The 72,089-nt window shown below is 33.9% G+C and overlaps 4 protein-coding genes and 1 long non-coding RNA gene across 5 annotated transcripts; all 5 read right to left on the bottom strand.

The window, feature by feature from the left end:
* Nucleotides 1–22,628: 22,628 nt before the first annotated feature.
* Nucleotides 22,629–23,435, bottom strand: LOC125494759 (uncharacterized). The gene has a single exon (XM_048638548.1). It carries the CDS (start codon nt 23,433–23,435, stop codon nt 22,629–22,631), a length of 807 nt encoding a protein of 268 aa, XP_048494505.1.
* Nucleotides 23,436–23,443: 8 nt separating this feature from the next.
* LOC125494758 (uncharacterized) lies at nt 23,444–26,856 on the bottom strand. The gene is made up of 5 exons (XM_057392917.1): nt 26,675–26,856; nt 25,654–26,579; nt 25,111–25,497; nt 24,799–25,007; nt 23,444–24,160 (listed from the first exon to the last, which is right to left on the bottom strand). Exons 1-5 carry the CDS (start codon nt 26,854–26,856, stop codon nt 23,444–23,446), a joined length of 2,421 nt encoding a protein of 806 aa, XP_057248900.1.
* A 12,671-nt stretch (nt 26,857–39,527) lies between these two features.
* Nucleotides 39,528–40,471, bottom strand: LOC125495164 (uncharacterized). The gene is made up of 2 exons (XR_007271847.2): nt 40,307–40,471; nt 39,528–39,653 (listed from the first exon to the last, which is right to left on the bottom strand). It is a non-coding gene; the product is annotated as an uncharacterized LOC125495164 (long non-coding RNA).
* A 6,058-nt stretch (nt 40,472–46,529) lies between these two features.
* Nucleotides 46,530–49,527, bottom strand: LOC125494757 (uncharacterized). The gene is made up of 9 exons (XM_057392916.1): nt 49,516–49,527; nt 49,155–49,422; nt 48,973–49,057; nt 47,731–47,851; nt 47,474–47,631; nt 47,249–47,369; nt 46,969–47,148; nt 46,796–46,858; nt 46,530–46,694 (listed from the first exon to the last, which is right to left on the bottom strand). The coding sequence occupies exons 1-9, from the start codon at nt 49,525–49,527 to the stop codon at nt 46,530–46,532; spliced, it is 1,173 nt and encodes a 390-aa protein (XP_057248899.1).
* An 8,707-nt stretch (nt 49,528–58,234) lies between these two features.
* LOC104887103 (phosphoglycerate kinase, chloroplastic) lies at nt 58,235–62,550 on the bottom strand. Its single transcript, XM_010671692.4, has 6 exons — nt 62,018–62,550; nt 60,965–61,042; nt 60,540–60,800; nt 59,543–59,860; nt 59,151–59,309; nt 58,235–58,702 (listed from the first exon to the last, which is right to left on the bottom strand). Exons 1-6 carry the CDS (start codon nt 62,438–62,440, stop codon nt 58,493–58,495), a joined length of 1,449 nt encoding a protein of 482 aa, XP_010669994.1. The 5' UTR covers nt 62,441–62,550; the 3' UTR covers nt 58,235–58,492.
* Between the last annotated feature and the right edge of the window lie 9,539 nt (nt 62,551–72,089).

The raw sequence follows: 72,089 nt of genomic DNA, 5'->3' as shown, positions 1-72,089 counted from the left end.
CTTCCAAAGGCCCCTCAATAACTTCCATAATTGTCTTCCGCGTAACTCCACTAGGTCCAGACGGGCATCGCGTAACAAATGATTCGCACAGTCTAGCAACTTCATTCTCCATCGCATCGTCCTCACAAACTTTAGGTACATGCCTCGGACCAATGGGGATACCAAGTACCCAGTGGACTTGTATCTTCGATAGAGGGAATTCCAACCCATCTTTCAACACCAGTACCCTCCTCTTCACATCTACCATTGTGCACAACCAATAACATAAATTCCTCGGCAAACCCTTATCCACAAAGTGCAATAATCCAGCAAACCCCATTTCAGCCACCAAACGCTTTTTTCTCTCATCAAATTGCTTTACGATTTGACCAAATGTCTCGACTCGGCAGTTGAAATTCACTTCCTGTTATCAGTAACAGTTTCTAGGCACACAATTACACATTTACGCTTCAAAATGCGCCTAAAACAAACATTCCCTTACCCTTTTATTGTTAAGTTGCAACCGCCTTGCAATCACTTCCCCACTCTCCTTCAACCTTCCACCAACACTTATCCTATTAACCTGCCATTGAAATCTCTCATTCAGTACAATTCACTACACATAAAATAAAATCAACGTACTTCAACCACAAAAACTAACTACCCTGTATACTTCATCAGGAAGCCTATCCCTTATGCCGCTCCGCGATTGTCCAATTAGCTTCAAAACAATCATATTCAATGCTTCAATATATTTTACAATCTTTTAATTAATTAAACAAACATAAAGGGGGATATTAGGTTACTTCGTCATCCTCGTCCTCTTCTTCATCATGCCATGTTTCTTCCTCCTCATTGCCCTTATTGCCCTACATGATTCCGTATAAATCATTTAGTGCTATATCTACCATTCCAAATTCATATTTCACAACACAAAATATCACTTACCTTCTCATTAAGATGGGCCTTCCCCTTCCTACCATTACCACCTTCATCACCTAAGCATTTTTTTTCAAATTAATTATCTTCATTTACAACTACAAGATTCTCATTTTCCGCAACACATTCAATTTACCAACTCAATATTCACTAACATGCAATAACAACTAAGATTCAGCTTACTACAACAGAGTTCATCATAAAATCCGCCATTTCCATTTATTTTCAACTAACGCTTAAAATAGTTTTTTCAATTACATCAATTATGAACATTAAAGGAATTTCCACATCAATTTCGAAACTTAACTTACCTTCAACCATTTCCAAAACCAACCTGCTGGGGAAAATTCTCTTCTGCGGTGGAATATTCAATTCTTCTTCTTCAGGGGTAATTTTTTGCTTCTACTGTGGATTATTCAATTCTTCTTCTTCAGGGGGGAAGATTTTTTGCCTTCCTCTCACCGCCAATCTTCAAGTTTTTCCTCCCAATTTCATTTTCGTATCCAAATGTTTCCTCCCTGTCTAATCATACCTTTTAAGCTTTGTTTTTTTCTATTTCAAACTTAGGAATAGACGGGAATGAGCCATTCCTCAGTGGAACGTTACAAATCCAATTTAATGTTTGAAAAGACTATATTACCCCTAATAGATATTTTTTTGCATCTATCAGTTATACGTTTATCATTTCTCCCTCCCTCACTGCTCACTCTCTCTCAACTCTCTTACTCCATCTCTCTCATCAACAAACATTTGCAATCAAGATCTCATACAGACGTCCGCCCAGACATTTCCTCCATTGTGGAGATTCCTTCAATGTCTGGAATTTCAGATTCTGGAATTCCTAATAGCCAGCCACCGTACCAGACAAAAGTCCGCCCAGACATTTCCTTCAATACTCCCACTCACCCAGACATTTCCTAATTTCCTAACTTTGTTGACATGAATCTGTTTTTTTTCGTTTTAAAAAAAAATTCAGAAAAAAATGGGAGTCCTTGGTGGGCGCCCACTATTTCTGAAATTCTTTTTTAAAAAAAAGAGGAGCTGTCCACCAAGGACGCCTCCATCGGTGGTGGGGCGTCCTTGGTGGACGCCTCCTCTTTTTTTAAAAAAAAAATCAGAAAAAGGGAGAAAAAACAGAGAGAAGGTAGAGAGAAAAAGGTGGTGGTCTGTCGGGGATGAGGTGGTGGTGCTGCTGGTGGTGGTCTGTCAGGGGTAAGGTGGTGGTGGTGGTAGTGGTGGTGTGGCAAGGTGGAGGGAGTGGTGAGGGAGGGTAAAAAAAATCAAGTATATAAAAATGTCAATCTCCTTCACTACCCTGTATCTAAAAAAGAGACTGACAAGGTGGAGGAGGGGTTAAGGGGAGGAGAGAGAAAAAAATGCAAAGTATATAAATATAGTATAAAAATACTGTATTTAGGACGTTAGTAGGAAATTCTAGGGCGCCGTTTAGCAAAGCCCAATGGTAACGACTAACGGGCCTAGCGTGCACATCAGTTAGGCCATATTTTAGTTCACCTTGGAGGCTTGGAGCATGTCCAATGTAGAGCTTGGCTAGGCAACCAACGGTTTGAGTCCTTTATGGACTCAAATGAGGGTAAATGGATCATTTCAAGGGTACTAATAGAAAGACGAAAAAAATAACAAATGATATACACGCGTGCGATTTGGGCTCTTTTCTCTCTCTCTTCAACCTTTTCTTCCTCTGTATTCAACATTTCTTCTTCTTTGAATTCTCCAAGTAAGGCAAAATTTATCTCTTCAACATCATCTCAACAAGTCATTTTGATATTCAAATTCTTTGTACCCCTTAATTTCGCATCTTCCTCTTAGAACAAAGTTTTAATCTTTTTGCAATTTTTGTATTTGGGTTTGATTAATTTGGTGAATTTGATACGGGTTTTATTCTAATTTGTGTTTTGGTATGTTTTTATGATGATTTGGGCAATTACTAATGGTGTTCTTGCTAGGTATAGCGATTTTGCTGCCCAGATAATTTATGGGGTGAAAAAGTTTCAATTTAAAAGATTATTTCTTCTTATGGTAAGTTTGGTTAACACTTCTGATGATTTATTTATTTTGTATAAGAAAGATCGTTTTTTTATATTATATGGTAAAGTTTATCTGATTTTGACGATTTGTTGTAATGGGTAGCAAATGTTTTGGAGGAATTATGAAGATTAGAGCCCTTGACAACTCAGATCAAGAAGATGTAGTGCAGAGATTTGTTCATATTGCCATTTTCACCTTGAGTATCAAAGTAATAGTCTATTGGTACCAATGGGAGAGTAGCTTGGTACCAAAGTAAGAACATATTGGTACCAAATGAGGTACGTATTGGTAACAATTGAGGTACATATTGGCACCAAAAGAGGAACATATTGGTACGAATAGAAGTGTAATTTGGTATCGAAGGAGGAGTATATGGGTACCAAGTAGATCCTTAAATTACTATTTAAGCACAATGAAGTACATCTTGATTGGCCTCATTAATGCCCATTGCTAGGAAAGATGACAAATGATCGAGTTTCAAAAACTTCATTGTTTTAATCATGTTATTGGTAATATTAAATGCAAATACAACTACATATTATGTAGAACTACATATTACATCGAAAATTAAATATAGGTGATGTCATGCAAGAGAATACTATATCTATTTTATGCCTTCATTCATCGAAATAGTCCCCGTTTATTTCAAATTGGTACCCATCTAACATGAAATTGGTACCATTATTATATAAAATTGGGACCTTTCTGATATACAATTGGTACCATTCTGCTTCGAATTGGTACCATTTTGACTTCAAATGGGTATCATCTGGATAAAGTTTTCTTTTGAACAAGTGGTACCGATTTAGACTTTCATTGGTAATAGTTTTCTCATTCATAGGTACTGATAAAAATAACAATAGTCACCATAGAAAAAACAATAGTCATCATAGAAAATAATTTGCTTATGTACTAAGACACTCTCCGTGACTAAAAAACTAAGGAATTACAAACAAAGGATTCTAATTACAAACAAAATCAAATCAGATAACTAGAAAATGAAGAAGAGATTAAATTTTAAACAAAATTACAACCTAAACTTTATTTTAGAGAGAGAAAAAAGAAGAAACTTGAAGATTAGATGAAAGAGAGAGAAAATCAGTAAAAAGAAAAACCAATATCACCCACAACCCAATAATCATAGACAAATAATAAAAAATCTTAATTTTTAATCCTATAAAACTCCTCTTAAACAACCTTCCAAATTTTGAAAGATCCGATTTCTCGATCTATTACTTTTGCTTTTCCAGCAATCTCAATTTGTTCCTCAATTCTTTTTTTTATTAAAGTAAATTTGTTATTTAACTTGGTGTGCATCTCCTTTAATGATGCCAAAATTTCTCTGTTTTTCTTTCTTTCAGAATCTATTTTTTCTCTCTCTTCTTGTGGGATGGTGATTTGTCCTTTTTCCTCTCTTGCTTTTTTTTTTCCTTCTTCACTCTCTTGTTTTTGTGGGAGCATAACACACGCTCCTCATTTTTTCTCTCCCTTTTTTTTCCTTGTGGTCCCCACTTTATTTTACTTTTCTGTTTTTTTTTTGTGTTTGCGTCTCTTTTGGACTCAAACAGTTGGTCACCAAGAGTTTCTCGTCCAATGGATGATCTCAAATTTAGGATCATCAATTATTTTATTACTTTCTCACTCTTCCACCTCATTCATGATCTACTATTGATTTTACCATTATATATTTATCCCAATGGATGATCTATCATTTTGGATCATCACCTTGTCTCTTCTACATTTTACCATACCTCACTATATATTCTCTATCCTCAATTTTATTTCTATGAGAAAATATATTTTTGTGATATGTGATAAATGTTAAATGAAAATAAATATAACTTTCAATAGCAAAATTAACTGAAAATGAAATTTGTGGAAGTAACTCAATATTGGTCTTTATTTGTAGATAAAAAAATATAAACATTGGTATATTTTTTACTTTCAAAAAAATAAGTTAACAGCTCAAAAAAAATCGTTGCAAAGATTTACAACATTACAAAATTCTGATTAAACGTGAGCCATGGGATTGGAATGATATTGGCCTTTGGATGGCTACATTGTCAGCAATCTGGGGCCCAGCAGAACGTTTTTTTTCTCTCCTTCTCACGCGTGTCACTGGCCATTGCTTTTTCAACTTTCATCTAGTTTCTTTTTTTCTTCGATCCCACCTTTGATCAGATCGTTGCAACGATCTGATCATCTGTTTCTCTTTCCTCTTTTTTTCTCTTTCCTAATTTTTTATTATATTTTTCTCCTTCCCTCCTCATGATCTAGACTATAGATCATCCAATGGTCATGCTATTATGTCATATTAGATTAGTTCATGAGGGTGTTCGGCAATAGTAATTGTGTTGATAGTTTTTAGCTCTAAGAGTAGTTGTTAGTTCTGCTGGTAGCTGTTAATGGTTGGTATGTAGCGGTTAATTCTTAGTTGTTCGAGTAGTGGTATAAGATATTGATGTTCGATAAAGAAGCCATCAAAGTAGCTGTTTACAAATAATTAGTTAAAAACTCAAATAAAATTTTAATATATAATTTATACACCACGAAACACTACCGAAAAGCTACAAATTGTACTACTAAAAGCTACTTATACCACTATCTTGTCAAACACTATTATTTTTTCTAATTAGTGTTTTGATCGAGTTAAGACACTATAAGTTACTTAAAAAGCTTGTACCGAACACGCCCAATGTCAGACCACGTCAGAAAAAACAAGTTCAGATTAAATAAGATAAGTTTTAATCATGTTTATATATAAAAACTTATTATTACTGTTATTATTATTATCATTATTATTAACATTATTGATGATATTATTATTATTAAAAGTTGTGATAGTAATTAAATGATAATAGTAATAATAATACTATAATGAAATACAAAGTAATAATATATTCTATAAAAGATAAGTTCAAATCAAATCATATTAGATCAGATTAGATCAGATTAAATCAAATCAAACCAGAAAAAATAAGTTCATACCTGATCATAAAAGATAAGTATATATAAAATCATATAAAAAATAAAGTGAACTAAACATAGCATAACTCGAACTCAGCTCAGTTGAAGTCCGACTTAATTAGGCTCGACTCAAGGTGGGGTTTCGAATTAAAATGTTAATACACTAAGCTTGAGCTACCTTTGGCTCATCATGCAAGCTTAGGAAAAGGTTGAAAACTTCTTAATGTTAAATGATTTCCCAAATAAGCTTAGAAATCAAACAACAAACTTATAATTCTTTTAGGAAAAATTGTGAAACAATAGCCATTAATTTTCAGTTTTTGAAACGAGAGTACCTAATATGTTATTCTTACTCAAAACTACATACATTCAAGTTTTTCTTTGAGCGACACTATCAAATGACAGAAACCATTAAATGACTTCAATCAATGGGGCCCATGTTCTGTCTTGCTCACGAGATTCGTAGATTATGCAATCAAAGACTCCATCAACCTAATTCATAATATGGAATCGATGACTAGAGTGTTCGAATTGTGCAGTTATCAACAAGTAATTGCATAACTCTTCAAAATCTTTCAAAATCTCGGGGTGGTTGGTCTTTCAAGACGTCGCCTACTTTTAATTGAAAACTACACAATGACCCAAACCAATATTAAGAAGAGAAGGAACCACCTTTCTACATAAAATTATTAGTGTAATCTATTGAGTCACTAGTTTAATTCATTTGGCAATCACATTCTTTAGTCCATATACTCATTAGTTTAATCCATTCGGTAAGACTGCCAAATTGCTTTCAAAATTTTTTGTTATAGTTTGACCAGGGTGATAACGAGTCAGGGTGGCTCAAATTATTTGGGCTTGGCTCTGTCAAAACTCGATCGAGAGGGCTCAATTCTAGTTTGGGATCGACTCGAGACCTTTTCAAGTCGAGCCTGAGCCTCCTTAAGTTCGGCTGGAAAGTTCATGAACAAGCTCGAAAATATTTTAGTTAGTTTTTAGATGAATAATTATGTCCCACATCGATAAAGAAAATAAACAACCACCTTATTTTCCCTAAAAAATCTTATTACCCTTTAACTATTAATTTACTATTAAAGAGCATGTATTTGCGTATGTATAGTGGACCATATTATAATGTTGGACTATTTATGAAGTCCTCGATTTGTTTATGTTGGACTATAATATATATAAATTATTTTACCAACTAACTATTTCAATCAACATGTATTTGTATAATTTCACATTTATATATACATTTTGAAAAAACTAGCAAGTCTATGTCATTACTTTGCCAGCAACACTTCCTCTTAGGGTCTTACATAAGCGAAAATTTTTTGTTAGGATAAAATCCCACATCGAAGAGGAATCAAGAGTAACAGTGGAGTTGTTATATTAAAGATAGTGTATGAAGAGGATAATTGTGTAGATGTGGGCCCTAGCCCATTTTATTAAAGATAATCTTTGATATTCACTCTTATTAAGAGTTTGACGAGAATTTATTTGTTATACTTATATAAAGCCTAAAGAATGTAAGTTAACCTGAACTTTCTTCTAATATTTAAAATTTTGCATTTGCGAGTCGAGCTTGGCTTTGATCTTTCCTAGCCCAACGAGTTTCGAGCTTGAGCCAAGCTCAACCTCAACCATTCTTAAGCCGAGCCGAACCTAAACATGCTCGGTCTCAGTTCGCCTCGTTAACACCCCGAAGTTCGACATTCAAAAGGAAACATAGAAAAGGGAAGAGTGAACAATAGGGAATTGATAAAGGATTATAATTTAGATATCCAATATCATGAAGGAAAGACAAAAGTGATCGCTTATATATGCTCTAAATATGAAATCAAGCTTAATGCTTTTGAGGGTGCACGATGAGTTGTGTAGAAATTGATATGCAAAGATTGAATCACGAAATCTTGAAGTCTGGGGAGGTCGAGATGATGGTTAGAGCTCTTACTCTGGAATCATCTGTGTCTGATGAGATTAAGGAAAGCCAAATTGGTGATAAGAAGCTAGATAGGATCAAGGACAATATATAGTTGGAAAGAAAGCTGATTTCAAGATCCATGAGGTTGAAAGGTTGAGATATAAGAGAAGGTGGTGTATGCTATCAAGCGTATGAAGGAGGTAATTGCTAATGTTCTCATATGGAAAGTTTTAATGTATTCTCAAGCCCACATGATAGTAGTTCTAAAACATCTCAATGAAGCTTCTTAAGACCCTTCTATAAAGCCTGATCAAATGGTATAACTCATTTATTTTATTGATAGAACTCTCACGTTCATAGGTAATGATATTCCGGAAAACACCGACCATAATAATTCACTGCACATCACGGTGCGCTGTAAATGGATGTGAAGTATCTAGATTATTAATCGACAACGGCTCCACGATTAATGTTTACCCTTTTCATGTATTAACAAGGCTCGGGTATTCAAAACAAAATCTGGGGGCTTATGATAATGTTAAGAGAGATGTGTTGGGTCTAATTAACCTCCTCATTGAGTGTGGTCATGTAGTAAGGAAGATAGAGTTCATGGTTGTAGAACACAAAATCGTGTTTTCTCATTTGGGTATCCCATGATAATACCTACTTGGCCTTAATAGGTCTGATCCAAGGGAGAAAAATCCGAAGAGTTAAGCCCAAAACCATTTAAAAATCATAAAAGCCTATTTATTTGTTTTAAAAATACAAACTCCAATTTTAAAACCCTACTTAACTATTCCTGATAATTAATTGTATATTGAGCCCATAAATTATTTATTTCGAGCCTAATTTTCTTATATTTAATTGTATATTTTAATAAATATTTTCATAATTAAATAAATATTTTCAAAAGATATTACAAAAATAAAAGATTTTATTGAAATAAGATTTTATGTGTTTAAAATAGTTGATCTTCAGATTTAAAAATTTATTATTTGGTAAAGATAAAAAGGATCTTTAGAAAATTGAATTAAATAAGACGTCTCATGCAAAATATTGCACGAGCGTTATGACAATGTCGTACTCAAATCTGACAAACGTGTATGGCATGCGCTTAGCGGACATCCTTGCGCGGGACACATAACATGTGCGCTCCGCGCATGCTTATGCATGCCGCATTTCAGACCTTAATGAAACCTTTTACAAGAATCTTTCATAATATTCTAAATTAATATTATTAACTAATCAAAAGACAAGCATGTGCGCATCGCGTAGTGTTTTTGTCTATTTTTTGATACTGTCCTATAAATAGGCTAAGGTTTTCCATATTTCATTCATGCATTTTCATGCATACTTATTGTAACACTCCGCCCTTATATAGAAATGTAATAATAAAATAATCACCCAATAATAGATAATTAAACAATAGCCAAAATATCGTCGGATGGACATGCCACTCAAAAAGGTTAAAGTAAAGATATTATTATAAAAGAAGACATCCAATAATCCATAATGAGTAATCCAAAAACCATCCAAAAACATAGACAAAATCTCGTACAAACTCATTAAAAACCAACATCAAATCTAGTTCAAAAGTCATTGCAATCCACCCAACAACATAGATTATCCAACAAGCTACTTAACACCTATGAGGCTATAAGACCTCCTTATTCCCTCATAAATCTCATCCACTGAAAAAAAAAATTTAGATAGTCCTCCTATCCTCATTTCCCGTACCCAAATAGTGATCAATCTGGCTTTCAACTCCATCTGCAAAATTGTATAAACAACAATAATTCACAATCAATGACGAGTAACTAGCAATTCTTCGGGAATAACAAGAATCATGATAGCATTAGAATTCAGCTTTAATAATGAGGAACACAATATCACAACATACACACACACGACTCTTATTAAATTAAAAAGAAACCATATACCTCTTAGTCTCTTACGCATCCAAAACATTAGTTCATAACATGAATTCATACATAAATAACAAAGACACTTAACATGTTCTCATAATCATAACTCACCACAACAATCAAACAAGTAGAATACAAAATAACTAGTTCACGAGATAAAGAGCAGAACACCAGTGGATCGCAACCCACTTCTTAAGGTTTGTCAGATCGCAACCTTCAAACTGCCTATGTACTTACATTCCCTACTACCTGTGTCTAAGAATGGTCAAACTCTCAATGTAGGATAGTACCCAACTCAGTACTTCGTGACCTCTCGATGTACAACAATTAACCCAGGTATAACCCCTAGATCGCAACCCATGTGGTTAGCATGTTCTTCACCGGGGACTACATCTATCCCTCCGGATAGCTCACATCTCAAAATAATCAAAACAAATTGAATTCAAAACTTTATACCATCGATAAACCATAGAGATGCCTAACAGCCTTCGTAAACACATGATCGTGTCTCCCCATTTAAGGATCCAATGATGAAACATACCGCGGTATTAGTTAGCGCGACACAACGAAAGAGCAATCTAAAGAACCATTTCAAAATTGTGCATGGAAATGATATTCTAAAGCCCAATTAATTGTTCATGATGATTAATTGTATTTTAAGCCCATAAAATGTTTTAAGTCCATTTTAAGAGCCGAATTTTAATGAATATTTCCATAATACTTTTATCAAAAAAAAAAAGATTTTTAATCCATAAAGTTCAATTCCCGAATTTTAGGGATAGAAAAGTATCTTCAAAAGACGCGCAAAATCAAGAGCGAATATGCTGGAATATACTGGAATATGCACCGGACGCGTGGACTTATGACTCACACAAAGTCCTGCATGCCAATGAGCGCCTGACACGTGGACTTGTGAATTAAACAGAGTCTTGCGTCTGACGCAAGTCCTGTTTGAGACACAACTTTCTTTTCTATCTTTTAAAAAACGCATCTACACGTGTTAAAATCTGATTGAGTTGGCCGGGTCAGGCACACCAATGTGTGGCTGACGCATGGCAATGCGCCTGCCACGTAGGCTTGCGCCTGGCGCAGGGCTTGCGTGAGGCGCACGCTTCTCTTTGCCTATAAATACTCGTGATTTCATGAATTATGGAAGGCTTTTCATTATTATATTACGAATACAAAAACTTACGAATATCTCCGCAAAACACTTCGAATCTCCGAATACTCAAACACTCAAATACTTTAAATACTTCAAATCAATTTCTACTTCTAATCACAATGTCGTTCCTGGTTTCACGATTACTCCGCCTAAAGATCGTTGCGCTCTTCAATCTAAGCCGCATAAGTATACTCCCTGAGGATCCTTAAATAAATTCTCTATTTCTTAGATTGTAGTTACTAACTGTTTCTTTCATGATGTAGATCTTTAATATATAATCATCTACTGTATATTCTAATCCTTCCTTCTTTTTTATATTATTATATGCCTGCTTGATCATTTTATGAATATTATATAGGTGACTATCGTTATTGCTTTTATCACCCGCATGTTATTATTGCTAAAAAAGACCTAAAGAACTGTTCTAATTAATCAAATTAATTTGGACTACCTGCTAGGTTTCCGGTAAATTGATTGCATAATAACATATCACTAAAAAAGTAGTCTTTTTTTATGTGTTTCCTGAACCAATCTAGATAAATTATTATTAGGGTGTATAAAAACATTATATGATTATTCTTTGGCATAAGATCTGTAATGAATCGATATTTAGTAGAAGCCAACAATGGGCAATATGGTTCCTGACTGTATTGTACCCTCACCACCCGAACTCAATCTTTGGTTCACTTTGACCATCTATGAGTCAAGAAGGGGAAATCTACATTGGATAATTTGTCCCTACGGTTTTTTCATATCCAACTTGGTTTATGATTCTTCCTAAAAAGAATTATTGCGACTTCTTTCAAAACAATTTTCAATAAAACCTTAAAAATGGGGTGGTCAAATATAATTCGCACTCACATCCCGTAAGAGAAATAAAAACACGCCTACAACCTTACACCCAAATCATCAAAGAAACTAGGATAGCAACCCCAAGTAATTCAAATTAAAAACATCAATCATCATCGTATAAGTCACCAAATTTATTTCTAAAGACTAAAATTTAAAATAACATTACTAATACAAACACAAAGATTACCAAGAGCCATACCAAGAATTTAAATTGAAAAAACATATTAAAGCACAACCGAATGCCAACTGTTCAGCCTCGAGCAAGCATGCGCTCGGCGCAAGAGCATGCATTCCTCACAAGAGCGTAATGCTCATGCATCTAGCGCACCGATTCTGTGTCTGATGCATCGCTCTTGCGTCTGACAAATCTGGGTGAAACACCCAACAGTCGAAAGTTCAATCAATTTCCAACATTCACCAATAGTACTCAAATGTTACAACCTAAATTTTCTAACAACAAAACAAAACCAATTCACTACTCCAGTAACACATTATTATCTATACTTTTTCAACAACAAATATCATGATATAAGGAACAAATTCATATAAACCCAACCAAAAAAAAAAACAATAGGCACTTGAAAATAAGAATTTCGAACCTGGCCTAAGAATAACATAAGAGATATTATCTCTCACACACACACACACACACACACACACACACACACACACACACACATATATATATATATATATATATGTAACACATGTTAAAATCCACAACAAACAAAAAAAAAATCTCCTTCTAACACTTATTGTACACGACACACACATATAACATAATATTTTCATCAAAATTCTCAAAATTTTCAAATATAAATAATCCATACACATCCTAAAAATTAACTCCTATTCTAATACTAACGCGATTTCTAACATGGTAGGACAATTACTAGTTACCTGGAACATCGAGAGGTGTGCAGAAATGATACTAGTTTAGGATGCTCCTCTTGCGAAAGATTATTGACCTCCAAATCACTTCCTAGAATTCTAAGACCAAGAATTAGATTTCCAAGATGATGATGGAGAATAGTAGACAACATTTTGAAATTGTTTAATGAAGTGAAGAATCCAAAATTCCCCTTAAAATGCTCAAAAATTGTGTGTGAAAGAGTGAAGAAGAGTGTTGAATTTTTTGGTTTGAAAATCAAAACTTTTAGGGGGTTAAGAAGCTCAAATGATGAGAGAAGTGATTAGGATTTAAGATGTACTAAGTGCAAAGGTTACAAACTCAAGAGTCACCACAAATACACTCTCACAACTCTACATTATCCTCTTCTCTTTGACTGATCATCACCCCACACACATGCCTACAACAAGCCCCATACATGGGCTAAGGCACACCAACAAATAGTTCACTCAAAGTCGGTCCAAAAACGATTAAAATAATGATGCCTAAACCTCGCGCCCATATAATGAAATTAATAAACTAAAAATAATGATAACATAACTTAATTTACAATAACGTTTTTTTAACCATATACCCCTGATAAATTGAAAATTCACCATATATCCTCAATGTTTAAGATATTCACCATATACCCCCTGAGTTTTTTAAAACTGTGCACCATCTATCTTTTGTTTACAAAGGTTGGCGTTTCCCTTTATTTACATGTTTGTACCTAGTATTAATTGGTTTGGCGGCAATTTGTCAGTTGATCTTTCTTCACCCAAAATCACGAAAAAAAACCCTAGAAAAAATTTAATAAAGTTATTGAGGGCATCATCTTCTTCTACTCAATTCAAACACACAATTTGTTGCTGCTATTGGTAATTAAAAAAGAAGAGGAAGCTAATTCAAAATTGCGAGAAGGTCAAAATTTAAATTTTTGAATTAAACTTGAAATCAGGTTAGTTAATCTTTGTTTGGTTTATGTTAAGGGTAAATCATGGGTTTATGTGTCTGTTTAATATGCTTTTGATTTTATGGTTTTTTTTATAGAGTTTTAGGTGCATTTGTGTGCATTTCTAATTCATATAAGAGCATTTAGGTGCGTATTTGCATGATTTACTCAAGTTTTACTCTACTACTCCCTGTTTGCATGTTTCGATGATTTTCAGGTTATTTTGATGTAAATTAACTATGATTATCTAATATCAAGCTTATTAATCATTAAGGATGAAGCTAGCTTGCACAAGGATCATAATCGATCCGTTTGGGACAATTTAATGAAGCAAAGAGTTAGTGAAAGAAGTGCCAAAACTGACACATGTTTACTATGTTTATCATAACTTTTGATAGAAAATTGATACTAGAAATTCCAGTTAGGTTGGATACTAGACTTTAAAGGCTTTCCAATGATAGGTAACATACCTCAAACAATTTATTTTTGAGAGATATAGCCTTCACAAGTTGATGCAAAATTGCAGTTTTTTGCGCCCGATAAGATCAGGCGGTTTAGCCCAGTCGGGCCCAAGAACAAATTCATCTAGCTACGTTCTAGAGTTGAAAACAAGAGGGAAATACTCTCGCTCGATCGAGCGGGCAGTCCGTCATATTTCCGAATTAAAGAGCTTTTCGCTCAATGGGATCGGGCGAGTTGGCCTGATTGGGTGGTTGACCCAACACACGTATTTTAATGATTTTCGGGCTAATTTTCATATTAATTTTAGTATAAATACAAAAATTAGAACATTACTATGACATCTTTTATTCATCCTTTGTTTAGCCCTTGTTTTTCATAGTTTTCTCTAGAGAGTGTTTCACAAACCTTAGATTATTGCTTTTCTCTTTGGGTTCAAGATCAAACCTTTGGATTATTCACAAGTTCAATATAGTTCTTCAGTTTGGTAATCTTCTTTATTGCTTTCGTTATTATTAATTAGATTTAACTCTTAGTTATTTGCAATTATTCCTAGTATGAATTCTTATATTGATTTTGTTATTGTTTTGATAAGCATGAGTGAGTAATTTTAATTCTAGGATTGTGGGGATCTATGTATGCAATGAGGGATTGATAGACTAGTATAATTGCCTTTTATTTGAATTGTTTGCGGTTGAATCGTTCATGCTAGATTTATGAATTAGGCCTGATTTGTATTTCTACTATCGCAGTACTGAATCTACTTCGAGAGGAGAGATTCCATATAGGCTTTCAATCATTAGGTAGAGTAATCCTAGACCACGCGAGAGCGACAAGGTGATCTTTGAGGGAGGTAATGTTCGAGAGAAATTACATGTGCCCTAGATAAATTGACTTATTAGGTAATTGTCATTCGTCCTTGATTTCCCGAATTGTATGCATAGTGATCCATAATCCTAGTTTTTATTAATTGATCCATTCCCTCGTATTTAATTCTGTTATTTGCTTAGTTCAGTAAAACAACTCTTTTCATCTGATTTAGTTAGTATAATATTAGAATTCATATACAATAATATAACTTTCTCCCCGTGGATTCGATCATGACTTTCCTGACTACTAGTTAGTGGACTATAGGTTATTTTTGATTAGGTGATATGACTTTAACCTGTCAATTTTGACGCTGTTGCCAGGGAAATAATTTATTATTATTTTATCAAAATTATAGTATTACACTAACTTACTCTGAAGAACATTTGTTCTTTGGAGCATCTCACATTTGCTTTAATGTTTTTGGTGTATGAGCAGGAAATTAAAATCCTTAAATCTCATTCCATTTGATCTGGAGATTGAAAAGATTGCTCGTAAACTCAGAAAGAATACTAAGCAAGCAAAGTTGTCTGCGACACCCTCTTAAAAGACACCTTCTCCACCATCCTTATCACAACAAGAATCCCCTGTCACCCCTATTTCTCTTAAAATGAGCGAGGAGTTAAACTAACCTTCAGAGATTATGCACAACCATCCCCTAATAATGTGCCCACTGGGGTACGGTTGCCTACTATTGGTGCTACAATTTCGAAATCAAATCCCATGTGTTGAATATGGTTCAAAATAATCAATTTGTTAGGTTACCTTCTGAAGACCCAAACTAGTACCTGCAGCGATTTTCACAATGTTGTGCTACTCAGAAACAAGCTGGTGTTTCTGCTGAGGAGATGAAAATGATTCTATTTGCTTTTCTCTGTGAGACAAAGCTCTAGTTTGTTATAACAAGTTGCCTAATCCATCACCACTTGGGTAGAGTTATCAAAAAATTTCCTTATCAAATGGTACCTATATCAAAAGATTGCAGATATGACGTCATGAGATAGTGATTTTCACCCAAGATCTTAGAGAGTCATTGCATGAAGCTTGGGAAAGATTCAAGGATCTGCAACGCCTTTATCCTCATTATGGTTTTGACAAGTGGCATTTGTGTCAAATTTACTACACTAGAGTTGATGCAGATACGAGACGGGTAATTGATGGAGCTTCCGGTGGGTTCTTCATGGATAAGGCCATAGATGTAGGGTATGAACTTATGGAGAAACTTACTTCTAATCAAGCGTCTACTATTCGTTCTACTATTAAAAAAAGGGAGGCAAACATGATGTTGAGGCCATTTCTTTACTGTCCGGGCAACTAGCTACTCTAAACCAGAAGATCAATTCTTGGAAGCTATGTAACAATTCCTCACCCCACATGAGTGTTAACGCAGTGGCTAGTGTTTTTGGTTACAATGCTTTCATATGTGATGCTTGTGGGATAGCTGAACACAATTAACTCTCAAGAGTTCCCCAGTTTCTCACCTTCTAGTGAGACAGTGCATGCATTACATTCACAACACAAGCCTCAATTCGATCCCTACTCATTACATACAATCCTGGGATGCGAGATCATCCAAATCTGTAACACAACGTAATCCACAACCTCAACAACAACAACAGTCCATACCACAACCCCAATTTCTGCAGTATCAGTCATAACCACAAGCTCCTCCAGGATTTCAGAGAAATCAGTATTAACAACATCATAACACACCTCATTCAGACCCAACAACTATTAAACTCAAAAATCTCATGTTGCAGATCAAGAAAGGTATTCTTTCCTTTCAAGCAGATACTAGGTCTCAAGATTAGAACCTACATGCTCAGAATAAGCTATAAGGGACGCATAATAAGATGTTGGAGTCACATATAGCTCAGTTGGCTAGTTCTTCTGCTAGTAGGCCATATGGGCCATTGCCTTCGCAACCAATGCAACCAAGGGAAACTACCAATGCTATTAACCTTCGAAGTGGAGTGCAGTACGATGCCTCGATGATGCTAGAGGTGGAATCATCAGTTGCTCAGAAACCACAAGAAGTGCCTGAGGATATTGAAGCTCGGGAAAAGCAAGGAGCTATAAATAAGACTATAGAGGTAACTAAGTAGAAAATTGCGACTCTGGTGATCAACGTACCATTCCCAAATTGGATGCTCAAGAAGAAGCTTGACCACCACTATGGTAAGATTTTGGAGGCGGTAAAGAATCTGCAGGTACAGTTCCTTTTACTGAATTATTAAATCAAGTGCTTGTTTATTCTAAATTTTTAAAAGATTTTTTGATGCGGAAGAGGACTCTCAATGAGGTGGAAACCATGTCTTTTACAGCTGAATACAACACCCTTTTACAAAACTAGTCTCCACTTAAATTGAAAGTACCAAGGAGTTTTTCCATCCCCTATCATATCCATATTTATTGACAAAGCTTTATGTGATTTAAGTGCTAGTGTGAGTATCATGCTTCTTTCTATCTGTAAGAAGCTGAACATGGGTGACTTAAAATATACTACCTTTACTCTGGAAATGCTGATTGTGAAATACCCCCTGGGTATATTAGAGGATGTTCCTGTTAGAGTAGGTAAAATCTTTATCCTTATGGAATTTTTTATATTAGACATGGCAGAAGATACCCAGACACTCATTATCCTCGGGAGACCTTTCCTCCACACTGCTAGAGCAGTCATAGATGTTAAAAGTGGGAAACTGACATTAACTATGGGGGATGATAAGGTTATTTTTAGCCTGACCAATACCCCTAAGAGCCTAATGCTAGAGGAATTATGCTATAGTGTTGATGTTATAGATGAACCGATCCATGACTGCATGCCTCATTCCCCCTCCCATGATACTTCAGATGATGTGCTTATCTTAGAGTCTATCGCACGTGAAGAACATTTTTTAACGGTCTTGAAGACTCACAAAAAGGCAATTGGATATGACACTGATAACCTGACAGGATTAAGCCATGCCTTTAATGAGCATCGAACTCATCTAGATGAGGCCACCACCCTAGCATTATAGTCCAACACGGGTTGCAAGGGGTGGTACAACCAGAACTGACGAAACTGCTAGATGTAGGTTGATGGACAACTCATGTCCATGTCCCTTTCCTTCCCTTTGTTGCAATGAGGCCATTGTCAAGTTCAGCTTGGGGGAGGATTTCTGTAAGTATTGCTTTTATTTTACTTTTTACTTCTTTCTAGATTAGTTTAGTTAACTTAATTGCTTTCAGAAAAAAAATTGACAAATCACAAAAAATGAATAATTGCTGGAAAAATACCAAAAATACTAGTTGAATATTAATGAATTGATTGCTTTCCTGTGCCCCGTACTATGCTTTGAAAAAATGATTTAACTCACTACATTGGATAGTTTAGCATTTGTGGTTGTGATGTTGTGATGTGATCTATGACTGCCTTAATCTTGAGTGAATTTTGATGATAACGCGCATACCTTGACTGCATACTTGAACTGGTTATACTATGAGGATTCATTGTCGTTGCATATGGCTTTACATCCATATCCAATCTATTATTGTGTGTTAGTTCCTCGTAGCATTCTGATCTTAATGTTGGCAATGCACTTGTTGATTTCTGGTGACTTTAGACATGTGTTGTACTAGAGGCGTTCTTTTGTTTAATTTTAAGCCTCGGAGTTGATAAATGAATCAATTTCCCTTCTAGCCCTGCTGAGCCTAATGGCTTTTTATTTTGATATTAAGCCACGTTACACACCTTGAGCCTTTACAATGATGATCTTCCCGAGTCTAGCTTGGGAGAGCAATTCGTTAGGTTGATACTATGATGCATGGATGATTTTGTGGGTTGGTTGGAAATAATGTGTATGTTGATACAAAGAAAAGAAACAAAAAGAAAAATAAAGTGAAAAATGATAGCGAAAAATCTGAAAATTTCTATGATCTTCACTCATTAAATTTAAAAAGTGTTGGAAATTATGATAAAAGAGAAAAGTATTGGTTGGTTCGTGAGATTTCATAGTTGGTTATTATCTTGGTCATGTTTTTGAGGTCATGAGAGTTATTTCGGCCACATCTAGTCTTGTTACTAATGTTTTTTGGTCCTTTTTCTTGGCTTTTCCACCACATTCCCTAAATAATTTCCTTACCTTTACCGGAATCCCATTACAAACCCGAGAAAGACCTCTTGAGCATGTGTTTGATTGTCTCTGGATTAATATTGAGTCAATTTGCCAAAGTTAAAGAGTAAGTTTATTAATTGAGTCGACCTGACTTGAATGAGCGATATTATACCTTTCTAAACACATAAGAGTGCGAGTGGGAGGGGCTATTATGGTTGGGTTGGTAAGTGTTCGGCATATTATGCATGCCACAAATTTGAGAGGAGTGACACCTTGGTGGGCACCTTTTCAAGATTTTCATGTTATGTAGGGAAGCTGTATTTGATGGTTCGCTTAGGTGATTGGTGGTCAGGGTGATATGAGAAAGTGAACTTGAATTTTGCTGGCTTGAAAGATTTTGAGTTTGAAAATCTTTGAACCCAAACTTCTTATTTGACGGGTGAAGCAATTTTATTCATATTCATGTTGTGCTATGGTTAGGGACAAGCAAAGGTATAGCTTGGGGCAGTCTGATGTTATGTTTTTTATAGAGTTCTAGGTGCATTTAGGTTGCATTTCTAGTTCATATTAGAGCATTTAGGTGCCTATTTACATGATTTACTCAAGTTTTGCTCTACTACTCTCCGTTTGCGTGTTTCGATGATTTTCAAGTTATTTTGAGGCAAATTGATTATGATTATCTAAGATCACGCCTATTAATCATTGAGGATGAATATAGCTTTCACAAGGATCTTAATGCATCCATTTGGGACAATTTTGAGTTAGAATAAAGCAATAAGTTAGTGAAAGAGTGTCAAAACTAACACATGTTAAATTTTGATAGAAAATTGATAATCAAGAAATGCTAGTTGGGTTGGAAAGTAGACTTTAAGGGCTTGCCAATGGTAGGTGACACGCCTCAAACAGACTTTGGTTTGAGAGATACAACCTTCACAAGTTGATGCAAAATCGCAGTTTTCCCACCTGATTGGGCCTGAGAACATATTCAACTGGATGTATTCTAGAGTTGAAACAACAGGAAAAGACTTTTTTTTTTATTAATCGGGGATCTATGTATGCAATGAGAGATTGATAGACTAGTATAATTGCCTTTTATTTCAATTGTTTCTTGTGGTCCAATAGTTCATGCTAGATTTATAAATTAGGCCAGATTTATATTTCTACTATCGCAGTACTGAATCTACTTCGAGAAGAGGGATTTCGTATAGGCTTTCAACCATTAAACATAGTGATTCTTGACCATGCGGGAGTGGCTAGGTGATCTTTGAGAGAGGTTATGTTCGAGAGAAATTACATGTTCCCTAGATAAATTGACTTATTAGGTAGTTGTCATTCATCCCTGATTTCCTGAATTGTATGCATAGTGATCCATTAATCCTAGTTTTTTTATCCATTCCCTCGTATTAAATTCTGTTATTTGCTTAGTTTAGTAAAATAACACTTTTCATCTGATTTAGTTAGTATAATATTATAATTCAGATACAATAGTATAACTTTCTCCATGTTGATTCGATCCTGACTTCTCTGACTAATAGTTAGTGGACTTTAGGTTATTATGATTAGGTGATACGACTTCAACCTGTCAGCTTTGGATTGTGAAATTTGCTAAATTATGATTTTTTTTGTTGTGTGATGGTATTTGTATGTTTTAGGATGGGAGCTATTTGGTTGTTATTGCATTATGGTGCTCATGACTTTGATGTTAGGGTTAGTGAACAGTGGCGGATCCAGAAATTTATGAATAATGGGTCATTATCGACTTATTGCAACTAATTCATGAATATTTTATATCAAATAGCATAACAAACTAACATTGTACTATTAGGCAAATAATTCTCAAATTAGTAATAATTATTCATACTGATGTGATTTCAAAATTCAAATTTGAACTACAGATGTGATCTAAATTCAAATATAAATAATAGTAAGTTTGAATGAAATTACATATTTCAAAAATCTACACAATTTCACTTTTATATTTGGCAAAAAATTTGATCATAAGTATCACTAATTATAATGAGTAAAAGTTATAAAAGGTTGACATTGTGAAATATATATCAAAATACATCTAACGAAATTCTATATAATTGTACTCTATCCCATGTAAATCACACATAATAATCCAAGTGGAGTTAGTAAATGTTTTATTATTTGAAAGCAAAGAATGATCCAAGTCAAATCAAAGATGCAAAGGAAACATCCTACTAGTAGTAACACTAAAAACTGACCTTATAACTTTGCTTCTCTCACACTTCAAAATTTAGCACCTTTTGAAATTCATTGAAAGCAAGCAACTGACTTTAGAATTTAGGTGTTTAGATTAAAATTAGCCTTTAAAAATTACTTTCATTGTTGATCTTGCATATGCTTGGAGTCATTCTATAAAATGTACCGACCTAGGAATGTCGTCTACTTGTATCTGGTCACTAAAATAGGCCCTAAAATAGATCAAAAAACAAGCCTTCTATTAGGTATAAGGTGATTTTAGTGGCATTGCTTTGGCCCTAAGTCTTGAACTTGGAGAACAACAAAAGTCCTATACACTCAAGTTTCACCATCTTTTCACCTCCAAATTTTGATGTAATGGAAGCAGGCAGAAACTCACATGATGTTAGTTACTCACATGAAGCAAGGACAACGAATTTTTGGTTCTTTTTACTGTAGAGGGATGAAGGCAAAGTGAAGAGAGAGAGGAAGGCAAAGTGGAGAGAAAGAGAAAGAGAAAGAGAGGAGAGAGAGGAAGGCAAATTGAAGAGACAGAGAGAGGGGATAAACTGAAAAGTGAAAAGAGAGAGCATGTGTCAGAGAGAGTGAGAGATTGAAGAGTGATTCCTTACTCCAACAGTCCAATTGTATTGTACCTTTTTTTGTTTTTTTTAGAAAATTACTTCATTTTAAACAAAAAAATAATGGTGGGTCACGTGACCCACCAAGACTAAACATAGATCCGCCAATTGGTGACACTAACTTGTAGAGGTGTACAATCTCGGATCAGATGGGCAAAAAAAAAGGAACGGGACCGAACCGGTCCTCAATCCTCAAAATTTTGGAATCCGGTTTCTTGATCCGGAATGGAAAAAACGATTACTTTAAAAAATGAGTTTTTTTTTATTATGTTTATACAAAAATTCATTAATATTCCACTAACTTATATTAAAATTATGAGATTATATTAAAATTATTATTAATATGAAAGTATCATGAAAGGAGATTAAACTAGTTCATGAATTAGTATTAAGAAGAAGAATAATATTATACTAGTTTTTAACCCGTGCAAAAATGCACGGGAGGCCATACTTTTAGGTATGTTATAAATTATTTTATAGACGAAAATATTATTAATGCGACAATAACATTTTTGATTAATGGGAGTGAAAATAAAACTTGAAATCAAATCGAATACACAACACATTATTAAAGGAACAAATAAACAGTTACACTTTCTCTTTATCAAAACATAAAAAACGGTGTCAATTACAATTATATACACAATTCAAACATTTTGAAAAACTTCCTTATAGACCACTTTGGTTGTAACGGATGAGTTACCACGATCTTTATCACAGATCAAGATTTCAAATCCTTTTTGCTTGTAACTCTTGAAATAGCCACATACAATTGTCCGTGGCTGAACACTGGCCGGGGGAGATATAAACCAACGTGCGCTAAGGACTGTCCTTGGCTTTTATTGATTGTCATTGCAAAACAAACAACCAATGGGAATTGTCTTCTTTGAGATTTTATGGAAAACTTTGTTGCATCTGATGGGGTAAGTGTCATCCTCGGAATAGAAACTTTATCACCAACATTACTACCAGATACACCAGCTGCCTCAATAATTCGATTGCCAAGGTGCTTCACGACTAACCTAGTACCATTGCAAAGCCCAGAAGTCTGATCAATATTCCGTAGTAGGATCACTGGTTTCCCTACCTTCAAGGTTATATTATGATTTGGCAAACCGCCGCACTTGATTGTATTCAGAAATTCAGTAGAATACATCTCGTGTATTCCGAAATTCCCTTCCTCTATTGAAATTGCATCTGAACTCAAGTACGTTCTTTCTTCACCTGGTAAGCGTGACAAAACACGATCATTAACCATGTCAGCAATTTCATTAGTTGGAGGAAGAATAGCTCTTTCTTGAAAATAACTTGCTTCCCAGATGTTATCTTCTAGATCAGGATATGTGCTATCGACTATTGCAGAAATAAGGTCATCTCCTCTGTATACCAATGCTTCATGAGGAATTTCTACATTGGCTACACCATCATTCGGTTCACCAACTTTGCAGTCTCCGATATTCAGAATCCACTCAGAGAACTCCCTAATTTCTTCCAGATTTGACTTATCAGATCCTATTCTGAGACGCATGTTTTGCGTCAATCTAAGCACACGATAAAAGTCCCATAAATAAGAACTATTGATTGCTGAAAACACAATATCTTGTCTACTACCTTTGGGAACACAACCACCTTACCACCAAATGGGATATGACGATTTGCTAGATTTATTGATTGCATAACATCCTTTAAGCTTCTATCAAGAGCTTCAAAGCAATATTTATGCATCATGGGAGCTTCATCCCAAATGATAAGCTTTGTCTTCATAAGTAGTCCTGTCAAGTCCGATCTAGGCTTAATGCCATGACATGTTGAGTTCTCATCGACATTTAGTGGTAGGCCAAATCTAGAGTGCGCAGCTCTCCCACATGGAAGCAACAAAGAGGCGATTCCACTTGATGCAACTGGCAAAACAATTTCCCCTTTACGCCTTAATGCTGCACATAATAATCTCCACATGTATGTCTTTCCCGTGCCTCCATAACCATATACAAAGAATACGCTTCCTTTACCGCGCAATACAGCATATATGATCTCATTATAAATTCCACGCGGCTCATCAGTCAGTCCAGCATAAAGATCTTGAAACTCCTTTTGTAATTGCTCTTGGTCATACGAAAGCTCATCCATAATGAGCTTATTTTGACCATCTGATACAATCAAGTCATTTGGAAATGGCATTCCGGTAAATTTACGAAGGGTGCTACCATTACTTTGTAACTTAGCTTCAATGTCAGCCAAAGCAAAGTTTTTCAACTGTTCATCACTTAGACGTAATGATGCAAAACGAACACAATGTGTGATAGGAAAAAATTTATGTTATTTCTGTAAGATAATTTAGTATACACATTTATTACATAAAGTGATATATAAGTAAATATACCCGCGTCTTGGAGAAGTCTACGTTGTCTATGTAAAATATCGTCGGAAAGAAGGTGCCAAGTTTTTTTCCCAAATAGTCTCAGGTTTTGTCAAACTAAATGATAACAATAGCATGCAGAAAAGATTGCGGAGATACTGTCCAGATTCTCTAAAACAGCTTCAATTATAGCATCAATATACTCTTGTCATCATCTAACAAACCTCTAGCATAACATGCTTCTTTGAATGTTGCATATTGTATTCCATCAACAACGCGTATGTCTTCATAACATGTTGCACCTTTCATAAAATTTAACAATGTCCGCAAATAGAATATTTCACCTGCTCCTCGGGACACATGATAAATTCTTCCGATGCAAAATCCCTTTTTTCGAGGTGTCCATTCACGTGGACCTTGTTGCCATACAAATTTTGTAGGGAATTCAACATAGCTTAGTTCTCTTGCTTCAGCATATTTTTTGTTACACTCCATCCATGACAAAAATTTGTCCTCAATAGTAGTTCTCGAGCACGGATTCTAAATCAGCATCATCAGTGTAAAGCACGGTCTGCTCATCCCGCAAGTGAAAACTCAACCTTTCGACAGTTGGGGTTCTATAATGAATAGTGAAACCTAAACTCCTCCACATGGCTTCACATGGGGATATGTATCGACAATCATAATACATTTTGATTTCATCCATTTCCTTTGGATCTTCAGAGTTTTGACGGTTCTGGTATGCTGTTGCCGTGACTCTATCATACCCTTATTGATATACTTAAACAAATATTTGATCGATCTAGATTGGTTACACCATTCTACATTAATATGGCACGATACTTACACAACAACTCTGGATTATGAGGAACGACAAATCTATTGTCGAGCATGACGCCATTCTTTTCGACGGTTGCACCACTATCTCTTCTCCTGTAAACAGGATATCCATCTTCATCAACAGTTGTTCTCTCATTGAACCTTTTTGGGAAATTTCTTGTGCACTTCTTCTCCGTGGTACATGGCGCATCATGGTTCAAAGCACCACATGGACCATGGATCATGAACTCTGTGACAACATCATACAACTCTGGATTTTTATCTTTGTTTAGCAGCTCAACACAAATAATTTTGTCTATTGCATCGCTATTAGGAAACTTGTCATCACGATGTAAGAACAAAAGTATGTGTGCGTGTGGCAAGCCACGCTTTTGAAATTCAATGGTGTACACAACTGTAAGATTGAAATTTAGATAAATGTTAAGACAACATGTTATGGGATATTTTTGAAGCGTAAGTTTCAAGTTTGATAAATACATATACGTACAAACACTTGCAATAATATCACATTCATATGTACATATATTCTTGAACCAAACAATTTGATTACCTGCTCGTACTCGGCCGAAGATGTTTTTATCCTTTAAATCTTTGACCAGCTGATCAAGTTTCATCTTAAACACTCGACATATAATATCCGGTCTATCTTTAGGTCTTAATCCCCTCTTCGATACAAACCGTGTGATCTCGGGCCACTTTGGGTTACATGTGAAGGTTATAAACAGATCTGGGAAGCCATACCACCTACAAATAGCCATCGCATCTTGGTGATTCTCCCTCATGTAACTATGTCCTCCGGTGAATGCGGCTGGTATAAGAGCACGACTACCGGTAGATGCACCTTCTGTATCTCCTCGTTCTGTTTCTCCCCTTAGGTTCTTTACATTATCCGCTCTAAAACTTTGTTGGTTATACTTTACGAACGACAATCGTTTAGCTTCCATCATCGTATATCCATTGACGCAAAATTGCTGGCATAGTCGCCGCGAAAGTAGTATGGTGGGGGCCTCATTTTTACGATCTTGCATCCGATACGCAAACCACTCCCCCATAGTAAGTCTATCTCTTTTTTTTGAATTGCCAGTAGGGGGATTTTTATCTCTATGGAAAACATCCACCCGATATCCATCCTCGCCATATGGAAAGAGAAGGGGATACTGCAAAGGTAGATAAGAAGGACGGAGTTCAGAAATTTGCTTTAATTTTCCATTTCGTGTTTCGATAATAATATCTCTTTTATCTGCAGTATCAATGTCTCCAACTATTAACGCAGCGACCTCATATGTTGTTGGTAAATTATATGTCCTACCATCAGTATCCCTCCTGCCAATTCGCTGTAACCGAACATTTTGACATGAATCACTAATAAAGCGATCTCTGGCCATCCTAAAATTCTTTGCAAGAGGATTGTGTTCATCTATCATATCTTGTAATTGCGCAATTAGAGGATCTTCAAAATTTTCGGGATTTCTAGAACTGGCATAAATATTGAAAAAATAGTTACATTTTTAACGCAAATATTTTCATATAACTTTAGTTAGTAAAGCAAGGTAGTATATTTTGTAATTTACCTATAAGCAGCCTTTCTATTAGCAATCTCATGTTCTGTGTCATATATGTATAGCTGAGAAAACTTTGGACGCGAGCCTTCATTCGGCAACAAACTACCAATTAAATGATGATTCTGACCACCTATTTTAAAGTTATATGGTCCACGTCCTTGAGTGGATGGTGCTTGTATCTTCCCTCCCATCGATATGAACGAATGCATCATATTATATGGTAGTATGTTCTCGATAAAGTTCCTACTTTTTGGATGTTTTCCTTCAAGCAAGTCACTGAGGAGTTGTGGGGGGCGATGTAGTAAAGGTAGCACAACTTTGCTTGCATACAGCAAAGTGAGAACTTGGGCTTCTGAGTTTTGATATGTTTTTTTGCTCTTTCCTCGAACCACATCATTGCACCACAATATTCACATTTCCATACTGGATCTCCAATATCCCAATACTCTATATTACAAATTTTAAATTTAAATATAATATAATTTCAATGTACGTATAAGTTGCCAACTAACTTTCAACTAATTATAAACTTTATTTTTCAATACTTGAAACACCGTTTTCATTGCTAGTAATATTGTCAATATTCTCATGATCATCCACCTCTATCTGAAGGGAACGATTTGCTATGTTTGACGTGTTAATCTCGGTTGTACTTGTTGTTATACATAATATTTAATTAGTTATACATAAAAGATTCATAACAAATATTTTCAATTTGATTATTAAAAAACATAGGAAATTGTGTACCTAGATTTAACTGTTTTCTAACTTGATTGAGAACTTTTTTACTCTGAGCGACAGTTTTGTTATATTTGCACTTCGTTCTGGATTCTTCTAAACGTAGTAGGTCTCGATTTCCAACTTCATTAACTCAAAGTAAATAGCACGATGTGAAGTTAATAATATTATTTTGCACAATAAATAGTTTCATATGTACATATATATGCACATATAACGTTAAACATACCAAGATTACGCTTTTGATTCAATATAAGCCTTCTTTTTTGTCGTGTTGACTTTGAATCGAAATTAACATCTGAACGTAATAATTAAAAATTGTTAAAATAATAATAATTCGAAGTGTGGAATAATATCACATATGTAGAGTATGGTTGTAACACGTACATATATTTTCGTTGTTAACAACAGATGGTGACAAATAACGACTTTTGCAAGTAGCAGTGACCTCATCATTTTCTAAAGATTTTAATATAACAATTTCTTGTTAGAAATATCAATAAATAAATTACTTCATTTGATGGATATCAAATTGTTGTATAATATGAGCACTATAAGAGGGGGGGTGAATTATAGTGAGAGAATAAGCACTAATTTTTGCGGAATTAAAAGTAAACTTGGGAACAAACAATGGGAACACGAGAGATTTTACGAGAAAAAACTTCCTAGGCCTAATAGGAAGAAACAACCTCGACCACAATGGATTTTAAACAACTTTCCACTATAATAGGCCAAAACAACTCTGATTACAACCTATTACTTTTTCTCCGATTCTCAACTTAAGTCACTCAACTCAAGTTCCCAACGACAGTTCCCAACAACTGACGTTTTCTCTCAAACTTCACTCGAAGTTCCTTTCTCTTTCTCTTTCTCTTTCTCTTGCTTCACTCAAAGCTTTCTCACACTTACAAGAGTTCACTCAAACCCTCTTTTTCGCAAAAAATACACTTTGTAAAACAATAGAGAAGAGTAATAAAAACTCGATTAATGTAAGTAGAATTCTCTAAAGAAAGGCACTGACACTTTAGATAACTTAGGACAAATTAACTAAGTCAGACACGATTTTACTCAAATGACTTAGACCATTATCACATGTTCTCCATGATGTTGAATTAATTAATTAAATTAAATTAATTATTCCATGTCATGTAAGTCATCCACTAATCCACTACTTACTTCATAGAAGCAGTAACAAATACGTGGTTTTGCAAACTTGGAGAATAATTAACTTATTTAATTTAATTAAATACTTGGAGGATAATTAACTTAGCCACTAAATCCACTAACTCCATAAACTGTAGCAGTAAACTTTAGGCGTGTAAGCTAGAATTTAGGAAATAAATAAATAAAATCCTTTAGCTAGTTTTTAGGAAAAATACTTTTTCAAAATCTTTTATAAAACCGGAAAACAGTTTTTATTTCAAAAAATCCGAAACATTTTGAAAACCGGAAATAATAAATTTTCGAAAACTAAATCTTTTAAATAAAATATAAAAGATAAAATATATTTTAAAAAGATAAGATTTGAAAATCAGTTATTTTAAAATCAGAAAATCTATTTAAAATCTTTTCCTAACAAACTTAAACTAACTTCCTAAAATTATGGATCTTAGTCAAATTATCCCTAAAAACTCTAACAACTATATTAGTCACTTAGAAGTTCCTAAATTAGTTTTAAAGTCTTGTTCCCTAATTATTAAGTCTTGTTCCTAAGCCTTGTTCCTATAGTGCCAGGTCTGTTCCTTTCATGGGAACAGAACCAAGTTCCTTTGAGAATTCACCACGAACTTAATAAAGCTATTACTCAACCTTAACAAGAAGATAATAAATACCCTAATGTATTCTAATCTTCATTCCATGCTTGATTCTTCATTTCTCGAACATCTTTACTTCGATCTTGATTAATTCTCCGCTTTAATCTTCAATCAAGTATTCTCTTAGCTCGAGCATGAATTACCTTGCAATCAACATAAATAAAATATACTATGTCTTTTGTGGTTAGGTCATCTTCAAAACTCAAGGGTCAACAATTTCCCCCTTTTTGAAGATGGCAACAAAAGGCATATACAAAAATAATAACATTAAGTCATATAAAAATAATTTTAACAAAGTATGTAACCAAGTTAAATTAAGTATTATAGACTCGTTATTTTATTTTGTAAAGTCGAAATATGAGAACATAATTCATGACAAAAAAAAATTTACTCTGATTTGCCTTATCTTTCCCCCTTTGGCATCTTCAAAAACATAGTCCACGATTTCAAAAGATGAATATTATTCACTAAACACATCACACCACCAAACTTGTAAGAAATAAGTTGGTTAGTATAAGCAAATAAAGCATTCAACTCTCAAAAACCGCAATCCAAGAATATTAGCCATTCATTTAGACGCACACATGCAAAAAGATCAAACTTAGAATTAAGCAAACCAATAAGTTCCATTGTAGCATGATTAAAGGAGAAGGATAGAAAAGACAAATATTAAACAAAGTTCATGTTCCCACACAAAATAAAACAAGCTAAAGAGAAAAGTTTATGTTTAGGAGAGGGAGGTTGTTCTACTTCTTCCACCACATCATGAAGCTTTGCCATCACTTCTTGATGATTTTCGGCCAATGTATCATTTCCCTTGAGCACAATGTCTTCCAACTTCAACAATCTAGAGTTCATTGCTTGAATGAGGAAGAAAAGTTCACCAAGCCGAGCCATAATTTCTTGTTGTCCATCCAAGGCTTTGTCAACTTTGCTCAACCCCTTTTACCAACCCATTTAAATCCTTAGCTTCCGTAGCAAACTCCATCATTGCTTCCGAATGACCCATAACCAAGGAAAACAAAGAATCCAACCTTCTAGCATGAGCTAGAGTATATGTAGAACCAATGGTAGGATTTTGAGAAGACGAGGGAGCTTGAGAAGGTTTGGGTTGCGTTTGTTCCTTAGGTTTGGGAACAGCAGGTTGTTCCTCTAGAATGGGAACACCACCTGTTTCCTTAGCTTTAGGAACAGAACAGGAGGGTTTTGAGGTAGAGGGAGGGATAGGATCAATTTGTGGTGCTAGGGTAGAGGGTGAGGCAGATTTTTGTGGAGATGGAGGAAAAGGAGGATTGGTTTCCATGGGAACAGGAGTCGGTTCCCTAGAAGGAGGTAGGTTAGATTCATAATCTTCCCTATCAATCACCTTTACTTCATCTTCCTCAAACTTTCTTCGGCATCAAGAATAGGAAAATTAAGCACTTTCATATTTTGAACCCTTTGACTAGCTCTAGTGCTTTCAAACCGGTTTCACCACCTCATCAACCACCTTCTTCCCTTTCTTCTTATTTCTTCTTTTTCTTTTTCAATTTTCTTTTCTTTTGATTCTTTTCTTTTTCTTTTTCGCTTTATTTTTCTTCTCTTCAACTTCTTTTTCTTCTTCTTCTTCTTCCACTTCATCATCCACATCATCATCCTCATCATCATCAAGATTAGCACTCCCTTAATAACTTCTCCATTCACAACACAAACATTTAAGTTATTCAAGGCACGCACATTCAACATATTTCCCGTGGAACCCAATTGGACTGAGTTCCCGAAATTTTCACTTTAAACTTAAGTAGAATTTCGGTTACTAAGCTCCATACCAACAACAAATCCATTTTCAATGCAATGACTCAAATGTTGAATCATTAAGAGGAAAGTTTATGTGTTTGTGAGAAGCTAAACAATGAATGTAAATTAAATCCAACATGCTAACTTGAGCACGTTTGGAAAGACGAGGCAATAAAGCTTTCTTGAGGATGTGAAACAAAATTTTGTGATAAGGGGAAAGAAGATTATGATCAAGAAATGTTTTTCCCTTTTGACCACATACTTAACAATCAATTGATCAAAGAAATGTCCGAAAATGGATAGAACCACGTTGTTTCTTGAAATAAACATCTGTTCCTCTCACGGGAACACCAAGCAGTTTACCCAAATTTTAGCATTAAAATCAATTTGAGTTCCTTTCACCAAGTGGAACAATTTCCTTCTTCATCCATGGAAAAGTTTTCACAAAATTCGTCCATCAATTTAGGAATCAAACTATTTCCATAACATTTCACAAAAAGATTTTCCCAACCTTGAAACTTAATCATATTAAGAATTGACGAAAGTTTACTCTTTTGCACCAAGAAACATCAATAAAAAGTCCATGCACATACCTAGTTGCCGTGGAATTTTTTCGAACAACCGAGTTGTTCCTCTCTCGGGAACATCTGATTCCCCCTCACTAGTTGCATGAGCTTCTTCAACCTCCATTTCAACCGATTTCTTCTTTTTCTTCCTTTTCCTTAGAATTCTTGATGAAGAATTGGAGAAATATCCATGGGTGTTGGTGATTCAATTTTAGAGGATGAAGGAGAGGGTTTTTCGGCTTTGTGGGAGGAGAGAGAGTGATAAGTGTTTTTGGTAGTCATGTTTTGTGGAGTAATTTTCGGTTTTATGAGAAGGAAGGAAAAAAATTTGTTTTGTTTTAAGGAAAGAATAATGTAAAACCGTGTATTTACACGTTTTTAAAAAAAATCTTCTAATAAAAAATATCTTCAACTAACTTGAGAGATATAAGGAAAAATCAGATTTTTAGGAAATAAAATCTGAACAGAATATTTTTGGTTTTTCGAATTTTAAAAAAAAAATCTAACTCTAATACGCTGGGAATTGGGAACAGCGTTTGGGAACAGTGAATGGAACAATGAAATTTTGCTACTTTGGAACTCCATTAATTCTTTTAATCCTTTGGTATCACTTAAGGCATAGAATTGTCCTATGAACAATAAGGGGAATATTATTGGACATTGGTGAGCAGTTTTCAGACATTTTTACTTATACATATGAAATAATCATATAAGAATTGTGATGTATTTAAGCAAATAAAAACATCAAAATGCACATCCAGACATAATGCCAAAGAATTAACACAAAGGGGAATAATGTAGCAATCATTTCAATTTATTAAGCCAAGTTCAAGTCTCAATTTCTCAAACCTATCTCTATTTAAGGGTTTTGTCAAGATTTCTGCAATTTGACGTTCAGTCTCACAGAATTCCATTTTAATAAGACCCTTTTCAACATTATCTTTCAGAAAGTGATGCCTAATATGGATGTGTTTGACTCTTGAATGATGTACGGGATCTTTAGAAATACTAATAGCACTAGTATTATCACAATAGATGGGAACACATTCAAAGTAGATTCCATAGTCACGTAGTTGTTGTTTTATCCATAGCATTTGGGAACAACATGCTGCTGCTGCAACATATTCAGCCTCTGCTGTAGATAAAGCAACTGTGTTTTGCTTCTTGGTGCTCCAAGAAACTAAACTATGACTAAGGAACTGAACCATACCTGATGTACTCTTCTATTGACCAGATCTCCTGCATAGTCAGCATCCGCAAATCCTTTCAATTCAAAGGTATCACTCCTCGAATAGAATAGGCTTAAATCATCTGTTCCCTTGAGGTATCTTAGGATTCTCTTCACAGCTGTGAGATGAGATTCCTTTGGATTGGCTTGAAACCTTGCACATAACCTACACTGAAAGCAATATCAGGACGACTTGCAGTTAGATATAGTAATGAGCCAATCATACCTCGATATTGGTTTGATCCACACTTTTCCTATAGAATCTTCATCCAATCTGGTTGAGATTCCCATAGGTGTATGATTAACTTTGGATGCTTCCAAACCATACTTTTTCAATAGTTCCTTTATGTATTTTGTTGATGGATGTAGATTCCTTCTTCTGTTTGCTTGATTTGAACCCCAAGAAGAAGTTGAGCTCACCCATCATACTCATTTCAAATTCTTTACTCATGAGATTAGCAAAGTCCTTGCACAAAGATTCATTAGTGCACCAAATATAATATCATCAACATATATTTGAACAACTAATAAATGTTTTCCTTTTGATTTTAAAAACAAGGTTCGATCCAATTTTCCTCTTTTAAACTCATTTTCAAGAAGGAACTTAGAAAGTCTTTCATACCATGCTCTTGGAGCTTGCTTTAACCCATAAAGAGCTTTGTCAAGCTTAAAGACATGATTAGGAAATTCTTTTTTTCAAAACCTGGAGGTTGTTCTACAAATACCTCCTCATTAAGATAACCATTTAGAAAAGCACATTTTACATCCATTTGATACAATTTGAAACCCATGAAGGCAGCAAAAGCTATGAAGATTCTAATTGCTTCCAATCTTGCAACTGGAGCAAAAGTTTCTTCATAATCAATGCCTTCCTGTTGATTGTATCCTTTCACAACTAACCTGGCCTTGTTTCTTATGATAGTTCCGAACTCATCTAATTTGTTTCGAAACACCCACTTTAAACCAATAACCTTGTTATGTTTAGGCTTAGGTTCAAGGTGCCAAACTTTGTTTCTTTCAAATTGATGAAGTTCATCCTGCATTGCTACGATCCAATCAGCATCAGTGAGAGCTTCTTCATGATTCCTAGGTTCCAACATAGAAAGAAAAGCATGAAAAGCACAAAAGTTTTTCAATTGAGATCTCGTTTGAGTTCCCTTATTTATGTCACTGATTATTAGTTCCACAGGATGGGAACGATGAGTTTTCCAAGGCTTTGGTTGGAAATCCTGGATGGAAACTTGGTTTCCTTGATCATCTTCATTTCCTGTACTTGGGAACCAGGTTCAACAATAGTGGATTCATTCACTAGTGCATCATCACTTAGTTCCTCTTCTTCCTCATTGGGAACAGGAACAGGATGTTGTTCCCTTGGCTTTGTTCCCATGACTTCGTCTTCCAAAGTCTCATCAATAAGACTTAGTCTTTTGCAATCCTATTTCGAAGTCATCTTCAACCTGTGTGCTTGCATCAAATTTATCTGTTTCATCAAAAATAACATGCACACTTTCTTCTACACACATAGACCTTTTATTATACACTCTATAAGCCTTGCTACTAGAAGAATATCCTAAGAATACAGCTTCTTCACTTCTAGCATCAAATTTTCCAATATTTTGTTTCCCATTATTATGAACAAAACATTTACATCCAAATGTTCTGAAATATGTAATATTGGGCTTTTTACCAAAATACAGCTCATAGGGCGTTTTATTTAATAAAGGTCTTACCATGGCTCGATTTATAATGTGACAAGCAGTATTCACAGCTTCTGCCCAAAAGTTTTTAGGAAGTCCACTAGCTATCAACATAGTCCTAGCCATCTCTTCTAGTGTTCTATTCTTCCTTTCAACAACACCATTTTGTTGAGGTGTTCTAGGGGCTGAGAAATTGTGATCTAATCCATTGTCTCTGCTAAAGTCATCGAACTTAAATTTTCAAACTCTTTACCATGGTCGGATCTAAGGTGAAGTAACTTATGACCACTCAAATTTTGTACTTTCTTTGCAAAGACAAGGAACTCATCATAAGTCTCGTCCTTGCTAGAAAGAAAAATAACCCAAGTAAATCTAGAGAAGTCATCTACAATTACTAACACATATTTCTTTCCACTCCTACTTTGTATCCTCATAGGTCCACATAAATCCATATGTATTAACTCTAAAGGTCTTGTGGTACTACCACATTCTTGGACTTGAAAGAGGACCTAACATGCTTGCCTTTTGCGCATGCATCACACACATGATCTAAATGAAACTTAGTAGAGGGTAAACCTAAAACTAGTTCTTTAGAACGCAGTTTGTCAAGCAAGGAAAAGCTAGCATGACCTAGACGCTTGTGCCATAAGAATGAATCATCATCAATAACACTAAGGCATGTGAATTTGTTTTTGGGAACAAGGTTGAGATCCACAACATATGTGTTCCCTTTCCTTGTTCCTTCCAAAATGATATCCTTTGTGCTATTGTTGACTATCAAACATTTTTCACTATTAAACTTCACACAGTTCCCTCTATCACAGAATTGGGAAATACTTAACAAGTTATGCTTTAATCCATCAACTAGAAACACATTTTCTATGGAATGTGACGATGACTTACCAACTTTGCCCATGGCAACTATGTTACCTTTCTTGTTGTCACCAAAAGTCACACTTCCACCATTGTAGGCTGAGAGTGAGAGAAATCTTGATTTATCTCCAGTCATATGCTTAGAACAACCACTGTCTAGGTACCATGTGTTGTTCCCCCTCACTCCAACCTGCAAGAAAACTAATTGTTAGAGTTAGGAACCCAATCTTTCTTGGGTTCCTTTCCTTCAGGAACAATAGATTTCTTTTTCCAAATTACTTTACTTGTTTCCAAGTTCTCATTGATGCGGCCAAGTCTTTTAGGACAAGAGTTCCTAAAATGACCAGTGTTCCCACAAAACATACAAACTTTATCACTTGGTAAATCAACTCTCTTTTTAGGTTTTTCAAATTTCTTTTTGTGATTAAAACCAAGACCTTCAGTTCGTTTTGTTTGAGGGTTCTTAATCCAGTTTGGAATAGGTAGCATTTTCTTTTCATTTCTCATTTGGTGCAGTTCCCCTACAAGTTCCTTATTTTCAATTTCCAAAAATGAAACATGATTTTTCAATTCGTTTATTTCAGATTTGAAACTTTGCAAGGGAACTGACTTAATGTCAAATGAACTTACTTCAGGAACAAACTCTTTTAGTTGTGATAACTCAAGACTTAACAAGTAGTTCTCATTTTTAAGATTTTCGAAATCCTCTTAATTTAAGATTTTTGTCAAACAATTCGAAAAATCTTTTCTCAATATCAATCGAACACTTTTAAGCCAAGAGGTATGTTCCTTTGCTACACTTAAAGCATTTGACATTGTTTTAGTTTAATGGTTTCATCTTTGCAATCATTTACAGCGTCAACAATAAACTCAAATAATTTTTCTTTACTTAAAGAATTAAGACGAGTTTTGATGGTGTCTAGACTTGCCTCAAGAGATTCAATCTCTTCATCAGATTCGGAATTGTCAAGAGCCATAAGACAGAAGTTTGCAGTCTCCTCATTTGGTTGAGGATCATCTTCTTCCTCAGAGTCAGAGTCTCCCCATGCAGCAACCATAGCTTTCTTCATGTCAGATCGAGTATAGGAGTTTTGGTTCTTTTTATTCTCTTGTTCCTATCTCTGCTTGTTCCCTTCCTTTGCCTTTTTCTTGTTCCCATTGGGGACAATCCTTGATGAAGTGCTCAGAACTGCCACACTTATGACAAACAAGTTTGTTAGAATATTTCTTATTCTTACCTTTGTAATCACCTTTCTTCATGTTCCTAAACATTCTTTTGAATTTTCGGACCATGAGAGCAGATTCTTCTTCATCTGTTTCTGAGCCTTCACTTTCATCAGCTTTTAAGGCAATCGACTTTTGCTTGGACATGTCTCCATTCTCATTGTCCAATTGCAACTCATGAGTCATGAGGGAACCAGCAAGTTGTTCCAAATTGAACTTAGTAAAGTCCTTAGTTTCCTGTAAGGCAGTTACCTTAGCCATCCAACGATCCCTAGGAAGGCTCCTTAGGACCTTTCGTACCTGTTCCTCAGATGTAATCACTTTACCAAGAGATGTTAGCTCATTAATTATATTAGTAAAGCGTGTAAACATGTCTTGGATAGACTCTTTTGATTTCATTTGAAAAAGTTCATATTGGTTCATCAAAAGATCTATTTTTGATCTCTTAACTTCACTCGTACCTTCATGAGTGACTTCAAGAAGATCCCAAATTTGTTTTGCGGTTTTACATCCCATGACACGATTGTGTTCATGAGGCCCAAGACCACAATGAAGCAATTTTATAGCAAGAGCATTAATTTCCATCTTTTCGAAATCAGCTTTATCAAAATCAGATATAGATTTAGGAATTACCTCATTTTGTCATTAGTGGTAGTGACTTCAAAATCACCTACCTCTATGACTCTCCATACCTGGTAATTGTCGGCTTTGATAAAGATCTCCATTCTGTTCTTCCAGTAAGTGTAAAACTTACCATTGAACATTGGTGGCCTCTGCGTAGAGTACCCTTCTTCCAGTTTCTCTCTAGTATTCATATTTTTCAAGATCTTGAACTCAACAGGGTTTCCTGAATATTAGAGTTCCCGCTCTGATACCAATTGTTGTATAATATGAGCACTATAAGAGGGGGGTGAATTATAGTGAGAGAATAAGCACTATTTTTGCGGAATTAAAAGTAAACTTGGGAACAAACAATGGGAACACGAGAGATTTTACGAGGAAAAACTTCCTAGGCCTAGTAGGAAGAAACAACCTCGACCACAAGGGATTTTAAACAACTTTCCACTATAATAGGCCAAAACAACTCTGATTACAACCTATTACTTTTCTCTCGATTCTCAACTTAAGTCACTCAACTCAAGTTCCCAACGACAGTTCCCAACAACTGACGTTTTCTCTCAAACTTCACTCGAATTCTTCTCTTTCTCTTTCTCTTTCTCTTTCTCTTGCTTCACTCAAAGCTTTCTCACACTTACAAGAGTTCACTCAAACCCTTTTTCTCAAAAATACACTTTGTAAAACAATGGAAGAGTAATAAAACTCGATTAATGTAAGTATGAATTCTCTTAAGGAAAGGCACTGACACTTTAGATAACTTAAGACAAATTAACTAAGTCAGCACATATTTTCTCAAATGAATTAGGCGCCTATTTATAGACATTAAGACAAGACATGATTTCCACTAACTTAGACCATTATCACATGTTCTCCATGATTTCAATTAATTAATTAAATTAAATTAATTATTCATGTCATGTAAGTCATCCACTAATCCACTACTTCACTTCATAGAAGCAGTAACAATACGTGGTTTTGCAAACTTGGAGAATAATTAACTTATTTAATTTAATTAAATACTTGGAGGATAATTAACTTAAGCCACTAAATCCACTAACTCATAAACTGTAGCAGTAAACTTTAGGCGTGTAATCTAGATTTAGGAAATAAATAAATAAAATCTTTAGCTAGTTTTTAGGAAAAATATTTTTTCAAAATCTTTTATAAAACCGGAAAACAGTTTTATATTTCAAAAATCCGAAACATTTAAAAACCGGAAATAATAATTTTCGAAAACTAAATCTTTTAAATAAAATATAAAAGATAAAATATATTTTAAAAGATAAGATTTGAAAATCAGTTATTTTAAAATCAAAAATCTTTTTAAAATCTTTTCCTAACAAACTTAAACTAACTTCCTAAAATATGGATCTTAGTCAAATATCCCTAAAAACTCTAACAACTATATTGGGCACACAATTACTTAGGCGCACAATATTAGTCACTTAGAAGTTCCTAAATTAGTTTTAAGTCTTGTTCCCTAATTATTAAGTCTTGTTCCTAAGCCTTGTTCCTATAGTGCCAGGTCTGTTCCTTTCATGGGAACAGAACCAAGTTCCTTTGAGAATTCACCACGAACTTAATAAAGCTTTACTCAACCTTAACAAGAAGATTAATAAATACCCTAATGTATTCTAATCTTCATTCCATGCTTGATTCTTCATTTCTCGAACATCTTTACTTCGATCTTGATTAATTCTCCGCTTTAATCTTCAATCAAGTATTCTCTTAGCTCGAGCATGAATTACCTTGCAATCAACATAAATAAAATATACTATGTCTTTTGTGGTTAGGTCATCTTCAAAACTCAAGGGTCAACACAAATAACAAAAAGAAAGCACTCACGTTCTCGTTCGATGTCATTAACAGTATAATGACCATTTACCATGATCCCAGATGTAGGTGATAGTTGAACATAATTTGGAACATCTACACAAATAGTAAGAAATCATTTTAATGAAGTATCCCACTTAATGGTAATAGATAAAATATAATGTTCATCGAACTTCATTATGCTAGATAATTTATTGTTCAACCTTCTACTATACGCTTCTCGGCTATTATTGCCATTCACTTTCGTCGATTGACCTTAATAGAATGGCAATCATGTTCATTAATGCTCAAATCTGAAAATATATATAGTCCTTTAAATCTATGTATATTTTGAATATGAAATGACTCATTACATTCAATTTAAATATACTGTGTAACGCCCCGACAAATTACATCACCTTAATCGCCAGCGGAAGCATAAATTAATCTTGTGGGTTATGGCCCACTAAGAAATAACAGCCTAAAATGGTCTCTTAATCAAGAAAATGAACATCATTAGGCAATAGATACTACCCATAAATACAGAGTATTCTAGATAACCCAAATATATACAAAGTCGCTTCAACTCAGCCTTCCTGGAGCATCCTTGACATAACTGATCCTGAGCTATCTTTATAATACCTGAATGATTTCATAAAAATAGAGAAAAGAGAAAACACAGAAAATAACCTAAAATGAGTTGAAAACTCAGTAATTTCACTCCAGCCCGTAAAACGGTTTTTAGTTCGTAAACATTTTCATACACAGACATATATCACGTCATATTGGTAATTGTTCGGAAATACTATCAGAAAACATCATTTTTGAATAGTCTGTTGACAAGGAACATTTGTGTGACCATAGTTCATTGGCAAGTACAGGCTTTGGACATAGCATTAACTTTTCATATGACCCTTTTGGTCCGTGTTCATTCTATATCGTAACATAATTCCTCACCTGTAACTTGCCATTTGCCAGTTCAGTTCATAATGCCAAGCCAGCAGAACCATCCATTTTTCAAATTTGCATATGTTCATATTTCCGAATAACACCCATAAATGATGATAACTAGGTTTCATAAATCATAACCTCATTGCTCATAGTATATATATATATCCATCATTGAATCATATCATATTTCATCATGCCACATCAGCATTGTAAAACATAATCAGATCACATAATCATATCACATAATCATCATCACATACTCGTATTCATGCGCAAGAGCACATATAAAACATCACATATAACATATACGGGCATACACATATTTGCTGGACATGAAAGGTTACCTCGAACGTTATTCCTTTTCTTACTCCTTAAGTATCGTCATAACTAGCCTCCAAGAATCGTCATACATGTTCCCCCTCAAAATTATAACAGCATGACCCATAATCAGAAATCATCCACTAAACAACCAAATTATTCTTACTTAACCCATCTTCAATTTTATAACTCCATAATGTCCTAATAATCTATGATTTAATTATCAACGAACTAAGAAGAGATATAGGTCGATTCATTTAAATCTCTTTGATTTGTAATACTTAAAATATTTTGTTTTAGAGATGTCATTAACATTGCTTAATGAAAATTATTTAACATAAACCATTTATAACCATTTCCTATACTAAAATATTTAGTATAACATAACTTAATCATAAGAATAACCCAATTAAAAGAATTAGACCAAGTATCTTCATTAAAACTAATTTAATTTAACTTAATCTTCCATTAGCCCATCAAGTCAAGGAATAAAATAAAGTGGGTAGTTTAATTAGGCAAATAAGTCTTAGTTAAACTCTAATAGCCCAACAATTAACTAAGTAGCACAATTAACATTACAAAAATCTGATTTGAGTCCAAATAATACACATGCAACAATTGAATTGGGTTGGTTTAACCAATTTGGGCCTAACTACACTAATTAGCAATTGGCTAACAAGTGGGTTAGCATTATAAACTTGAAATCAGAATTTTAGAGGGAAATTGAAAGAAAGAAAGGGGTGCAGTACCTCTGCTCACTTGGAGCAGGGACGAAACAGAGGCGGCAGGGAAGGGGAGCTGTGCTCCGGCGAGCAAGGGGGAACGCCGGCGAGGCTCGGCAGCGCACTACGGCAGCAGAAGGTGATGTTCGTTGGTGGAGCAGCAGCAGCGAAGGTCGCTCGCGAGAGAGAGAAGGCAAGGGAAGAGAGCTCGTGGTGGCGTCGCTGGTGGGGCTGTAGGGGTGCAACGCGGTTTCCGGCGGCCTCAGTGGTTCGAAGGAAAGCAACGAGAGGAGGTGGCAGCGCACCGAAGGTGGTGCGTACAACGGTGGTGGTGGTGCCGAGAGACAACTAAAATAAGGAATAACTTGTTTGATTTTTGTTGTGATTTTGGGGGTGAATTTCAGCTCAATTTAATTGGGGTTTTTATAGCTGAATTGAGGAGACAAAATGGAGGTGGAAAGATGATGAATGGTGGTTCAATTAAGGAAGATTAATGTAGGGGACAAGGAGGTGGGTGGTGGGTGTTGACCGTGGGTTTGGGGAAAGCTGAACAACAGCTCCCTTCATTCCTTTTTATTTCTCATTTTCTTTGAATGTCAAAAAGTTAAACTTTGCTATTTACTTTGACTTGTATCTATAATATTGAAATCATAAACTATATTGTAAATAAAATCATTTATCTAAATTAATATAAATATACTTATTTTATAAAATAACCTTCTCCAGAATAATTACCGAAAAAAAAATTTAGGACGTAATTATGCTAATAAACATAATTAGTAATTAATAAAACGAGTTTAAGGTTCGGGGTATTACATACTGACCGTTTGTAATGTTGCTAAGCGGTGTTATGTCAATATTACGCTGGTTAATTGGATGATGGTTGATCAATAATTAGTGGAGTATAACTGTGACTCGAGCCTTAAGAAAGAAATGTTATTAGTTTCAAAAAATTACATATATATTTGATAACGAATGACAATATATATATATATATATATATATATATATATATATATATATATATATATATATATATATATATATATATATATATATATATATATATATATATATATATAATATATATATATATATATATATTATATATATGAACATACTAACCGTTTGTAATGTTACTGAGCGGTGTTATGTCGACAACACAATAATTCGATGATCTTTGATGATAATTTACTGGACAGTAGTTGTTATGTAGGCATAACAAAATAAATAACTTATAATAAATTATATGTATCATTAAATGAAAAGGAATGCTTAAATAATTAATATATTATAAGTTATTGTGATCTTTTGATCGCAAAGTACTTTATAAGTAGTACATTATTATCAGTTTGCACGGTTTTAATATTAAAAAGGGTTTTAAAAAAATATAGAGCAAATATTAATATATGTATTGTCATCTATATTATAATAGTAATATTATGTGAAATTACTTTTGATATTAGAAGAAATACAACTCAATGAATTTATATTATATTGTATTTACAGTATAACAGGTGTCTTACTATACAGCTCAATGAACTATATAATAAATACAGTTATATTTTATTGTCGACAACTATAATACAAATTATACAATAAAAAGTAGACAATACAAATATATACAAATTCATCTATATATCAACAAATAAAAGTAATATATGCAATATTTTAACAATGCTAAATATTGATATACTTTTAACTTCGAATTCCTTAAAATGGTCTATTTGTAAATGAATTAGTTAAGACATATTTAATATGAGATTTTAAGGTATTAGGTTAATTTGATGAAAAGATAACATGTCATTTGTGTTTAAAAATGATGGATATTAGTACTTATAACTCGATTATGTGTTTTCATAGTTGTCGAAGGTTAACCGTCGAAAAACAAATAAAAAAAATATAATAATACAAAAACAGGTCATTTAAATAGTAACTGATAATGATAGTGTGCGAATTACATTGGTTGTTATAAGAAATACAATTGAATGGAGTTCCATTCTCTTTCATATTTTCGAAAGAACATGTACCCATGTGATGTTTGTCTTTCAGTATACACCTTCTTTTTTGTCTTGTAATATGTGCATCGCTATTACAAATAGAGGTTGCACAACTAAGAACTGTTTAAGAAGGGAGATCAAATTAGACAACATACTGTTAGATATTAATTGGCATAAAAATATAGTTCTTATATTAATTGACATAAAATATTAATTGTCGTACCGTTAGATATATCCTATAAAGGTTGAGTTTGCTCCTTCAGTACATAACTACTTGTTGATGTCAAAGTTGCACCTGATATGAATTTTTTGACAGGAACAAAATCTACACTATTACATATGAATAGTGGGTATGAAAAATTAGTATCTTAACAAAATTTTATTAATCTGAACTTAACCCAATTTTACACAACAACTACATATGTTAATACTCTACATATGCTGCACCCAATGACCCAATTGCTATTGCACCCAAAGACCCAATTGCTTTACTTAGATAAATGTATACTTAGTTGCATCCAATGACCCAATTGCTATTTGCTTAACCCAATAATTTATATATTTATCATTTGTTGGTAAACCCAATTCCTTATTGCATGCATCTTCCTATCTTATAACACTTATTTCTCTTCCCATTATTTCAGCTTCAAGGTACCCCATTCTTTCATCCAAGAAGTTAGTCCACATTATTTTCTTGTTTTAATATGCAAATTTGTTGGTAAACCCAATTCCTTATTGCATGCATCTTCCTATCTTATTACACTTATTTCTCTTCCCATTATTTCAGCTTCACGGTACCATTCTTTCATCCAAGAAGTTAGTCCACATTATTTTCTTGTTTTAATATGCAAATTTGTTGTTTTCTAAACAATGAAGGCATGCAATTCAAATATCAAAGGGTGAAGCAAATAGAAATTCTCTAAACAAATAGAAAGCAAACAAAAGTTGCATCAATGGCAAAAAAATTGAAGATATATTCATCACCAAGAGGTTAAAACAACATGCATGTTGGTTATGGTGGAGGATTGTTCACTTAATGGCAACGCAAGGGGAAATGGAGGGTAATATCAATGAGATCCAATATATATTCCAAGTACCGCCCAAAACAGTAAGTTTTATCTTCCAATTTCTTTTGACATTAAGGTTTAAGTTATAGAAGATAATAAACACAATGCATGTATAATTCACATATGAGTTAATCAAATCTCACGTTTTCATGATTAATTTGAATATTATAATTTAATTCATATATAAATCAAGTTTATAAAATAATAACCACAAATTTTTTTTGGTTATGAATTTGCATGTAACAAAATTTGATTTTTTAAATATAAAAAAATAATTTTTACACGGGTTCACAATTTTTTTTTAAAAAAAAACGTCTACATTTTAAGAAATAATAGAGCATGGTAAAAAAATCATATCCTAATTCATTTGTATATTTAATTCATATATAAATGCAAAGTAAAATAACAGCCACATATTATTTTGGTTATGAATTTGCATGTAACAAAATTTGATTTTTTAATTTTTTAACCAATAATTATCATGTTACAATATTTAAGAATCGGTTCACAGATTTATTTTTTTCAAAATAAATTTCAGAAATGATGGATCATGGTAAAAAATCATATTCTAATTCATTTGTATATAGTGAATTTTATTTTTAAAAAATTTAATAGACAATCTTATGTACTACTATTTTTGTTGATGATATTGTTAAAAGATGTATTTCTGAAGATCTATGTTTTTTTTTCTGATTTATTGATGTTGATTTTTTTTTTTTTGCCGATGAGATTGGGTAACTCAAATTGTTAGTCTTAATAGATTAGTTTAGTTATCTTTTTGGTTGGTTGATGATGTATTTTTCATTAATTTTTTCCGACAACTATTATTTTATTGATCATATTACCAATAGATGATTTAGATATTGCATAATAATTGGTGGAATAAAACCTGTTAGATATATGCCATCTTGGTTTTAGGCGTAAGACATGTTGTGACTTTGTATATATTACTTTCTTTGTGAATAATACGATTGAGGGAAATACTCTAATAAAACCATATAAGTATATACAATGTCTTACCTTTCTCATTGTGTCTGTTTCTAGCACGTTTTGTAGCCATTGCTTCCTTCCTTTTAACACGATTCAACTTTGTTGTCTCTTCATCCATTATCTTATTGATTTAGTTTTTCTTAATTATTTAGATTTTGACCCCCCTTACCAAGAACTTAATGGAAAGAAACATTAATTAGTTTTATAGTGAAGACTAATGGGTTTTATAGTGATGCATGTCTCGTATGTGCTAATTATAAGGAGTATTTATATTATAAAGTTACCTTTTATTAGTTAAATATTTTAGGTAAGAATAAAAACTATCCCTGGACGTTATTTTTAAAATTTAGTAAACTTAATGCAGTATCATCATGAGGATTCTCTCTTGATTTTTTTGAGAAATATTGGCCATTGTGTATAAACTCAGGGATTTGTGAAATCTTTTTTAATTGGAACTTTATAAGTATATATAGTGGCCTAAGCAAGAAAAAAAATATATGATATTTTTTTGGTTTAGTTGTGATAACAGCTACTTTTGATTTATAAAATGTTTTTTTCTTTGTCATTTGTAGCACCTGTTTTGCTTTTAAGCAAACTTTTTACTCTTATCCTATCTTCTTTCATGAGCTAATTTTTTGTTGAGTATCTATACCACATACATATAAAATGAGCCCAAGATGCCTTAATTTTGACACGTTTTAACTCTTATCCTATTTTCTTTCATGAGCTTATTTTTTGTTGAGTATCTATACCACATACATATACTTAACATCAAGTTGGTTTGTCAAGCTGGAATATACTCTAGTCTTTAGTGATTCAACCGGAAAGACTTCAAAATTGGAATTTTAAAAATTATATGGAAATAGGCATGCTCTTAAAGATAAAAAAATTCATATATATGTCTTTTAGAAACGATTATGTAGAACATGTATGGGATCCTTTCTAGGAGTTCGCATGAGCTTAAATTTATGTAATAAGTTCATTAGTGTATATCATAGTTTGAGTTAAATAATTAATTATCATAAGGTAGCGGATAGAACGTAATGAGGATCCTCATAGTTGGTGAAAAAATTAAAGAAATCCGTAAGAGAAAAATGTAAATGTGAAAATCTATGAGGTGTAGGGAAGATAAGGTGAGGTATAAGAAGAAGGGAAAGAGATATAAACACCATGATGATGAGAAAAACGTTATATATTTCATGCTCTATATAATGATGGTGTAAATGTTTCTTACTTATTTATTCATTATCAAAAACTATCCCTAGACATAAGATCAAAAAATTCATATGACAGTTGCTTATCATAAGATCAAAAAATTCATATAACACTTAAAAGTTGAATCTTAAATAATGAGAAACTCAAAAATTCTAATCTAATGCATAAACTCCATTCTAAATAACTTTAAAAAAACAATCGAACATAGTTTTGAAATTTATTCAAGATAGACAAAAAACACATCATCTACGATTATCACTTCTTTTCTTCCGTAACAATCATGGGCTTTTTGTTTGTTGATAACAGAGCATCCAAAGGGGAGCTATATATGCAGTTATCACTATCATCATTAGTTTCTAAGATGCGCTTTTGAGGTGTAACAGAAGTTGCCGAATCTTGGTCGTTGCTCATATTATGGTCCTATAATATATAAAGACATCAATTTTGGTTAGTTAAATAACACATAGATTACATTCATATTATTTTTCTTGAAAAGCAATATTAGATAGGTCAATCGTTACCTTATCCACTTCAATTTCCTTGACACTCTCATTTTCTTTTTGTGCTTCTTTGGCTTCCTCATACTGAACATTATAACAACAAAAAAAGTATGGTAGAATCAGGTACTCCAACTATTTGACAGAAATATGTAATTAAATTATTGGTTAAAAATATGATTTGAATGACAATGTACCGCCATTTTCATGTAGAGTCCCATCCATTTGTCTATAGTCGTTTGATTGTCAGTTGTATTGATAACAGCAAAATCCTTTGACTGACCAACCTTATTAGGGTGAGGAATCTCCACTTTAAAGAGTAATCTTTTGCCAAGCAATTTTGTGAATTCTTCAGGAAACCCATCCTTGTCACCTTTCTGTTGAGGATTATGAATTAGAATATATAATATTCTAGTATTACTTAATTAATATTCTTTAACTATTTTTCGTTAAGCGTATAATATTATTATGTAATACCTTCACTTGCATTTCTAACAAATCTGAAGCGGATTTATCCAACAACTTGTGCACCTCTTTTTCGAATAGAACAAAAGTTGCATCATCTGTTTTGTCAGAAACTATTATCTTCAATCTGAACCTGTAATTTATATAGATATGTTAGATTTTATTTTTATATGTTCGTGTAAATGACAATAACTATTTATATACATACATATATATGTGCATAACATTTTTTTTTACCTAGGCACGGTTGCCTTCAAAACTTTCCCGCACCTTTTGCAAGTTATCTTATCACCATCTCGTTTGACTCCCTTATAACAAATTTTGCATGAATCGTAGTACCAATTGAAATTCGTATCAATGTCTTCAATTGTAGCAAGGCACACACCTAACCCAGACTTTTTAAAAAAAATCTTATAGTTAAATTATTTATACTAAGTGTATTGGTTAAAAGTAGTAAACCAAACTAATCTATTTGAATTATCATGTTGTTTTACCTGTTCACACTGCATCAAATCACTAATGTCTTTTACGATATCCTCTTTTAGAAACTCATTAGTCTCAGTTGATATCTCATTTGGTCGTGGAGAAATTGTTCTTGCTCCAATTGCATTTTTCCTAATAAGAAATTAGTAAACATAACATGTATAAAAGTATAATCAAATCTATAGTAATTTTTAAAGAATGCACTGTTATTATTTATAATGACTGAATAATATTAGTCATACAAATATTAAAATAGAATAATAAACTAAAGATGACCGTTTTTTTGCCTTTAAGTCTCATAGGTTTATTAGAGTATAATAGTAATGCATTAGATGATACTTTTACTCGTGACTATTTTATGCTTTTGACTTCTGAGAACTACATGGATTATGGAGGAGAGAAATTAAAAAAAAAAGAAAAGACTAAGGACTAAAAAAAAACACAAAAGGACAGGAAGAGATAAAGTACACAAACTCAAATTTGATACTAAGGACTAAGGACACGTAATAGCTTATCAAATTGTTAAAGATACTGCTAAACCATAAAAATTGACTACATTAACTTTACAACTTACATGCTGTTTGTTTTTTAGATTTAGAACTAAAGAATGAGAAATATGAGTACACTTAATTATCAGCATTCCTTCTCTAATTTGTTTAAGAATAAATAACATATACATCACTAAAAGTAACCTTTTTAATGTCCTCCGTCTCTTCACATATAATGTAATTTGTACCTAAAGTAAAAGACCTTTTTTAATGTCCTCCTTGTTACCTAGAATGTAAGCAGTACATGTTGCAGTTGGAAATATGACTTAAATTTTGACTAATTTAAAAAGCAATACATACTTATTGTTGAATTCCATAATTGCCGGAATTTCGAAGTTTATGAATAATCGAGTTGCATGGCGAGAAGTTGCGATCCGAATCTCACCTTATTATGCAAAGTAATTTAGGAGTATTTAAATTTTGAACAAATCAAGTTTAAATATGACGTTAAAATATAAATGATGTTTTTAAAATTACCTTGATACGTAATACTGTTTCCTTGTTGTCCAACAACAACAATACTTTCGTCATCCTTCCTAGTCTTGAGGTATATAGTGAATTCGTCAGCATATTTACCCCACAACACACATGTAAGAGACTTATTCCTGTGAATATGACCGTCAAAGTAAATAATATAAAAAGATTAGTCTATTAACTTAATAAGTTAATTTTCGTAAAACAACAATACATATTTTTTGGACTTACTCTAAATTAATAAGATCAATGGTCATCAATTTTGAAGAAGGTTTCTCTTGGATAGAACTATAGCCACTAACTTCTCCAATAAAATCTAAATAGAAGAACAATAGTGAGTACATAATCTGTAGAAAGTAAATAACACAAAAACATATTAAAGAGAAAATATAATTATTGTAGATTTAAAATACCTATTAAAAAAACATTTGAATATTTCTTTAATAGTATGTCATCAAATGTGACAAACTCCAATCCATATGAATCAATTTGTAAATCTTCACACTCAGCAATATGGGACGAATAATTTAGATCAATTCTATAAGTATGTGTAGTTCCTCGATCTACACCATCATTATCTCTAACAGAAAAATTAGAGACCTCCAAGTATTTTCCTTCCTTCAACCTCGATGAAAAGGTAGACAAAAGTGATTTTTTACATGTAATTTGAATTTTGTATCCCTACACATTTGAGAAGCACATAATAATACATCTAAATTATGAAATTTACACGATTTATAAATATAAAAATAATGTTATGCGATTCATGATTACCAAACACGACATCATTTTTATTGAATGCGGGCTTCTCCCAAACACGAATCACCCTTACTTTAATTGAAAACCGCTTTGATGCCTTAGAAAGGTCACAAATTTTAACAATTTTTGAACCCATTTTACTACAATGAATATTGTTTATGTATTTCTTAGTAGAAATAAATTGTATGACGTCTTAGAATATATATAGATGTGGATATCCACGTAATATGTTTAGTGGGATTTGATAGTTGAAAATTTTGCCATAACAAAAGCTAAATCTCACATATATTACATTGCCATATATATGAGATTTGACTGTGGTGTAATTTGGCAATGCAGAAATCGTTCATCCAAGATTTTAGTCCACATATCACCGTGTAACTTTTAAAGTCCATGTTGGATTTGATTTAAATTTGTCACCTTTGATTATGCTTTCCTAAATCAATTATAATCTTCAATATTTAGCAAGAAATCATGATCAGCATCAATCATGGCCAATTTGATCGAATGTTTTACTTCATTGCCTAACTTATAAATGTAAATTTCGGAAATAATCAATTGCATATAATTTTGGACAGTTTTCTCATTAATAATTTTGGGAATTATTTTGTTAGTACTTAGGTTTTTCACTCAAAACTTGGTACTATAAATGATTTAATCATATAATGATCTAATCATATAACGCATAGAGCGTTCTCGCAATCCGCCATGTGTCACGCCATGTGTCACCATATTCTTATTACCATCCACCACATGTCAAATTTGTTATACCATATGTCATCGCATTTTATAAGTCGTATGCCACGTGTCACGCCATATGTCATTACATATCATAAAAATACAATGTTGTATAAAAATGCTTTTATAAAGATTTAAACACATCACCACATAATTATAGCGTAATAAGTTCACCATCTCATCTACACACTTTCATTAATCAAATTCTCATACCAAATGTATAATATTATGCACATAAAAGACAAATTACATTAAAAAAAAGAGAGAATCGAATGAGTGCAAATAGGCAATTCTAATATTATATTGTTTCATGATTATGTCTTTCTTATTCTTTCTATTATACAACCTTTTTACCCTTTAAATATCTTAAGGAAATAAATTATTATTTCGCAAAACAAAAACCTCTATTTAAAAATTCCTTTCATGCCTGGGACATCGTCCGAGACGAATTGGAACATTCAAATTTTTTTATTACGAATGTACGGTCGTGACAATATTCCGTTCAGTTATCTTTAATTATTTAAAGTTTCCAACAACCGACCAAGACTTAAATCTGGATATATAACTGGGATCTTGTATATTATTGAAAAACATACATATAGATGATAATGAACTTTATTTTGTATATTATTGAAAAACATACATATAGATGATAACATAACAATCTAAAATTACGCCACGAATGATAAGATACCAAAATTTTGGCATTAACAAACTTTGCTTATTCCTCAATACAATTTAACTGGTCATTTCTCTTCAAGCAATCCTTGTGAAAAACACAATAATAAACACTTTTGAATGCCTATTATAAATTATATAAGGAAATATGTTAAAATAGTTAAATATAAAAGCCAATAAAACAAAATAGTACACACACCTGAATAGATAAGCACATTCTTCAGCCCAATCAACATAGGTTATATGAATAACCTTAAAATATGATAATGTTGAATTGCCAAAGTTTGAGTGTAGCAAGAAGATATAAGCATATCCTATACGTGCTTTAAGTATTTTAGAAATTCTTCCGTACTAACTCCCTGATTATAAAAAAAATAGTTAAAAGTATTACGAAAACATTAAACGAATAAATCATGCATCTCTAAATAATAGATTACCTCAACATTTTTTTTAATAGAAAACTAATTTGCTTGTCCCACATAGTGACATTTATGGATTCACTCTTGTCCTTAATTGTAATAGCCCTGTTTTTAAGAGCGTTTATTTAAAAACTAATTTTAATTATTAACTTAATTATGTTTCGAATATTCCTATTTTATTTTGGTTAAGAATATGAATATTTAATTCTGTCGTGTTTGCAATATATCTATTAGTTTAATTTTATGAAATCTTTGAATATATATTTGAATTTTAATGATTTGAAATTAGTTTAGTGGTATTTGGGCAAATAGTATGTCAAATTTGGGTCCTTGTCTCATTTTGTTGTCGGTTGGAAGCTTTGGGCAACAAACCCTTTGTCGGTTCATTCATAAAACAATCACCCAATTCCCCATTTTTCTCATCTCTCTCGGACCTGAACACCCAGACCCCCGATAAACCCAAAACCCCAACCACCCGTCTCTCTCTCTCCTGCGCATCTTCTCCTCTGCAGTCCGTCGGAATTTTTTTCCCTTTTGCCGCTCGTCGGAGCTTGTTCTCCGCTCGTCGGTGCTGCGTGTTCAAGCTTTCTCTCTCTCTCTCTCTGTTCTGTCGATATCCGGTTGTTGCGGTCGGTGTTGCCGCGGTTCTTGCTGTTGCTTTCCGGTGAAAGGTGACCGTCGTAGAGTTGTTCTTGCCGTGGTTTTCCGTCACTTTACTCGCGTTCTCTCTCATCAGTTTGTGGCTGGAGTCTGGTGAGTTGCTGCCCCAATTTTCTCTCTCTTCCTCTCGCGCGTCGCTGTTGATACACGTGGAATTCGAATGTTGGCGTTATGGTATTCATGATGTTGCTGCCGTCCTGCCGTCGTGGCTTTGGTCCTGGCACCGTGAGTGGTGGTGCTGCCGTTGTCGGTACTAACCTTCCATACCTCCATTTTAAATTGGGTTATGTATTATTTTGGAGTTTAGAATTCTGATTAGTATATCTACTATGAAATTACTGATGATTGAATTATGTTGTGGTGGTGATTGTTGTTGTGGTACTGTTGCTGCTCTATTTTATCTATCCCTCCTTGGCTCGGTTTTTATTGTTGTCGTTGTGTCGTGTTGCTACTGCTTGCTGTTGCCGCCACAAATGGTGGTTGACAAAGGTACTAAACCTTTCAGTTTTGTCTTAATTTTGTTTGTATTCTCTTGGAATTCAAATGTAGATTAAGAATTGGTTATGAACTACTAACTGTGGAATATGGTTTCTACTTGTGGGATAGCTGAATTATATTTGTTTGTGAATTGGTACATTAAATTGATTTGTATTAGTGTTGGTGGATTGAATAATTATGATACTATTGAGTTGTTAGTGATAAACTCATATTAGAGTGTTTCCTTTAATCAACTAATAAACTTGGTTAAAGTATTTTTGGTTTTGGTAGATAATTATGGTTAGTTCTTAAATCAATCTAATACAACTTAAAGTTCAATTTAACGAGAAGTTTTATTCTAGTTACCTTGATTAGTATGTTATCCACTTGAGTTGGTTTTCTCGATTAATGATTGTTATTTAGATTATACAAGTTATTTTTATGGAAGAAATTAGTTGTTTAGTTTCTTTAAATGGATCACTAGATTGAGGAAGGAGTTAATATATATTGGTAATTGGTTTAATTCATTGTTTTTATTTTAATTCTCAAGTGAATTAGATCTCTAATCTTATTATGCTTTCAAATATGAAATTAATCTAAATAGAGCTCTTACACAATATTTGAGGAAGTTCAGCTTATGTTCTTGTAATTATGATTGAGGTAGTAGGAGTTGATTTATAAAGGACTTAAGAGTATGGGACGAATAGTTTATCTTTGAAAGGTTAGTTTATATGATGATTTAATTTATATTAAGAATGTGAATGGAATTGGTTTCTTTATCTTAATTCAGTTGAAATAGTTATTGGATATTATTAGTATTGTTGTGGTTAATATAATCACATAAGTGGAATTCTGTGAGTAGTTGTATGCTAATTCAAAACTTGAATTAGATCAATAGTGGATGAAATTGGAAAGCTTGAGTTAGTAAGGATAATGTATGTTTAATTGGTTCCAATGTTAGTGGAAGGTTGCTAATCTTTAAATATTATTGATATTATTGAGTAAAGTAGTAGTTCTAGTTCGTCGTTGAGCTGTAAGTTAAAAGAATAGTAATTAAGAAGTGTGTGATGCTCATATGTTTAATTAGTCAAGAACCATTGATCTAGTCTTTGAGAAGGAACAAACTATATTACTTTACTTAAGTAAAGGGACGAAAAGGATTACATAATTGTGTTAATAATATGGAGTTAATCTTGAGTAGCTTTGTAACTCATAAGTCCATTAGTGAAGTATATATGTAGACATATCCGAGTTAATGTGATGGGAAAATACCTTATAAATGGATTAATATAATAGTTAGAACATCTATTTAGAGTTACTAAAAGGAAGTTAAGATGTTTATTTCCTTTAGTAATACTTACTAAGTAATCTAGTAGTTTAGTAAACTACTTTTATCTTGCTGAATGTTCTAAAGTATAGTATTAGCTATTTCTTTGTCAAATGACTAAGAGTTAGGTTATTAAGGTCAACTTGTAGATCCAATTGATTGACTTTTAAATAAAGAATGTGGGTTGGTTGGGATGAATATAGATTGATAAATATGAAAAGGAAAATTAATATGAACTATGTATATGTAAAAACGTGTAATGTGTGAGATTGGCTTAGTAACTCTCGTTAGTTAATTCTAACGGAGAGACCTAGTGATATTGTTGTAGATATCTAATCGACACGATTATTTATTACCAGTTGTGGCTTATAAGCTTTATGTTTGGAATTGAAAAGCATATATGTATCGATTTGAAATACGTATTTATAAGAGTTATACGTTAAATGATTATGGTTATCTACGAGGGACATCACCTGGTTTGGTTCGTTATTCAAAGATATCGTTGTTAAGAATTACTAAATTATTGGACGAGTCATATGAATGATCTGATTGTTTTATGAACAATAATCGAAAGGAATCTGAAAGGGGAAAGTAGCCTCGTCTGAGTCGACGGATGAGGTGACATGAACAGTGCCCCATGGACTGTGAACCTTGGGGGCCCCACAGGGAAACCTGCCCATTGCTCTGTGGGGCGATAATCGGGCGTTATATCAGGTAATGTGAAACCTGTGGATGGCTGATGAAATCAGCGGAAAAATGTACTCCGGACTAGTCGCGGTTATTGGCCAAAAGTAAAGCGAATGGTTGGGTGACGACCCCCATTGTCGGAGTGTAAGCTTTGTCTCCTCCGCCGCGTTCTCTTTCCCCCTGGTTAAAAAGGATGGTATCGCAGAATAGGAAAGTTATATCGATAATAGATTCCTGATAAAGGATCGTATCGTGGTGAGTTGTTTCGATATTGGATTCCCGATAAGGAATCATATCAGGTAAGTAATGAATGTTTATTCAGTATATGAATATGAATATTGATATTAGTAACCTGATAAGGAAGCAGATCATGGTAAGTTATACTAATGTTGGATTCCCGATAAGGAATCGTATCTTGTTATGTGGATTCCCGATAAGGAATCGTATTTTGTTATGTGGATTCCCGATGAGGAATTGTTATAGTGAAAGTTATGATATTTATTGCCCGATAAGAGGTGTTTATAGAATATAAGAAAGTGATTGATAGAGTATGAAAGCATGAGTTTGGATTTCTGATAAGAAATCAATTAAAGGAAGTAAAGTATATTACTTATATCAAAGTTGGTGACCTCATATTCCTACTATGGAATCGTGGTAAGTTAAAAGGTTGATCAAATGAGAATATATGAAACGTATCATTGTTAGGAGTCACCTTAGCGTGTTTGCTACTATGTGATTAATGATGTATCATGAAATGTGGAACTAGAAATATAATATGTATGTTCAGCAAGATTATTGCTGCTAAGAATGCTATGAGGGATGTGATTATTGAACTTATGTTGACTGCTGAGTCGTTTTCAAGTAAAAGCCACCAAAACATGTGTTAAGTTTATTTATGGGTTTAGTACTCAGCTTTGCTGATGTGTGTATGTTGTTTTGTCATTTCTGTGGCCTGTCACTTGGTGGGTGGCAGTATCTTATATGTTTCAGGTTGAAGCCGTGAGTTATTCTTTTGCAAGCCTAAGCGGATACGAGATGGTGCAGTATTATATTTGTTATTGAAGTGAGGACGCTCCACTTGTAATAGTTAATCGTTTATTTTCTATAATTTATTTCTTCATTTAAGAATCGTGAGCTAGTGATCCTGATTCTCTGTTGGTTGTTGCTCCGCGAAAGCGTTGAGGTTGTTCAGCTTTGGGATTTGGAAATATTTTATAAATTGAAATTGTAACAGGTTCATATTATTTTTCGCTTTAGCGTTGTCCTATTTTCAAAGGAAACTTTGCCGGATTTTTTGTAGAAATTTATGGGAATAGAATCTGAGAATCAGAGCGTAGTTGCAATAGTTAATTAATTTGAATAGAGTTGGGAATTGAGTTCCACACCCTCCGATGTAGTTCGGTGAGTGTGATGGTAATAGTTCGGGTTATCTCAACCAGAGTCTCTTTCGCTGTGCTTAATCCTCTGTAAGCTGGTCGGGAAAATCCGGGCTGTTACATTAATTGTAACATTCAATGACACCTTGGATTGCTTGTTATAGTTGTAGTACTTCCACAATGTAATGAAGATGTACCTAGTGTTATAAAAATGGAGGGACATATAAAATAGTCGAATCTTAAAAAATTATTTTCAACCAATTAACGCAAAAAATTACAAATTTTTTGAATAGTGATATACAATTACCATAAGCCCTTGTGAGTTGTGACAACTAATCCACAAATACGGCAACTGATTGAATTTTTAAGGTTGTCCAATGCATTGGGACCAAATATAAAATGGCTTGAGATATTCAACATAACTGCCATGCAACTAATTCATAGTACATTGAAATCATTATTTTACATTAAAAAAAAAGAAAATAGATCTAATAAACATATTGTGACATGCAAAAAAAATGTTACCTTCTATCAATTAGTACAATATCTTGTAGGTATGTCACTCCATCTTTTGCCAGTGTGATAGAACTCGCATATACTATAATACCAATTATACCTAGCATTAAAAAAATTAGGCTAATTAATTATATTAATGCATTTAAAGTAGAATAATGATACTACTAATATTCTAATAGTTACTTACTTATAAGCGTGTGTTCAACATCTGTAAGGTTGTTAATTTTGCGAAGACTAATGACTCTTTTGGATGTAGGGAGTCTTTGATTGTTTGTTTTCATTTTCCTGCGAAATAATAAAATAATTAGGATATTATGTTTGACCCTCACCTTAAAAATAAGATGATAGAATATGCATGGACTATGTAGTGGTGATTCAATTTGCTTGATGCAAGTAGTTTGATAAGAAATGTCATTGTTTCATACGCCTTAGTGATTTGCAGAACTATGCCGTGAATCTTATTTCAATATGCGCCGAGTACATATTTAGTACATGTATAGTTCAAGAAACTTTGGCATGTATAATTCAAGAAACTTTGGCATAATTACATATTTACTGCCATATGACATTAATTTATAAGGATAGTTTTAATTTATTACCTGTGTTTAGAAGATTTTAATTAATGAATGAATCATCTATCAAAGGCATATTGCATGACACAAATGTGAAGCTTGCGTGATTGAACGACACATGGCGAACCAATTATTGAGCACTGCCACATGGCATTGGTCTTTCTTTGCTTGACACCTAGGATGATTTTTCTAGGTTTATATATATATATATATATATATATATAATATATATATATATATATATATATATATATATATATATATATATATAAGAGAAGAAAAAAAGAAAAAAAAGAAAAAAACAAAAATTTGCAAAAACTGGAACCGGACTGGGCAATATGGACCGGGACCAGACCGGGCAGATATGGACTTGGACCATACCGAGGTCCAAAAAAATATGTGTTAAACACTCAAAAAGTACGATGTGTTTAAAACCAAAAAACCCAACGACTAGTTTTGAAATTTGAAAAAATAGTCGTTGTGTACATGATGAAATAAGTTCGTAAGAAAGGGTATATGGTTCAACAAGTTTTGAACTAACGGCGAGTTAACGTCCGTAAGCAAAAAGGGTAGATGGTGCGCAATTTTGAAAAATTAAGGGTAGATGGTGAATATCTGAAACATTAAGAGTATATTTTTCAATTTTTGAGGGGTTTTTAGTGAAAACACCGTAGTAATAATAATAATAATAATAATAATAATAATAATAATAATAATAATAATAATAATAATAATAATAATAATAATAATAATAATATAAACTAAGTCTACAAAAAAAAATTAAAAACAAAGTCGCACGCCAAAAATAATTTAAACTTATTAATTTACTCTCTCCATCATTTTTCTTTCATATTCTTAATTTACCCCCTCTCTCTCTCTAGAGTTGTTCGTTGTTTTTGCCAATCAGGCAAAAACAATGTACTTGTACTACAAACTACTACATAGTGAATTGGTAGGATATCATCATCTCATGGTTTTTCCCTCATTTCCAAAGGTTTCCATGTAAATTTGTCTTGTGTGCTTTACTATAATTTGTACTTTACTTTGCATATTTATTTTGCTCGTATTGCAAGTTAATTGTCAACCCCCTCTCCAAACAAATTGATCCTTATATGAATTTTGGCTAGAACAAAGCCCATACATTGATTCATATGTTGGCTAAGAAGACTAGGAGGTAGCGTTTTGGTTCCTTTTTATTTGTAGTGTGCATGCCTTTTTCTGTGCTAACATTGCTCAAAAGTTTATTTTTCTTCCAAAAAAGGAGAGATTAATCCCCCAGTAAGATGAGTTCAAAACAATACTGATAGATAATACCCAAAACTAGTGAACAATAATCATTTGTCCAACATACAGATGGGAGTACATTTTTCCACAAAAACCTGGGCAAACTTCTTAAAATTTTTATTGGAACATTGATAGGCAATCTACAAGTGGCTCATTTTCTATCACATCTTGTTTCACGGTTACAAACTCATGTTAATAAGCTGAATATGGAAGAGGGGAGATGAGGAAAAAGAATTTGTATAGAGTGATGAACTTGTTTTACACAGGTACTGGCACAGCCTCGTCAAGAGCAAGCACTCCTGGAAGTTCTTTGCCTTCCAATAACTCCAAACTAGCACCACCACCAGTTGATATATGGCTCATTGACTCTGCCACTCCTACTTTCTCTACGGCTGCAACAGAGTCACCACCACCAATGATTGTGGTCACACCCTTCTTGCTAATCTCTTCTAGCTTCTTAGCAATAGCCTGAAAAGCGAGCAATAATTAGAATTTTGATAAACAATAGTTTTATGAGCTTGCATATGCAATAATACTGGAAAAATAGATGTATGTGCAGCTGAAATTGTGATGCAAGAAACAAGCAATGAATATAGCTCACATCAAAAGGGCAAAAAGGAATTTTACCTAACAACCTATGTTTTGCGAGTCAATGCTTATTGGTTTCATTGTCACTAACAACTTGATTATTCATAGATAACATAAATTCAAAAGAGGCTCATAAGGAATTCTATCACAGTATCACATTCCCATTCTGTATCACACTGTCTGCAAATCTCTGATAAGTGAACATTGTTTATCAGAGATGTAGTAAGATAATGACCAATCAGCCATACTTATGGGAGGAATATTAATCAACCATAACTAAGCAAGGAATTATTCAAAATGTTTTAAGGCACAAGCAAGTCAGTCTTACCTCTGTACCAACAGCAAACTTATCGAATTCAAAGACTCCCATAGGACCATTCCAGATGACAGTCTGGGTAGTGTCCAAAGCATCACTAAACATCTTGATAGAATCTGGTCCAATGTCCAATCCCATCCAGCCATCAGGGATTTCAGATGCAGGGACAATCTGCAGTTTTGACGCACATCTTACACATTGTAAGTAACAAAATAACATCATCCAAACCTTTTATTTCTATAACTTCGAGCCACACAAGATTCAAGAAATTATTAATCCCTTTATCTTCCTTTTAACACCACCAGGAAAATTATAATTGAACGATAAAAAACAGAAAGAATGAAATAAACAGACAGAGATAAATTGAGCCAGTAGCTCAAAGCATTGATCATCAAGAAATTTACCTTGCTATTTGCATCAGCAGCAAACTTGTCAGCTATAACAACATCAGGAGGTAACAATAGAGACACACCCTTTGCCTTGGCCTTCTCGAGGAGAGTTGTCGCAAGGTCAAGCTTATCCTCTTCTACCAAAGAAGATCCCACTGAGAGACCTTGAGCTTTGTAAAATGTAAAGATCATTCCTCCTCCAAGGAGTAGGATATCACATTTCTCCAAAAGCGACTCAATAACTCCAATTTTGGAAGAGACCTTTGAACCACCAACAATAGCAGCAAATGGTCTCTTCGGGTTTGAAACTGCTCCGACAAGGTAGTCCAATTCCTGTTCCACAACCAAGAGAATTCAACTTAGTTAATGAGATCAACAATTTCAGCAGAAAGAATGAAACTAATTCACCCGCAAAACCTCCTTAGACCTCAAAAGAGAGGAGGAAGCCTTATAGCCTGCTAAGAGCATCAAGCACCTATCTGTTTTGTTCAAATTTTTCGCATATCTTTTTTATCAAATTTGGGTGGGAGGCGGGGTACTTTTGTTTAGGTCGGTCATGGTGCTATAGATACTTGGTTATGTATAACATCAGTTGGGTGAATATGGCACAAACACAGGTCGTTCATATTTTCCGATTTCCAGAGAAAACAGACGAAAGGTAAGATCAAAAAACTAATATTCATGAAAAGTATACTCTATTTTATGGGGCTCCACCAAATCAAAGACCACAAGTAAAATGTAAAACTTCTGGAAAGTAAGCAGTTAGGAAATCAATTAGCAGAGATCCTTCAACATTTTAATTTCTCCATTTTCTATTCGTTGCAAGATATACTTTGAAAAGACTAAAACTTCAAAAACTTGACCCCTTTCTTCCTTCTAATACCAATAGTTCAAGCAAGTTCAAGTATGGTGAGCTGAAACTAAAACAAGACTCAACCTTTCTACATTTCCTTCTTTCTACTCTATATTCCTCGAGCAACAGCTTGGAGAATAAAAAGAAAAAAGCGCATACCTTCTGCAAAAGAAAGCCAGCGACAGATGGCTTCAAAAACTTGGTAACTCCTTCAGTTGATGCGTGGGCTCTGTGAGCAGTGCCAAAAGCATCATTCACATACAGATCTGCCAAGGAGGCAAGCTTCTTTGCAAACTCTGGTTCATTCTTTTCCTCCTCCTTGTAGAATCTAACGTTCTCAAGGAGCAGAACACCACCTTCTGGAAGTCCACCAACCAACTTTTCAACATCTGGACCAATGCAATCATCAGCCTTCACAACCTGTTCATTTTGAACTGTAATTAGCTACTATTCACAGCGAATTAATGGCGTGAAAGATTGAGTAATATTGATGGATCTCTGAAGCAGAAGTTTATATAAGATCAGCAACCATTTGAAGAATTGTAACAACTATGAATGTGGAGCATGGAGCACAGAAAGTGTACCTGAATACCTAGGAGTTCGGAGAGTCTAGGTACAAGTGGTGCCAAGCTGTATTTTGGAGTAACACCTTTAGGTCTCCCCTACATGGCAAATAAAGAAATCTTCGGTCAATGCAGTTCACTAAGAGCACCATGTAGTTAACGGAAAATCAATCTGTTTGCCAGTTAAAAAAAAATGATCGAAGAGGCAGACAACAGCAGAAGGGCATTTCTAAGTGATGTAAAAAATAAATCGAAAATTCCACTTTAAAAGCCTGCATCCCGATATGTAGGTTGAACTTCACAAAGTTTGCTAAAATTTTGACTCATGAACAAAGTTTTAAGCTCAACATATCGAAGTTCTTCAATATTCATATTGTTGGACTTGAGTGTTTCAGAGACAAATTTCCTCAAAGTGCTTGAGAAAACAAAAACATCAAAAGGCAAGGAACAATTAATAGAAATCAAAGCACACTTATATGCCCGGAAAATCCAAAAATCCACAAGTATTACGCAATGTACTTCCATCTTCTAAAAAACAATGATCATCATGCACATTTTCATTCGAAATTATAAAGCCAAGGATAAGCTCTTAACTTGAATTCTGACTTAAAAATCCTTAGTGCATATCAGAAATCAGCAATAAAAAGGTCAACCCAATAACAACCCATAGTACAATCAGTAACAGCAGAAACTAAAAAAAAAAAAAAACAGCACATTTGGGATCAGCTAATGTAAGAACAGTATTACTGATCACTGATCAGCTCTTAGTACTTTTCTTTGTTTACTCTCTTTAACTAATCCTTAGACTTTTCTTGTTTTTCACTTTTCAAGGCCAAAATCCTTACGACAATTCATGTTAGCCGACCCCAAATAATTTCGGAACTAAAACTTTGGTCTTTTTTGCTGTTATAAACACACAAAGCAAGGACACAACTCAAACTATGGCTAATTAATCAATTCATTAAGCAAAACCCAAAAACTATCATCTACAAAAACCAAATGAGTAACAATAAATTGGTTAAAAAAGAAGGAAATCCCAGATAAGAAAACACAAAATAAAGAAAAACCAATTACCAAATGACTGGAAAGAATAACTTTAGCGCCATTATTCATCAAATGCTTGATTGTAGGAATAGCAGCACGAATTCGAGTATCATCAGTGATGTTCTGGCTATCATCAAGAGGGACATTAAGGTCAGCTCTAACAAAGACTCTTTTACCCTTCAATTCAGCAGAGGTGAGGTCGCCAACACTTTTCTTAACCATAGTAGCAACCCCTCTAATGGGCTTAGAAGAGGAAAGAGATTTGAAGGAAGAGTGGATCTTGTAGTTAACATGTTGCGATAAAGCGGAATCTGCGACAACTCCGGCGAATCCCAGGCGACGGAGAGGCGGGCGGAGCGTAGAGGCGAGGCGCAGGAGAGAAGGGGACCGAGTAGAGGAGGTAGAAGATTGTAGGACAGAGAAAGAAGTGGGTGGTGCTGATGTTGAAGCCATTGTAGGATACACACAAAAAGAATAGTTAGTGAAAGTGTTGGAATTCACAAGAAAAAAAGAGAGTGGGAACAAGTGTAACTGAGGATTGATATAATGTGGGTGAGGATGTTTTTCTTATCGTTGAGGAGAGGCTCAAGATGATATGCTTTTGTTTGTTTTTATTTTTAGCCACTAGTCTCAATCTCAAATTCTCAACGTAGGAGCCCAGGAGGTGGTGGTGGTGCATTTTCTTGTGACAAGTAAGAAATGGGTCTAGCTAAATGTCGTATTAAAATTTCCCGTTAACACCCTGTATTTTTGTATTGAAGCGCATAATTGGTTCGACATTAGAAGTATATTGATTTTTTTCCAATAACCGAATACTTTTGTCTGTAAATACTGCATATTTGATTCCATCCATAAATCGATTTTCTTCCCTATGAGTTCGAGTTTCAATAAGAATGCTAGTTCTTACTGTTCATATGTTATGATATGAATATACCACACCAATTCCTTATATATGGATGATGAGATTCCATTTATACAGAGCCAATTCCAATAGACTTATTGGAGGTATACATGGGTTGTATTTCCCTCCCTACATCTCTTTCATCCACAACAACTCCGCCAATTATTCCGGCTAACTTTCCTATCAAGAACTCCGACAATTTTTCCGGCTAACTTTCCGACGATAATAACTCCTGCGACAATAACTCCGGCAACTTTTCCGGCCACATTATTGCACTATTAATATTAATGAAATTTTATAATTCTTTTAATACACAAAATTGGACTATATTGACTTAAAAAAAAGTGTCCAGGCACCTAAATTAGGTGCCCGAACCTGTGGTCAGGCGCCTAAATTAGGCGCCTAAATTAGGCGCCCAACCACAGGTACAGGCACCTAAATTAGGTGCCCAAACTTGTGGTCAGGCGCCTAAATTAGGCGCCCAACCAGAGGTACAAGCGCCTAAATTAGGTGCCTGTACCTGTGGCCCGGCACCTAAAATTAGGCGCCTGACCACAGGTTGATGCACCTAATTTAGACGCATGTACCTGTGGTTGGGCGCCTAATATAGGCGCCTGTACCTGTGGTTCGGACACCTAATTTAGGTGCATGGGCACTTTTTTTTAAAGTCAATATAGTCCAATTTTGTGTATTAAAAGAATTATAAAATTTCATTAATATTAAGAATGCAATAATGTGATCGGAAAATTAGCCGGAAAAGTTGTCGGAGTTATTGTCGCCGGAAAAATTGTTGGAGTTCTTGATGGGAGATCCTTGTTGATTAAAGAGATGTAGTGAGAGAGTGAAAGAGAGTGGGATAGTGAGTGTTAAAGTATAAATACATATATATGTATTTATACAAGGCGTTAGTAGGAAATTCCAGGGCGGCATTTAGCAAATGAGAAAATAAAAGAGAAAGGCTAGGCTCTTCTTGCAGCTATTGCATGAGCAAATTTCACCTCCTCGAGAAAAGCTGGCTGCTAAAGTCTTGATACCCTTAATAATGGAAGAATTTCCTTATTGTGATTTTCTAGGTTGATTAATGCTTGAATTAGTTGTTGGTTATCGGTTGTAATCCCCCACAATTTTATAGAAATTTTATAAATATATTTAAGTGTTTATATAGTTGTATTTGAATCCAAATGAGTTTGGGAAAATGATTTGACTTTTAAAGAGGGTTGACTATTTTAAAAGTCAAATGAAATTATTTTTCATAGCTTAATAAAATTAGTAATATTTTAATTAAGCATGTTTTAATAAAAGTTTTAAATATTAAAAGTATGTCAAAAAGGAAGTTTAATGGAATCGAAAGTCCAAAAAGGGATAAAAAGGGAAAGAGTCATTTGATGACTAAAGTCTTAAATAGTCCATCTTATTAGTCATCAAGTTTCATTAATTATAATCTCTTTTCCTAAGCCCATAAAGGGAAGCCTTTATATAAATATCCTAAAAACCCAAATTATTTCACCCTACACATTATTTTTCTCCAATTCTCATGTCACTTTCTCTCTCCTCACTCCTTCGACCTTTCTCTCTCCTCTTTGTTCGTGCGTGATTCTTGAATCCTCTCTCAAAATTCGTTTCTTCTTCTTCAAGTAACGTTTCTTGTTCAACAAGAAACGTCACAAATCCCTCTCTAGAACCGAAACACTGCTGCTGCCGGTCCCTTGTTGCTGCTGTTGCTGCCGGCGCCACTTTCCCTCCATTGTCGTCGGTTGTTTTCTTTCTTCCTTCCTAAGATTTCATTAAAAGACTAGTTTTTATGTTATTTTATTATTATTTATCATGTTTGCTAATTAAATTACTGTTTTATATACACATATATTTTGTCATTATGATATTATTAAATAAATTTCAGATTTATTATGTTGAGTTTATTTTTAGTTTTAATCATGGAAATAAGAGTTTTTAGGGTTTTTAATTTCTAAAAACTAAAGTTATATATTATAAAGTATGACATTTATTTAGTACGTAATTTTAAATACGTTATATATGTTTTGAGGATGGTTATTAAATTTTATAGGTGCTGTAATTTCATAAAAGAATGATTTATGGAGTTTTTAAGGATTTTTAATTGCTAGAATAGTAGTACTATACTAGGAATTAAAAATAACGTAAGTTTGGTACTTAAAAACGATTTTAAAACGTGTTTTAAGGGGGTTTTGATCGTTTTAAAGCTGCTGTAATTTTTGGTTCAAGTTATTAATTTTCGTTACTTTATTTTCTAGGCGGAGATTACGCTGTAGGAGACTTTTAACGACTTAAAAGTGGCCTACATGCTAGTATATACAAGGTACGTACATTATCTACGTGCTATGTGATTTAGAATCATGTTCTAAGAGTATTTTAATATTAGTATCATGTATAGGAACTTACTTGTTCATATATGTGAATGCTGGAATTTATTTTACATGTTATGTGCCTATGTGCAACATGTGATCTAGAAGTAATTATGTTATCAGATTATAAATGTTTGTATGGAATGTTTGATGCAAGCATGCTAAGTTAGTTTATTTATTAATTCTTGAACGAATTAATATAAGTCAAAGTGAATCATGTATTACATGTATTCTTTGTATTATTTATTATCTTATAAGGACCATTGACCTTATTTGGTAAGTTACAAGTTATACCTATATAAAGGTAAAGTTTATTGTTGGCTAGGTTCAACAAGTAAGTTAGTAAAGTATAAAAAGGAATTTAAAGGAGTCTTGGTTGATAAGTTGTGATCACTTGTTAATCCGAAGATAAAAGAAATTCTGTTATGACTGTTTGGTTATTAATTATGTATTACTTACATGTTTGTGTCAACACAAGTAATAAGATGTAATTAATGTAAAGTGCAACGAGAATAAGTTATAGACTTTAGACTGGTGCACGTCTAGAGTTGGACACTAAGGGTTGGAGTACATGGTGAGCGTGCCATGAGCTCTTCTAGGAATGGATTGATCACCATCCCTCTTTCAGTTCTGGTGAGCAGAGTCGATATTGCATTGACATTACAGGTTCGCAGATGCATCTCATTGGGAATCTGGAATGGAGAGACTATTTATATACCTAGCTTAGTTTAAGTTCTGTTTTCGTAGGAACATCTTTATTTCAGTTTGTGGTTTATTTAAGTTGGTGTGTTTTAGTTTCAAACACTTGTCATTTATTTAATAAGTTTTAATAAAGTTGGTTTTTAGTAAATTGTTTTTCGCTGCAAAATTCTAAGTAAGCCGATACGTTATCACACGGGCGATAATGCCTGGGTAATTCTCTAAGGTTTATATAATAAAATTATTTCTAGAAAGAGAGAATTATCGGGGTGTTACATCTGTCTTCCTAGTGAGAGATGGGCATCTATCTTTGAAGTATTCAATTCCTTTGAGAACAACATAAGCCCATGTTTGTAGGGGTGAGATAGCGAAAATTTTGTCCCCCCGTTATTCCTTGAAGTGCGATTTTTCCTCCATGCAATTGTTGCTTTCCAAGTTCCTGATTTTTTTTTCCACGTTCCTACTTAGATCATTCTTGATGTTGAAGAATTTCTTATTTTTCTACTCTAGCTTGGGCTTGGACCTTTTTTCCTAGGTTGAGTGACAATAGGACTCAGATGATGACTTGGGTTGCTTATTTTAAAAAGTGTTTTAAATTTTTTTTTTTTTGGTCGTTCACAACCTGAATGATTATGTGGGGTTGTATTTTTCTAAGCAAAGTGTAAGCAAAAGTCTTAGGTGTAACTAGGACACCATAACTTATGGTGTAACAAGTAATGACACGTTTGAAATAGAACTTAGAGGAACATCAATCCATCTTCTCCCCCCTCCCTCTCTCTACTCCTTCATCTTAACAAAAGTGGAGAAACTTGAGCTCCCACCTTCAATCCTATACTTTCCTCTCCCTTCTTCCTCCCAATTTTCTCTCATCCTCAGATCCCCTATTGTTGTTTCTCTCGAGTTTCACTTACGTAATCTTGAATTGCAGATTTTCTATGAAAAATTTGAGAAAATCACGAAAGAAATTAGAGAGAGAAGCGCGAGATTGAAAGCAAAACTGACATTACGATGGGAGAGAGGAGGACAAGAAGGTGCGAAAGTTGCGCGGAGGGTGGCTGGGGTGGGGGGAGGAGAGAGAGGTGTGGTAATGGGTGGGGGGGAGGAGAGAGAGAGGTGTGACAATGGGGGTGAGGGGGTGGGGGGTTATCTGTTTTTTTGTTTTTATATTTTTTTATGAAATTTGTTTATGGAACCAATTATTAGATGACACGTGTCCTATTTTACATATTCTTTAAGTTATAACCAATTTTGGCTTACTCAAAATTAATGGGGGTATAAAGGTTGCTTTATTCTGAAATAATCAAAAGATTGCTCTATTATCTGCGAATCGCCAAAAGGTTGCATTATGGTGAGCAAAGAATCCTAAATAATATCATTCTTATTCACTTTTTTATCACTTACACAAACTAATAACATCATTTTCGTTTTTACCTCTTCACCCCCAGTTTTTCTCTCGAGTTTCACCCTCTACCCCCTCTAATTTCTCTCTCCCCTCCACAACCGTCGCCAACACAACCACTCGTTGGAATCTGTTTCCTCCTACTTCTTAGGTCATGACCTTCCTCTAAAGCACCAAATTCGAATTTGAACTCCTCAGAATCTAGGAAGTAAATTGATTTGATTCGAATTCGTCGAATTTGAATTTTGAAAAAAAAAAAGAAATCTTCTCTCTCACCTGATGTTGCTGCACCACCACTTGCACCTCCTCCTGCTGACAAATTCGAATTCGAGTAGTATTTTAAGTATCCGTTATTAAATAGGAAAAATTCTTAGGAATAAGCTAACATTTGGCTCGTCCGCTGGTAATAAGTTAACTCTGTATTATCCTAGAATAAACTAAATTTTGTTATTATTTAAAATTTTAATTAGGTTGGAGTGAAAAGTGACCTGCAATAATAGGTTATAACAGGTCAATGTTTAACCATTGCTTATTGTTCTTCTTTTTTTATAGGAAAAAATGACATTAAGGGTCTGGACTTTGGGTGATAATTTTTAATGGTCTGACCTATTGATTAACCTGTGTAGGTCGCAACTTTAGAGGGTCTTAAATTTTAGCGGGGTTGAGTGACTTTAAACTGAGTTGATAGGTCATAACTTGTAAAAGCGGGTCACACCAGAAGAGTGAATTGAGGGAGCGAAATAGGAAGTAAATGAGATTTTTTTTTGAAAATCGTGAGTTTCAACTCATTGTGACCTACTAAAAGTTAAGACTCCCTAAAGTAAGGACCTATAGAGGTTAATCAATAGTTTAGACCTTTTAAAAATTATGGTATAAAGTTCAGACCTTTATTGTCAATTTTTCCTTTTTCATATTTAAGCCCAACTTTCCCATTTGGTCAACATTTCACCTTCTTTGTTTATTTATTCTTCCTCCCTTAGCTGTCATGGTTGTAACTTGCAGCTGAACTCTCTGAACAAGAGAGAACTCATAAGGTAGTTCGCCAGAGATTCCTCTCTACATGAGAGACGATACCAAAGTTATCTCATTTGGTTACCTGATTTTTAAGTTCAAGCTCGTTTTTAAACATTCCAATTCCACCCCAAGGCTTTAGCCTTTAAGAACTCTAGCACTACTGCTAACTGTGGTCTGACCTCCATTAAATTTGCCTGGTTTAGCGGTTCAAAACAAAGAACTCTCAAAATTTTATCTCGTGGTTTTAGCTTCAACGACCTTTAAGATAACATTAATGTCACAATTTTTCTTTATCCTGACCATACCCTTCTTTATGATAGCGGCGACAATGTAGACGGAATAGTGGTTGGTGGTTGAGATGGTGTTGGTGTTTTTGAGCAGGGTGAGAATTTGTTGTTAATTCTTGTGGGTGGATAAGAAACAAATGGTTGTGTTTTAAAGGATGGAGATTTCGGGAGGGTGGGTTCGGTTTTTCAAATCTAGATCGACTCCCAAAAACTACAGCTTGTTTTTCTATTCCTGGTGGAATTTTTATGCAGTTGGAGCCAATAGCCTTTTTTACCTAAAGCATCATTCAATTCCCTTTTGGAGCGTAAATTTTAGTCTCTGTTCTAAATGCTTATGATTTTACCACATTACTGATCAAGGAGTTACTTTGTTATGGCCAAAAAAATCGAATAACCAAGTCTCTAGAAAAGATAATGAATAATAGCCCGGCCGACCGCTTTGGACGGTAGAACGGGGAGAGGGGAGTCGTGCCCATTCTCTCTCCGGGCAACGAGCAGGAACATTCCAATTTCAGACCGAATACATGTACATGACAGGTGAAAGCAAAAACAAAAGGAGAGAAGAAAAGTAGAAAGAGGGAAAGACCCGGCGGCTTATGTGCGACCTGTGGCCCACGCCTCCTATTTGTTCAGGGCGGGCGGCCCGTCCTCCTTCCTCCGTTATTTTCAAATTTTCTCTATAACAAACTGAACTAATCCGTGATCTGGGCCTATTGATTCTTTCATTTCGGTGAGGATTCCATAATCAGTCCCCTCCTTCCGATAATAACTATTTCGATGGGGAAGACTCCTTCCTGAAGGCAGTAAGGTTTGTTTAGTTTTAGTTTAGGATGCGTCAGACTTACTTGCCCCCAACAATTGTAGCTAAAGGCTTAACCCATTGTTGAGTACCCAAATTCTTTCTTCTTCCAAGAGAAAGAAGAGCAAGAACATCGCTTATTCTGCATCAACCTTACTTTATGCCTCTGTCGTCTTTTTTCGGGTTCAGACCTCTTCAAGAACACTTCCTTCCCTAGCAATGAAGGACTTTAGCGTTTTCCTTCCTTCCCCCCTTTGGGGTTAGGGGGTAGTAAGGGGGGCCACAGAGGCGGGGATAAGATCCCCCCTGTGACCCCCCTCTGCTTCCCCCTTGTGCTTTTTCAGTAAAGTTAGTATCTAACTTTATCAAGTAAAGTCAATATCCAACTTTTCCTTTCTATAAAGAAGTCACTTCTTTTGTTTTGAGTAAAGGCCTTTATATCGAGCTTATTTGAATAAGTGTCCCTTTTTTCTTTCTCGAATTCACAAATTAAACCTACCTTTTCTTCTAGCTTCGACTCTCTATAACCTATATGACTAACATAAAAAGGATTTGCACATTGGATTATCAATGTATGTGCCCTAATCAAAATTTTTAAAAAAGAAATACTAATTTAGATTTGCCTTACTTAGCCCTAGCTGGATTCGTGCAGCCAGCTGAACAGGCTCTTCTCTTTGCAAGAATTTGGTGCTTGAGGCTTCGCTTCACTGTTAGCTAGATGCAGGTTCTTCCCCCTCAATCTAGCATTTTTGTACAATTGTTTTGATGAACTTTCATTAAATTAAAAAAGAAAGAAGAGAAAGAACTAGGAGTTGGCACCTGGTTGCTTGCCTACCAAGCCATCCCGACAAGTTCCTCCAGTTCGATTACGACCTACTAGCTTTTATTTCTATAAAGAAGTTTATTTGTTAACTAGCTTACTTATAAACGTTTGGGAGCCTTTCGAGGTCTCTCGGCTCGCAAAGGAACTGAACTTTTGGCGAGTCAGGTCTTTTTTACGTTTACCCTGAAGGTCAAAAGAGAGATGCCGATAAGCAAGATAGAACTTAAAAGGGCAAGGACTTCTCAACAAAAAGAGGACTGGAGATTGTCCTCCAAGACCTTAAGACTCTTGGAAAAGGGAGTCCGGTTTCGAGAAGCATCATCTTAGAACATTGCAACGTGGGTCATATCGCAAAGCCGGAGCTTACAGCATTTACCATGAAAAGTAGGTATCGCACTTTCTCATCATTCGAAGCTATCTGTAATACTCTGTATTTTTCCTAAGTTATTAATTATAATTTTTAAAGGATTTTAATTATTAAAGAGGTTTATGGTTAATTATAAAGGTTTTAAATAGCTTTTATGATATATTATAGGGCTTTCAAATAAATTTTATCCCAAACTATAAAATGAGCCTAGTTTTACAAATTATAATCCATGTAGTTAGTTTAGTAGTTGAAGGTATTTCTAAAAATAAAATCTAAAAAAATTACAAAAAAAAGAAAAGAAAAAAAGATTTATAAAAAGAAAAAGAAAAATATTTAGCACAAAGATCTCAAGTGGCTAAGTTAAGTGTGTGAAGTGATAAAGTTTGGTTACTTTCTTCCTTTTTGTTTATCTTTTAGTTATTTTATAATTATGTATTATGGGATAATTTATACCTTTTCCTACTTAGTTGGATAATCATAAATATTAACTATATCTTAGCTAGATTAGTTTATCTTTTTTTTCCTAAATTCATCTTTTAGTTTCCTAGTCCTATTTCGATTCTACCTATCCAACTAGTATAAAAAGGGATCTCCACCCATCATATTTTTCACACCAAATTTGAGAAATAAATCTCTCATATGAAGTTTAAATTCTCTCTCTTTTAGCCTACCTTTATCCTTTTCCCTATTAATTATTAATTTTCAGGGTGCATTTAATAATTATTTTTGCAACCTTAGTATCATGTTTTCAGGAAAATATTTTGGATTGAGGTCCATGTTTTTATAAGTTTTATTATGAACTAAATGTATTTGTATGAACATGTTTGAATGTTTATTAATTTATTATGCACTTGAATCATGCCTTTTGTAACACCCTGATTTTTGAAACAATTTATTATTTATTTTATTAGTTATATTATATATTTTAGTTTATTTAATAATTAAATTCATTTATCTTTATTTTGTAAATAATTTATATGCTTATAGTGGGACAAGTTTAGTAAGTAATTTAACTAATAATAATAATAAGAGGAAATATACTCACATATATGTAAGAAGGGGAAAAGGGAAAAATAAAACAAGAAAACAAAAAGGAAAGAAAAAAAAAACAAAAAGAACGACATTCATAATGGTGCTTCACCACCATTCACCACCGTTCACCATCTTCACCATCTTCTTCTCTCAAAATCTTTAACATTCTTCCTTCATCACACAACCACCACCTTTGCCGACGACACAACCATAACCGCCACTAGAGGTGATACCATAGAAGTAGGCGGCGCAAGGAAGAAAAGGGGGTCGTCGTTGCTGTAATTTGGAGCATTTGGTGCTCGAATTAGGGGCGTTTGCAATTATTTTCATCCCCAATCTTCTATATTAGTGGGTAAGATGAATTCCTCAACTAATTTAAGTTTTCTTTTAAAATTATGAAGTT

This window comes from Beta vulgaris, chromosome 2, assembly GCF_026745355.1.
Source record: "Beta vulgaris subsp. vulgaris cultivar EL10 chromosome 2, EL10.2, whole genome shotgun sequence".
NCBI classification, from domain to species: Eukaryota; Viridiplantae; Streptophyta; class Magnoliopsida; order Caryophyllales; family Amaranthaceae; genus Beta; species Beta vulgaris.
Note: the sequence above shows the minus strand (reverse complement) of the source record. Positions and strands in the feature narration are given on the sequence as shown.

Excerpts from the sequence above, each read along its gene's own strand:
- LOC125494759 (XM_048638548.1), bottom strand. The coding sequence starts at position 23,435 with ATGCGTCTCAGAATAGGATCTGATAAGTCAAATCTGGAAGAAATTAGG.
- LOC125494758 (XM_057392917.1), bottom strand. The coding sequence starts at position 26,856 with ATGGGAGGGAAGATACAAGCACCATCCACTCAAGGACGTGGACCATAT. Across the intron at positions 26,580-26,674 it reads AATAGAAAGGCTGCTTATAG|TTCTAGAAATCCCGAAAATT; the intron begins GTAAATTACAAA and ends TATTTATGCCAG. Across the intron at positions 24,161-24,798 it reads ATGATGCTGATTTAGAATCC|TTGAAAAACTTTGCTTTGGC; the intron begins GTGCTCGAGAAC and ends AGTGATGAACAG.
- LOC125494757 (XM_057392916.1), bottom strand. Across the intron at positions 49,058-49,154 it reads TTCAAATGTTTTTTTAATAG|ATTTTATTGGAGAAGTTAGT; the intron begins GTATTTTAAATC and ends TCTTCTATTTAG. Across the intron at positions 47,370-47,473 it reads TTGAAGGCAACCGTGCCTAG|GTTCAGATTGAAGATAATAG; the intron begins GTAAAAAAAAAT and ends TATAAATTACAG.
- LOC104887103 (XM_010671692.4), bottom strand. The coding sequence starts at position 62,440 with ATGGCTTCAACATCAGCACCACCCACTTCTTTCTCTGTCCTACAATCT. Across the intron at positions 60,801-60,964 it reads CCGAACTCCTAGGTATTCAG|GTTGTGAAGGCTGATGATTG; the intron begins GTACACTTTCTG and ends CAAAATGAACAG. Across the intron at positions 59,861-60,539 it reads CTGGCTTTCTTTTGCAGAAG|GAATTGGACTACCTTGTCGG; the intron begins GTATGCGCTTTT and ends GTTGTGGAACAG.